We start from the raw sequence: 72,089 nt of genomic DNA on the forward strand, positions 1-72,089 counted from the left end.
TACCAAAAAATCCAATTTTTAAAAAATATATTGTTAACAAGCAAGTCAGTCTCCCTACACGAATGCTGAAAAGAAATATTTGAAAACAAATGCGAAATATTTGTCCTCAAAATAAAACATTAAAAAACGTGTTGTATTTAAAACAAAACAATTATTGAATTTAAATGCAAAAAAAAAAAAAAAAAAAATCAGCTTTCATAATGTTAATCAAAGCGGGATAAAAAAAAAAAAAAAAAAAAAATCGCACGCCGCCCACACTATATATAAACTTTTATGCTTCGTCGGTCTTTCTCAGATTGTAATAAATGTAAAAAAAAAGTCATCTACCTTTAAGGTTAATGAACATTATACTTTAAGAAGGATTTTCTCGATGAGCTTTATTAAATTACTAAAATTATTGTTAATATTGACAAAATCTTGCATATATGTAGGGAAACAATGACAATAAAATTGCAAATGAATAACACCACATATTAATTCATCATAAAATGTCTAAAAGTAGTGATGCATGCAAATAAGGCATACACAGCTGTGTTTCGGTTTTTGTTTTCTACTATATATACAGTAATTCAAACGACTACGTTGTACTATCGATAAATTTAGAGTATGCCGTTTCCATTATTATATAACAATAGAAAGCGGCTTTATATATACAAAAATACTAAGATTTTCTGGCGGGAAGTAACCGCGTCGATACACAAATACTGGAAGGAAGTTAACATTTTTAGAAATCAAAAGAAAAAGGTGCATTCCTTTTAGGAACGTCATACAGTATCAACAAAACCACTTCGCTTCACACGCACAAGTAACTATTTCTACGTAAGTATGATGCTGTTTTTTTTTTTTTTTTTTTTTTCGAAGTTATGTAATAATATCGGCACCGCCAAAACTAGGGGGGGGGGCAGGTAAGTACTTTTTGACGGACCGTCTTTTTAAAAATCTACCAAAAACCAGGTAATTATCCAATCAATACGAAATTTTCAGCGATTATTAAGAGAAGAATGAACTTTATAACAGTGTACTTATTTTTCATAAACGATATATATATATATATATATTTTCTTTTTGCTTACACCCCCCCTTGTTTTGAGGGGGTTCCAAATATGATTAAAATAATCATCTGAAACTGAACAAAACATATTGTGTTGTTGTAAGGGACAGGATTATAGATTTAAAAAAAAAAATTGTTTGCATACCTTATTTTGCCGTCTGAATATCAGAACTTCGATTGTGTTTAATTATCCCCCTTTTGAGTTTTGAAGTGTGAAATTCGGTGAATATGTTAAGCAAAATAATTAATTTAAGTTAAGCAAAACAAAAAAAATTTTTTTTTAATATTTATACGAAAAAAGCCATTTTAAAATCTTTGATAAATAAATTAACAATTTTTTTTTTAGCGAGCCGAATAATGCATGACCATTATTAAACAGAGCATGCTTTGAAGAATCGATACAAAAAAAAAAAATCGATAAATATTGTGCCTTTTGTGTTAAAAATAGCATCATTTTTTCGATCCCGTTTGAAAACGTTTGCCGCCTTTCGACTACGGTGGACCAAACGTGCTGAAATAATTTTTTTTATTCTGCTTTAAATTGCCCCCCCCCCATTTTGGGGAGCCTGGCCTCCACACACACACACACACATTAAAAACCAAACTCATACAAATGGACACCCATCTGGTACTGGCCAGCCTCAGCGTTAATACATTGAAATTTTCGTCACTGAAAAATAAGTTTTTTTTGGCCTGTTTGGTCTTCCATAGTTTGCTTTTTATCAAGTGCAAACGTAGACATTGTCTAGATCGACGCGAAGTAACTGGTTGCATATATTAATAAGTGGAATTATTTGAAATCCAGGTACTTATATTATAATATTTTTGCATATTCTCATAGAAAATCACCATAAATCTTAGTTAGACAACAAATAAATAAATTAATTATTTCAAAAACCTTTTTTTTTTTTTTTTTTTTAAATATTTATGTACGTTTTTTGTGCAAGACAAAAAATGTCAATTAACTTTTTGGGAAAATTTAACATTTAAAATTTAATCAAAAATAGTAGAAAAAGTTTTACATTATTCTGTTTTCTATATGATAAAATTCAGGGTTTTATCTTTCTGGGGGAAAAAAAGTTACTCAGAAATAATGGATTTTAATAAATGTAATTTCGTTTTAAAAAGCAACAACTTGATTTTTCGGCCATTTTTGGCGGTGTCTATAATAATACAAACGTTTAAACGTCAATTGTTATTTATAAATTTGATATTACAGAACACTACGATTGGTCTTTATAATTAAGTAAGACAAAATAAACTTGGCAGGGGCAGATAACTTAAAATAGAAAATCATGACTTTAAAACATAAATTGAAATTAAAACATAATTAGAGTGCAAATAATGTATTGGAAGTTATTTTATAACAATTATGCAGCTGTGGAGATCGACTTTTTCACAAAATGTTTTTGTCAAGTTTTTAGTACATATTTATCAGATTCGATAGTCTAGTTACATTAGCAACTGTATTTTGGTTTTAATGATTAGTTCGTATTATATCATAAGTTCGATAGACCATCAGCAAACAAAATGCCAGCCATGTCGAAGTCAGCATTAAATGGTGTTAGGTTCCTGTTATTAAATACTATTTGTTTTGGCTAAAAATAAGTAATCGAATACATTTTAATGTAAATCAGGAAAAAATGCCGTATAAAATAATTTCTTTAACAAAATAAATATGCATACTAAATTAGTCCCTGTATAACCATCCTTGCAGCAGTCCCGGTTAAACGCACTTAAATTGCTACGCTGTTAGAAATTATTTAGCCTGGAAATCGGTGATCCTTTACTTATAGTTTGCTTTGGCTAAAAATAAGTAATCGAATACATTTTAATGTAACTGTAAATGCCTTATAATTTTTTATTTTACATAATTCCTTTAACAAAATAAATATGTAAATTAGTCAGCGTACAACAATCTTATAAGCATTTTAGAGATTTTGATTAAATTGACCATGTTTCAACATTTCTATTTTTTTTTTTTTAGATGGTGATTTCATTGAACTAGGATATCTTACTTAGTGTATTTTTAAGCAATACAATTCTATAGGATGTCCAAAAAGTCACTAAAATCACTGGAATTTATATAGATTCTTTATATTTTTGAGGATATCTTTCTGTAATTTTAACACAATCTGACTAAGACATTGGGAAATTTACAAAAAAGCATGCAAAATTTAAGCAATCTTTATAAAAAATATCTTTCCCAAACATTATTCACGACAGATTGCAGAATCTCTGGATTACGATTTAACTCCCTTATTTCGTTCCCGATGTTTTCCTTCAATTCCTGCAGCGTTTAGGGTTTGTTAACATAGACTCTTTCTTTAACTGTGACTTGGCTATTTCTTACATGAAAATGCCGTCGATAAAAATTAGGGGTCAATTCTTTTGACTCCTTTGAGTCAAAAGAATTGACCCCTGATTTTTGGTAAAACAATTTCATAATTTGCGTACGTTGTTCAATACTATACTTATCCAGAATCAAATCTCAAATTATTATCTTTAAAATATCTGAAATTGAGAAAAAAAATAATCATTAATGGTAAAATGACAAAGATTTTCAACCCTTCAGTGACTTTTTGAACACTCTGGATTACCCATTTTTATTCTCACAACAATTAAGTCATTCTGTAATGTTTACATTCACTCGTAACCTCTCTTCCCTTAAAACATTCACGATTTATCTCCCTTAACAAAAATTGTCCCAGTTAAACACACTTAAAATGCTACGCTGTTAGAAACCATTAGCCTGAAAATCGGTGATTATTTACTTGTAGTTTTATGCGAAACTGATGTCATACCTTTAATTCTAATTAATGTAGATTTCACAGGCCAGCTTTTTAGAATGTTTACATATAAAAATTGTATATACATGTAAGAATCTATTCTTTTTATTAAATTGTTTTTGGAAACTTATTAAGTAATATTTTAATAGTTAATTTGAATTATACCGTCCAATTAGTAAATTATTACTCGGTTAAAGTTATGAAATGAAAAAAAATATATATATTAAGAACAGGATTTTACAATGTTTTTTAAATGTATCTTTTGGTTGTTTTTGTAAATTCGTATTAAAAACATGTACAGTATTATCAAAATGCTAAGCAATTTTTGATCATATTATCAAGCTAAGGCGAATATTAAAATTAGTCTGTTTTTAAATTGCATTTTTCACCTCTTCGGAGGTGTGCAGAAATTGCGGTTGGCACCTATGAGGTGCCATCGCGGGGTAGTGGGAATAGTTTTCAACTAGCAATAACCACGCCCCGGCAATCGTTGGCTATGGTACCACTACTGCACAAGCATAAAATTACAAGCGCCGACGTAAGTACACATACTTGCAATCATTCATTCATATGTCGTTGACGTTTTTTAGTTTTTGCGTATTAAATATTTGTATTATAAAATCTCATTTTAAACTGATACCATAAAACTTTGAGTATTATAAAATATCTTTCAACATATTCAGTTATTTTGCGCTATAATCATTTACTTTAGTTTATTTAGTAAAAATAATGATTCTTCGTCAAGTTATCTACCCTTCTAACCTTTCTCTTGTATAATGTATTGTTTCTTTATTTGGATCAGACGACGGAATGAAAAGTTAGACACACTTGGTTTTGAATGTGTGAAAAATTAAATTCTTCGCTATGCAACTCTTGTTTGAGAGTAAAAATAAATTCGGTCATAATTCAAAAGGGGGTTTCGCCTTTGATCATTACCATAACAGATTTAATCTTTGCATTTCAGTTTTTATTTCGTTAAGGAAGCGAATGTACTTTTTATCTTTATTCCTAATAAATATTAACTTCTTTCCAATGTTTGTGTATCGACAAAACTACCTCGCTCCACACGCAAAAATGATTATTCCTACCCCAGTATGCTGCTGTTCTTTCGAAGTTATGCAATGATACAAACGTTTAAACGTCATTTGTTATTTATAAATTTGATAATTGCATAACACTACTAAGTAAAACAAAATATTATTAAAAGTATTTATTTGGACTCTGGAAATGCATTAGCTTCTCTGATACTTATACACTTCTGGGTAACATCCGAGAACGGGTTTTGCTAGTCTATATTATAAATGCAAAAGTATTTTATCATTTATCATAACTATATAACCATTAAAAAATACTTACTATTTTGTAAATCAATAATACACTAGTTTTTTAAATGCTGTATACATAGTAGAAAACGAAGCCTAATCTGTACCTTATTAGCACCACTAGTTTTAAACAATTTAGAATTTTTTAGAAGGAAATCATCACTTATCAAGGTCTGAAGGCCTCTAAAGGATAATGGTTAATGAGTGTATGGTGGTCACCGTGGCAAGTGTCGTTTTTGTTAGTAGCAGAAATTTTGTAAAACTTTATTATTTAAGGGGACGTCTCAACAAGAACTTATTTACATTGGATTTGCAAACGACCGTGTTGTAGTTAGCAAGAAAGCAGGCTAACGAAACTGTTAAAGAAATCAAGCTTTTTTTATGGAATTTGTGTTTAAATTTAGGCACAGATAATGAATTAATTTGCACTGTTATTGTTTCCTTATATATATGTGTGTGTATGAAAAGTAATTTTATTTATATTAACTGTACTTAACAGAATTTAATAAAAAGTGTTAATTACTCACAACTATTTCTTGAAATACTATGTTCATTAAATTTCCAGACAGATAATTTGAATGAAAACTAATACATCTTAACTAGCCAAAAAGAGGAAATTAAGAAGTTGTTGTTTTTTTTTTTGTTGATAGATTGGAAAATTAAGCGATAATTAAATAAATATCGATTGATGACTGTTATTGAAGGACGTATTGTTTTAAGAAAGTCCCCACAATATTTTTTTAAAATGTCTTTTAATGTCCATAGTTTGAATTGAGCTGCCCTCCCATCATTTATAAACAATTAGTCATGTGGATGTGAAATTTTAGTAAAAAAAAATAAACTAATTTACGTTATTTTTTTTAATAGAACATTTTCGTTTCGTTGAGTGTTACGTCATAACAAGAAAAATCTGACATGAGTTGCATCTTGGGAGTTCCGATAATCGCTCAAAAATAGAAGAATTAAACAATGTTGAGAAATATAGTTTTAAAAGGAGGCCTTTTTTTTTTTAACTATATCGCCCTTAAAAACAACAAATGAAATTTAAAAAACTCTTGAACAACGAGATTTTTCTGTAAAATTGATAAATACATTTCTACATCGATTACCTTTTAATGATTTAACAATTTTTGAATAAAAATATAAAAATTAAAATGACCCTACGAGAGATTTTCAACAAACACCCTCTCTCCCACGAAAAAAAAAGCGTTTGGCTTTTTATTTATAGTTATTTATTTATATTTATAATGTTTAGAAATTATTTTCTGATTCATAACGATAGATTTTGGAATATTTAAAAACATAATTATAAAAAGTATTCATCAATTTTATTGAAAACTCTATTGCCGCTACTCAAGAGTCTTTTTAATTTAAGTTTTTTTTTTTTTTTTTTAGTGAGATATAGTTTCTCATAAAGGCTTCGGTGCACCTTAGATAAGTAGGTCCTGCAGACTAGCCTCGTTCTGACATTCGGAAAATTTGGGTTAACAACCGGTGAAGCTAAAAAGTAACCCTTTTGAATGAAGATGGATATAAACAATATTTTAAAAATAATTTCTTAATTTTACTTAAAAACAAAATATAAACATATATAAACAAAATATTTTAGAAAATAATTTATTAATTTTAAATAAAAATTGATTGTACAAAAACATTTTTGTAAATAATTATTGAAAAATATTGCAAAGCGTTTACATAGCTAGTTCTTTGGGATCATAGGGGCGCCTCAAACCCCCTTCCAAAAAAAAAAAGACAAACGAAAAAAAGGTTTAGTGTTTTTACTATTTTACAGCGCTTTTTTCTTTTTTTAAAGTTTAAAACACAAGTAGTAGCTCGTTATTAACTTGGAACAACAAGGGCGCGTGGCGGAATTTACTTACTTCCCCACGAGGGCAGAGTTAGACACAAATGCTTTCTCAATTATTAAATCATTTCTCTCTGATAGGCTCATAAGAGTAGTGGTTGATGGGCAGAAATCAGAGGCCCACAGTATTAATGCTGGAGTCCCTCAGGGGTCCATCCTGCACCCAACTCTCTTCCTGATCTACATCAATGATCTTCCAAAACACATACTTAAATCATTCGTTGACATCTATGCTGATGACACGACCATCTATGGCAACACATCAAAGGCCGTAAATGACAGTTCTCTCTGATTCTCTCTCCTCTGATCTTGAGCACGTGGTACAGTGGGAGAAGAGGTGGCTAGTTACCTTTAAGGCATATAAAACCAAGCTCCTATCTTTACATCATCAACGCTTTGATCCCCATCTGGTATCAATTGAAATGGATGGCTCTCGTCTTGGGGAGGCTCCACGTTTTGACAAGCTTCTGGGATTGACCTTTACTCCTGATCTGAAATGGAACACGTACATCAAGTCTGTTGCCAAGGTCGCTGGAAAAATGGTGTGGTCCTTCTACCGCTCCAGACGATATCTCACTACTGATGTAATTCTCTATCTTTATAAAATCTAAGTACGTCCAAGGATGGAGTACTGTTGCCACATCTGGGCAGGAGCTGCTAAAAACAGCCTATCCTGCCTTGACAGAGTATAAAATAGACTTCGTAGCCTAGTAGGGGGGGATGCCCTTTTCTCTACCCTGCAACGTCTCTCCCACAGAGCAGATGTTGCGAACCTGTCTTTGTTTTATCATTATTTCCATGTCAACTTTTCGTCTAAGCTCCAATCTCTGCCCCCCCCCCCTCGCCAATCTTTCATGAAAAACACCCGTCTAGCTGAAACTACTGTCAGTAATTTTCCTACTCTTTATCTGTGCCTAAATCAAAACGTAGATTCCATGAACAAAGTTTCTTTCTTAGAAGTGCACGCCTGTGGAACTCTCTTCCGTTTGTCTGTTTCCCACCTGACTACAACTTGGATGTGTTCAAGTTCAACATAAACAAATTCCTGATAAACCGCACTCCTAAGTAAGGCACTTTATCAAATCTCGATTACTAACGATTACTACGATATTATCCCATTCATTACTGTACACGCAATAACTCTTATCCCCGGGTGGCTTCTGGGTCTTGATAAGTGGTGTCTACCGTGTAAAAAAAAGTCGGTTTTTAATGTAGAGAAGCATTTATTACTAAAAACGAAAATGGTGAAATGTTAAAAAGTTAAGCTAAAAGTAAAAATTAAAAAAAAAAAAAAAACAATTAAAAGAATTAAAGAAAGGCAAAATTCAAAGAAATTTCGAACATTTATTATAAACATAACGAACAAGTGAAAATAAATAAATAATTGCAACCTAAGGCAAGATAAGTCAACATAAAAAGGGTCAATAATGGTAGAAACACCGGTGTCATATGTCACATGACCTAACTGTTCAGATTTTCCAGAATGAAGCTCGTATGCGGGACCTACTTATCTAAGCTGCACCAAGGTGTCCCGTCTTGAAATTATATTTTAAGAAAATAAAAGTTTATTTTATTGGAGGGGGCTTTTCTAAAAACTATATCTCCTTCAGTATTTGTTTAATTTTCTATTTTTGAGCAATCATCGAGAATCTCCAGATAAGATCCTCTCATGCACATTTTTCTTTTCTCACGTAACACTCGACGAAACAAAAATGTGTTAAAAAAATCACATAAATTAGTTTTTTATTTTACTAAGAAATTTACATTTTGTCACTAAACTAGATGATTTATTCAGTTATGAGTTCTAAATAAGCGGGAGACAGTCCAATTTAAAATATGGAAATAAAAATGCACCTCATAATGGAAACAATTTCCTATCGATATCTCTAAAAACCATTAAAATGTGTGAAACTAAACATATTCATCGAGACTTCCAAGATGTGATTCTCTCGTGGACATTTTCACGTAACCAGACAATACTTGTCTACAATTTCGTAAACGCCTTAAAATAAAGTTAAAAAACTAAAATTATCTAGCCAGGTATCTTATTTTTTTTATTTTTATAAAAAAAATAAACATTCCAGACATTAATTCAAATATACGAAAACATACCTATATATCTTTATTATTATTCTTTGACCGTTTAGAGTAACAATTAATAATTTAAAAGAAATATTCGGTATTTTTGCAGTGACGCACCGTGTTACATTTCATTTAGGATTTCAAAATTAAATTAAATTTATATGGTATCTTCTTTTTTTTTTATCAAATTGTTAGCAGAAAGTGCAGAATAGTAAAAAAAACCTCTATCCTTTTTTTTTTTTTTTTTTTTTTTTTTTTACAGTGATCACCACTTATCAAGGCCCGGAAGCCACTCAGGGATAAGGGTTATTGCAAGTACATTACGTTAGTGTGGAGATTTGATGGAGTGTTTACTTAAGGGGGCGGTTCATTAGGAATTTGTTAACATTAGACTTGAAGACATCCAAGTTGTAGTCCGGAGGGAAGCAGGCAGACGGAACAGAGTTCCACAGGCGTGCAGTTCTAAGAAAGAAGCTTTGTTCATGGAATCCGCGTTTTGATTAAGGCACAGATATAGAGTGGGGGAAATTTTTCACAGTGGATTCAGCTAGACGGTTGTTTTTCGTGAAAGATTGGCGAGGGGGGACCAGGGATTGGAGTTCAGACGAGCACCTGCCATGAAAATAACGATAAAACAAGGATAGGCTCGCAACGTCTCTTCTGTGAGAGAGGGGTTGCAGGGTAGAGAAAAGGGCATCCCCCACTAAGCCACGAAGTCTATTTTGTACTCTGTCAAGGCATGATAGGCTGTTTTGGCAGCTCCTGCCCAGATATGGCAACAGTATTCCATCCTTGGACATACTTGGCTTTTATATAGATAGAGAATTGCATCCGTAGTGAGATATCTTCTGGAGCGGTAGAAGGATCCCACCATCTTTCCAGTGACCTTGGCAACAGACTTGATGTACGTGTTCCATTTCAGATCAGGAGTAAAGGTCAAACCCAGAAGCTTGTCAAAACACGGGGCCTCACCCAGACGAGAGCCATCCATCACAATTGATGCCAGCTGGGGATCAGAGCGTTGATGATGTAAGGATACGAGTTTGGTTTTGGATGCATTAAAGGTAACTAGCCACATCTTCCCCCACTGAACCACACGCTCGAGATCAGAGGAGAGAGAATCAGAGAGAGCTTTGTCATTTACAGCCTTTGATGTGTTGCTGTAGATGGTCGTGTCATCAGCATAGATGTCAACGAATGATTTAAGTATGTGTTTAGGGAGGTCATTGATGTAGATCAGGAAGAGAGTTGGGCCCAGGATTGACCCCTGAGGGACCCCAGCATTTATATTGCAGGCCTCCGATTTTTGTCCATCTACCACTACTCTTATAACCCTATCGGAGAGAAATGATTTAATAATTGAGAAAACATTTCCAGTTATACCGTAGCTGGAAATCTTGTGAAGTAGACCCTTATGCCATACCTTGTCAAAGGCCTTTGATATGTCAAGAGCAATTGCCCTAGAAAGGAAGCCTTTGTCAAGAGATTCACTAATCCTGTGGGATATAACCGTCAGCACATCTGCGGTAGATCTTGCAGAGCGGAAACCATATTGTGTGTCACTAAGAAGGTTATTCCTGCTGAGGTGGTTGACTATTTCTCTATTTAATATTGATTCAAGCAACTTACTCATAACACAGAGGAGACTTATTGGTCTGTACTGAGAGGGAGATGACTTATCACCTGAATTCTTAAATACAGGGCAAACTGATGAGGTCTTCCAGGGGGTCGGAAAGCACTTCTCCTTAAGGCAGCGCTTAAATAGTTTCGTTAGTATGGGAGCAAGTTCTGGTTGAAGCTTTTTTAACACTATAATTGGGATGCCATCAGGGCCAGTTGCTTTACTGGAATCTAGGTTTTTTATTAGCTTGGCGACCTCATGCACGGATATTTGTATGTTACCTAGCTTGGTCTGTGTTATAGGAGGAAATATGGGGAGTTGATGGCCTTCGTCGCATAGGGTAGAATTAGCTGCAAAGTTCTTTGCAAATAGTTTGGCCTTGTCTGACGCTGACGAGATGACCTCTGGTCCATTGATAATGGTTGGGATAGAACGCACACTTCTGTTCAAGATCCTGTTTGTTATTTGCCAAAACTGGTGAGAACCAAGCCGCTGATCAGCTACCTTGGATTTAACAGACTGGGCATATAGCTCTCTTGCATTTTTTATTACTCTTTTACAGTGGTTGCTGGCAGTCCTGAAAGCAGCTTTAGTCTCAGTGCATCTATTACGTTGGTAGCTATGGAAAAAGTGATTTCTGTGCGCGATAGCAGCAGCACATTCTGGGGAGAACCATGGCTGGCTTTATGTTAAGAATGGCTGTCTAAATAATATTCTTTCAGCGTGGTTTGTACACTGCACAAATGCTAAAAATTCTTACGTTTTCGAATGCGTTTTTTTTTCAGACTTTACATTTACGAAAACATACATCTCTATCTCTCTCTCTCGATATATATATATATATATATATATATATATATATTTAGCCAGTAGAGTTTAGTTTCCTAGAAGTACATCCAATGAAACAACATGTGTCTACAAAAGAGTTCTCAATGAGTGAACAGAGCAGGTGTATGAAATTTATTTATACAAACATTGATGGCTACATATGTGCATACATGTTTCTGTAATCATCCGCGTTGGGGGATTACGTCTTCAGGTCAAGAATTATCGTCGAGTTCTCAACGATAATTTTTGGCCTGAAGACGTAATCCCCCAACGCGGGTGATTACAGAAACATGTATGCACATATGTAGCCATCAATGTTTGCATGTATATATAAGTGTCTGTGTACATTTTCCTACGCAATAACTCTGTCAATTTTCAGTCTACAGACTCGAAATTTGATATACAGAGAACTAAGAGTTGGAAAAATCATTGTAATCCGTCTTCAGCCAGAAATTTGGCTGTTAAGGGGTCAAAGTTCAACAATTTGACCTTTGAGAACTCTACCAAACTCCTCCAACAATTTTGGGTCTAAACACTTGAAATTTTAGATATAGGTTCCTTGGACATGGATCTAACTTTACTTGATTTGAGCCCAAAAACAAATGTTAAGGGGTCAAAGTTTTAAAAAATGACCTCTGCGGTATCTACCAAATTACTCAGACAATTTCTGGTCTAAACATTTGAAATTTTACATAAAGGGTATTCAGAGTTACGGTAAGCTTTTTAATCGGTTTGGGTCGAACATTTTTAGTTACCAATATATAAATGTATGCATGTATGTTTGCATGTCTGCCTAAAACTTTCGACAGAGACGACGGATTTTTACAAGATCAGTATCGTTTTGAAGTTCGACCTTTTAGACGACAAATATCGTAAAATTGGCTAAAAACATTAATTTCTTCACCCTAAACTGGGCACTTTTCTACGGGGGGGGGGTCGTTTTTTCGCCGATATTTTTAAAAATCATTCTCTCCTTTCGATTGTATAGCCTTAATTTAAACATAAGTATCTTCTGGTTTGGCGGTGGTCGTAACAGTAAAGACGTCAGGTTTTTCCCCGTTCTTTTCATCCTTCACTGCACGGGTTCGAGCTTGCCTTCCTACTTCTATTTTATTTAATATTATTATTTTTTTTTGCTCAACAGACACATCCAAACACCCGGGCAACGCTGAGCTGAAATGCTTATATATATATATATATATATATATATATATCTCGATTACATAAACAAATATTAATAACAAACAAAAGTGCCGAATTTTTTTCCGAATTCGAGCGTTTTTATTACTTTTTAATTTTTCTAATAGATCTTTCTTATACAGGAGATGATGACAATACAGATTACAGGTTTATTTCTAAAAAAAATTATGATTAATCAGATAAAATGTCTCATGTACATATTTTACATCTATGATAACAATACATGGACTTGGTTATCTTCGACACCTTTTTTTTTTTTTTTTTGACATTTTCACCCCAAACAGGGCACATTGCCACTTTAGTGTAGGGGGCTACTATCAGGGTCAGCAACTATTAGGGCACTATGTTGGGATTTGGGCAGCAATATGTCGGTTCACGTTACACTTCTGCATGTCAGTACAGTTAGGGAAGCAGGGACCTGGAATGGAATTCCAGAGTCTAGCAGTTCTGGGGAAGAAATTACTGGAGTAGAAAGATCTTTTACATCTAGGGATCTCTACTGTGTGGGGGTGGGATTTAGCTGCCTGTCGGGTTTGTTGAGGGTGTCTACGTCGTGGGGGCACAAGTGTCTGCAGTTCTTCAGAGCATTCACCATTAAAATACTTGTAGAACAGGCAAAGGGATGCAACGTTTCATCGATGGGACAGAGGCTGAAGTTTAGATGCCAGTTCAGGGCCTATCAGATTGGCGACTTTCTTTTGAACCTTGTCTAGGAGCGAGAGACAAGCAGCAGATGCACCAGCCCAAATGTGACAGCAATACTCCATACATGGGCGAATGGTGGCCTTATAGAGGTACAGGATACTTTCAGGTGTCAGTAGTTTTCTAGCACGGTAGAGAGAGCCTACCTTTTTCGCAGCAGCCCTGGCAATGTTTTCAATATAATTGTTCCAACTCATGTTTCCTGTGAATGTTAGGCCAAGCAGTTTGAAAGATGTACTCTCAAACAGGGAGTCACTGGCCATTGCTATTGGTGGCAGAGAAGGTTTCTTGTAATTATTGAAGGAAACCAGTTTAGTCTTGGCAGCATTGAATGTGACCATCCATTTATGTCTCCATTCCACTACGGATTGGAGGTCATCCTCTAGTGTTTTTGTCATTTCTTTAGTTATGTGTTCATTTGTTTTCCTGTCATGCCTGTTATAGAGCGTGGTGTCATCAGCATATATGCCCATCTCAGAGGCAGTTTTGTCGGGGAGGTCATTAATAAATATTAGGAACAATAGAGGTCCAAGGATAGACCCCTGAGGCACTCCCACATTTATATCACACTGTTTAGATGTACGACCGTCGAGGACAACCTGGATTTTTCTCTTATCTAAGAAGGATTTGATTATGTTAAGTATTCTACCAGTGATACCGTATGATCTGATTTTACTGAGGAGACCCTCATGTCATACCCTGTCAAAAGCCTTAGATATATCTAGAGCTACCGCTCTGCCCTCTCCCGCTTTGTCCAGTGAATGGTATATACGTTCAGAGATTACAGTGAGGATGTCAGCTGTGGAACGGGCTTGTCTAAATCCATATTGTTTGTCAGTCAGAAGTTTAGCATCTGTAAGGTGCCGGACTAGAGCATGGTTAATTATGGTCTCAAATATTTTGGAAAAAAAGTGGGAGGAGGCTAATGGGGCGATAATTTAATGGGTCAGTTCTTTCGTCAGAATTCTTGAATACTGGTACCACAGAAGCAGTTTTCCAACAGCCCGGAAAGCATGATTCATTAAGGCATTTGTTGTAGAGTTTGGAGAGAACTAGAGCTACTTCGGCTGAGCACCTTTTTAATAGCACAGCTGGGATGAGATCAGGTCCACATGCTTTTGAAGTGTCAAGGTTTTTTATGATAGCGTGTACCTGAGCAGGGGTGATTTTTAGATAGTCTAGCGTGGCGTCTGTCCGCAAAGGAAAGTCAGGTAGGGGGTGGTTGGAAGGGTCCAGTGTGGAGTTCGAGGCAAACCGGCTGGCAAGCAACCTCGTGATTGTTGGTTAGTGGGGGAATTGTTGATTGCCCATTATTTACTACACTGTTGTAGATTTTCCAGAAGTCACGATTTCCCAATTTTTGTGCTTCGATGCGTTTTTTAGTGGTTTTAGTAAATTCTCTCTTCGCTGTCGCTATTTCTTTCTTAACGTTACTTCTAGCTTCTATATACTTCTGTTTGTTTGAACTGGACTTATGTCTGTTAAATCTGCGGTATGCATGCTGCCTTTGAGCAATGGCAGTTGTGCAAGTCGAAGTAAACCATTGGAGAGAGTGAGGCTTGCTATAGAATTTCCGCATGGGAACATGTGCTTCTATTGCTGTTTTGAACCATTCAGTGGTCTCATTTGCGCACTGTTCAGCAGGAAGAGAAAAAATATTTCCCCATGGGGCATCTCTGATAAGATCTCTAATGACTTTCCAGTCAGCCTTTTTATAATATCTCGTTGTTTTGAGCACTGGCTCTTCAGTTTTAGGTCTAGAATTTAGGGCGATTTCTACCATTATCACTACATGGTCAGCGTTCCCAAGTGGGTTGTCAGCATTTGTTATACAATCCTCGGGAACTGTAGTCAGAAACAGATCTAGAAGTGATGCGTGTTGTTCTTCCTGGTCAGGGAAACGGGTTGGAAACGTAACAATTTGTGATAAGGAGTGAGATATAGCGAAACTGTGTTGAGCTGCCCGCTGCCTCTGTGTAAGTAGAGAATCCAAGCCAGTTTTTGTGGTGAACATTAAAGTCAATAAATACATGTACTTGTGCGCTAGTGTTGAGGGAGAGTGCTGTGTCTATGCTGTCAGAGACTTTGTTTATTATGGTGCAGTCCTGGGTCGAGGGAGAGCGGTAGAGAAAATAAAAGTAGCTAATGTTATGTTGGATGTTTAGTCTAAAGCACATAAAGGCTTGATCGTCCGTTTCTAGGTTTGTTTCTCTAGTCAGGGGGAGGGTGTTACGAATGTAAACTCCAAGTCCGTGCATATGTCTGTCAGAGTCCTTACAGCAGAGTGGGGGATAGCCAGGCATGTTAAAGTAATTAGAGGAGATGGAGGAGTGTAGGTTAGTCTCGCTTATTGCTAAGATATCCGGGGTATTTGTTAGGAGAAATGCTTCAACATCAGCTAAATTAGTTTTTCGCTTATAGTAGAATAATTAGTTCCCGTGAATATGATTTTCATAACAACAAAAGCAAACAAGAAGCATGTATTCACGTTGTAATCCTCGACTGAGGAAAATCCGCCAAAATAGTCGGATTGTCGTCTGCCATTTATTACAATCAAAGCACCGTTATGAGACTATTTCCCCACATGAAAGTCTGACACGAAAACAACCATTCAAACATGAACAGAGGTTATCTTGCTCATTATTTTTAAAACGGAATCAAATAAAATTTGATTTTGCTCAAAAATCAAATAAACTTTATAAAGTTTACGTTCATCCACCCCGCATCGATACAAGTGCCAATCGACATTATAATATTGTAAGCATATTCAAATTCCTTTTACTTTTTATTTAAATTAATACACCTGTTTCCTTGGAATAAGTTTCTTTTCTCCAAATAACTTCCTTATTGACATAGCTTCTCCCCTTTTCTTGAAATAATTTATCCTTTCCTTAAGAATTTTAGACGTTAAATTTAATATACGATGCCATACCTATACATCTTTTTTTATTATTCTTTCACGGATTAGATAAACAAATATGAATTTCAAAGAAAAATTCGGTATGCTTGCAGTGTACGCACCGTGTTACATTTCAGATAGGATTTCAAAGTTAAATTACAATTTTATGGTGTTGTTTTTTATCATTAAATTGTTATGTAAAAGTGAAGAATAGTTAAAAAGTTCCCCTCCGATGTTAAGAATGGCTTTCTAAATAATAAAGTTATTACTTCAGCATAGTTCGTACACTGCACAAGTACCAAACATTCTTAACTTTCCGAATGCATGCGTTTTCATTTTTTTATACGTTGTTTTCCCTTTATTTATAACGACATAAGAATTAGATATACATCTTTATTTTTAAATAATATTATACAAAAATTCTAACGTTTCCGAATGCGTGCTTGTTTTTTTTTTTTTTTTTTTTTTTTTCAGCTATAAGAATTTCATATATAAACATGCCTATATACACAGGCGGCAAAAAGAAAGTCTGCACTCGTAATTTTTTCAAAAACTGCAAATTTAAGCTAAATTTAATGTAAATGTTTAAAAAAAACTATACCTCATTTGATTGGACTTTTATTCATTTATAATTTTACCTGTTCATATTTGACTTTTAATTGAAATATTCTGGTGTTCACGTCAATTTTTAAAAAATTGAGGAGACAAAAAGAAAGATCACACAATGGAAAATTGTTATTTAAATGTAACCTTAGGACATTAATGCAACACAAATACAACAGGAACACAAACTAGTTAATATTTAGTAGCATAGCCCTTCTGCAATTTGACAGCCTGCAATCTTTTGGGAATTCCTTGAATTAGACTGCAGCAATACTCCGGGGAAAGGGCATCCCAATTTTCTTTAATTTGTGTCCAAAGTTCTTCCAAATTTGAAATTTTATCATTGCGTAGCTGTTGCTTGATATAATGCCACACGTTTTCGATAGGATTGAGGTCTGGAGATTGTGCAGGCTAATCCAAACACGGAATATCATGCTCTTCCAGGAACCTCTTGATATTGCCAGCTGTGTTAATGGGAGCATTATCCTGCATGAAGATGGGATTATCATCCAAATTCCGACCAAAGTAGGGTAGAAAATACTCAGTCAATTAATTCGACCTTGCAAGCGAACTATAGACCCTGAACCATTGGTACTAATAATACCCCACACCAAAACTGAACGTCCACCACCTTGCAGCGTTGAAACTGAGCACCTAGGATTAAATTCTTCGTCTTTCCTCCGACACACGTACTGCCTACCATCACTGCCTAGCCTATTGAACTTGCTTTTGACTAGTATGAAGAGTCATGATCTTCATTGTATCTGACGAAGTCCAGACGGTGCTTTCTGTTCTTTACAGAAATCATTTGCTTGGGTCTTGCAACATATTCTCGCAAATTAAATGCTTTTAATCTGTTTTTGATAGTAGAAAGAGAGCAGTTTTTAACAAGATTCCACTATTATTGGGTTTGGGGAGCCGTTTCAAATCTGTTTCTTAGGCTGTGGATCTTGATAGCATTGCCTTCTCTGTTCGAAGTAACTCTAGATTGACCAGATTTAGGGTCATCACGAACACTGCCGGTGTTGTAGTGCTTTTGCACAGTATTTCGTACCGTTTTCTCATCACATTTCAATCTGCGGCCGATTTCTCCATTGGATAAACCAGAAAGGTGGATATTAATGAGCTCCTGACGAACACTAAGAGAAAGTCGTGACATATGGACTAAATGTTACATTGTATAACTTGGAACAACAACAATTACGATTAGAGATGCTTTGTTGCTTGTTGGTGGATATTTTAAACTAATTTAGTGGCGATAATTTAAGCTTTTTTTAAGCGAATTTGTTGCTGCGGACTTTCTTTTTGCCTCCTCAATTTGAAGTCACTTTTTAGATTCACGTGAACACTAGAATATTTCAATTAAAAGTCATATCTGAACAGGTAAAATTATAGAGGAATGAAAGGCGAATCAAATGAGGTTGTTTAAGCAGTAACATTAAATAATCAATTTTTGAAAAAATTACAAGTGCGGACTTTCTTTTTGCCGGCACTGTATATGTTATTCATTTATCGATTACATAAACAAATATTAATTTCAAACAAAAAATGTAAATTTTCCGAATGCTTCCGTTTTTATTTCTTATAAAAATTTCCGTCTGTTTTGTTGTTTTTTTTTAAAACATTTTTCGGAACAGTCACTGCATTCAAATAATATTAAGACAAATATAACACAAATTAGCCTTTATTTTTATACAAAATAGAATTATTCGTAGCTAAAAAATTATAAATAATCGTTAAATTTTTAATAAAGTTCCTTTCTTCACATTTTGCAGTTTTCGTAACGAAGTTCAAAATTCTAATTGAATAAATGAAATCCATCACGACCGAAGATGAACACAGTTCATACTTTTAAGGAAATCTTGAACGACAGAAGTCAAATTCTCAGTTCTGATACCAATTATTGTTAAAACAACACTTCGCTTAAAAAAACCCCCAAAATATGTAATCATCCTTATGAATTTATATATTTTTTTCCTGGCAAGTCGTCAGCAATATAATTATTCTGTTTTTAGATTATATTTTTCACCTCCGCAGAGGTGTGCAGAAATTGCGGTTGGCACACAGTAGGTGCCATCGCGGGGTATTGGGAATAGTTTTCAACTAGCAATAACCACGCCTCGGGAAATCCTCATTGGCTATGGTACCGCCACTGCGCAAGCATAAAAATCGCGAGCGCCTACGTCATTATACATACTTACAACCATTCATTCATGTGTCGGTCCTGTACTTCGGATTTTTCGTATTAATTAATTATTTTTATGATAAAACTTTATTTTAAGTCGATACTTCCAGCTGCATAAGTATTATAAAATATCTCTCAACATATTCTATTTCTTTTTTGCGCTGTAAGTATTTTTTTATTTTAATTTATTTAGTAAAATACCGACATTTGATGCTAAGTTATTTGCCCTTGGCAACCTTCACCTTGTATAGCTCCATACGTTTCTTAATTATTTGGATCTGTTGAGGGCAAAATTAAACTCGAAGTTCGTTTTTAATGTGCAAAAAATCTAATACTCCAAATGAATCACCTTTTTTTAGACAAAAATAAAATTCGTCAAAATTTACGAGGATTCTTCTCCTTTGACCATTAACATAACAGATTTATTTCAATCATTGGAAATAAATTTCCCGTGTGTTTTACTCCCATGATAAAATGCAAATAACGTAAAATAAAAATAATTCACCTTAATTTTATCATCGTATTAAGTACAAGGGTTGATGATCCGATATGAAAATTGTTTAAGATTTGAATTTGCTTATTTTCCCCTTTTGATCGAAAACTTATATAACTCCAATGATGGCAAAATTTGAATGTCAAATATTCTTTGCATATTTTTAATAAAAATGTTGTTTTTTTTTTTTTTTTTTTACAAATAGTTATAACTTTTCCTATAATACAATTTCATGTTGTTTCATTTTTTGTTGTTTGTTTGTTTATGAGGGAGATATAGGGCCTCATAAAGGCTTCCCCTTTTCAAATTATATTTTAAGAGAATAAAAATTTATTTTTTTGAAAACTATATCTCCCTCAGTATTTGTTTAATTTTCTATTTTTGAGAGATCATCGAAACTCCCAAGATAAGATCCTCTCTTGTGTATATTTCTTTTCTCACGTTACACTCGACGAAACAAAAACGTGTTATTAAAAAAATCACATAAATTAACATTTTAAAAAAAATTTAGTAAGAAATTTACATTTTGTTATTAAACGAGATATAATGATTTATTCAGTTATGATTTAAAAATATTTGGTGTTGTTTTCACGTAACACGACAATACTGTTCTTGTAACGCTTTAAAATAAAGTAAAAAAAAAAACTAAAAACTTATTTAGCTAGGTAGAAACCGAACAGTTAGAAAAATCGATTTCCTCTGTTTTAAAACGACAGTAAATATGTAGAAATGTTTTAAAAATGATGGAAGATGAACTCCAAACTTAATCTTAGAAGGTTTGATAATTTAATATGGCAACGAAACTATGTTGAATTATACTAATTTCATTTTCATTATGTGAAGTAACACAAAAAATATTAGTTATAAATATGCCATGAACCTGTTATGTTAAAGGATGGGAAATCATTCAAAATTATGAAGTTTGTCTTCATCTCCAAAATTTGTAGAGTTTTATAGTTATAAACATCAATTTTTCTGTTTTGTAAGTATAAAATTTATAAATAATTGTCGTTTATATGTTTGCATTATTAAATAATTATGAAATAGCTTTATTATATTTAAATAGAAACACGGATTTTGTGGCGGAACGTATTTGTTTCGATGCACAAACACTGGAAGGAAGTTAATATCTTTTAGAAATAAGAGAAAACCATGCATCCCTTTCATCAACGAAACAAATACGGAAATAGTAGGCATAAAAATCAATTTATAGCAAAAAAGACCGTTAAAAGTCCACTTCACCCTAAAAGTATCTTGATGGATTCTGTATGCAGAATTTATAATAGATAAAATCCCTCAGTAAAGAGAATAAACATATCCCCCACCGAAATGACAGAGTAATGCTTGGGAAGATAGTCCAGTTACCTTACCAGCGACGATAATAGGATTTAAAAGATAATTTCAACGATATCCTCCAGTCATTAAATTATTAATCGAACAAAATTACTAAAAACTGAAAAAAAATTTAAATAAGAATGGGAATTGTCAATTTAAAAAAATTGTATTTGCTTTTTTATTGCATTTTTCTTTTGTAAATTTCTATTTTAGTCTTTTTTTTTTTTTTTTTTTTTTTTAAGAAAATCAAAGAATTTCAACAGCAAAAGAAGTTCGTGTGGAACCCAAGTTCCAAGTTTTTGTGTGAATCTCGGTCGAAGGTAGCATGAAATCGTCGCAAAATCACACTTCAGATTTTCACCCAATTCTCTACATTTCTGATGGCCATCTTTCTTCGAAAGAACCTGGACGAGTTGGCCTTCGTTTATCTTGATTGGTCTTCCGGGACGAGGAGCGTTTGAATCTGGTAAGCCAATCTCAAACAGTTCTCTTAACTATAGCGTTTTCTCCATATACGGCACAAATATCCTTGGTCACTTCACTCACTTTTTGACTTTGATTAAAGGCGAAGAGAAGGTGTCGAAAATGTAATTTTTTTTTATCTACTTGACAATCCATTTGACGGTTCTGAAAAACGAGAAAAATATGATAAAAAACGATGGCCATTATCTTGCAGAATAGGATAATGCTTTCTAATGATATATAACACTTTGCCAAATATCAAAACGTTTTTGAACAATTGTCTTTTATGAAACGGCGGAACATATGCAACAACCTGATATTTTTCACCTCCTCAGAGGTGTGCAGAAATTGTGGTTGGCACCCAGCAGGTGTTATCATGGTGTATTGGATATAGTTTTCAACTAGCAAAGACTACGCCTCAGTAAATCCTCATAAGTAGAAAAAGCAAGCGCCGACGTGAATACACATGCTTACATCAGTTCATTCAGGTGTCGCTGCCATCCTTATGCTTTTACGTATTAAATGTTTTTATCATAAAACCTTACTTTAAACTGATACTCGCAACTGCAGGAGTATGATAAAATATCTTGCAAAATGTTCTATTTTTTTCTGCTATGATTTTTTATATTTATTTTGTAAAATAATGATTTTTGTGTTATCTGTCCTTAGTGACCTTCACCTTGTATGGTTGATTGTTTCTTAGTTCATTTGCCATACATGACTTTTTAGACTTTTTAGCCATTCATTTCAGTCTTTACTTTGTTAAGGAAGAGGGTGTACTTTTTTATCTTTTTTTTTTATACATATTTACTTCCTTCCAGTCTTTGTGTATCGACACAATTACTTTTTCAAACGTGCAAGTTGTTTTTACAAAAGTATTATGCTGTTCTTTCGGAGGTTTGCAATGAACTATATGTAATAAACAATACTACCTCAAGCCAGGATCGAAACCCGATCGCCCAAACGACAGTCGGAGCTTCTAACCGTATGAACAATCAAAATATATATATACACACACGGCATAATCACGTTGACACACCGGTACTGGTCATATTACCAAAGCAGCGTTGAGCTGGGCTAGTACCAGATGGGTGACCATTCGGGAATTCTAGGCGATGTATGTACTCTCCTCTTATCTCGGCATTGTTTCCAGTCGTCCTGAACCTCCACTTGCACTGGTATCTAAGAACGTCGACTCAGGAGAGATGTGGCTGGAGAAAGCACAACTCTTGCCACAAAAATTCCATGCGCAGGCACCCTTACAGTGGTTATCCATAGTCTGTCAAGACTGAAGATAGCTACTATATATATATATATATATATATATATATATATATATATATATATACCAAGTTATAGATGTTCAAGAATAATAACTCATGAGTTAAACGAGGTTATTAACGGTGCTCAATAAAAGAATAGCAAGATATATTTTATTGAGATAGACAAATTTATAATAATTAAAATATATATGAGCAATAATTTTGTTGACCTCACTGTTCTGAAAGTAATTTGATAAAAAGCGCAAATTTCTCAAAGCTTTTCTCAAAATACCATGTTTATTAATGTTCAAGACATAATTTAAATGAAACTGACATATCTAAACCAGCTAGAACGACAGATATACGGATGTAAAAGCATAAATTATATCGCCCTTAAAAGCAAGCAAACAATAGCAAAAAAAATGAAAAAAGACTTTCTAACAACGGGAGTTTTCAATATAATTAATAAATTTCTACACTGATTATTTTTTAAAAATTATTTAACAATTTTGAAATAAAAAATAAAAATAACCATAGAAGAAATTTTCATTATACATCCTCTTTCACCAAAAGTGTTTGACTTTTTATTTATAGTCATTTATATTTCTAGTGCATAGAAATTACATTTTCTAATTCGTAACGAAATATTTTGGAGTATTTAAAAACATAATCATAAAAATATTTATCAGTTTTATTGAAAACTTATTGTTGTTGTTCAAGAGTCTTTAATTCCATTTTTTGTCATCGTTTTTTTAAGCTTTTGATAAGGCCCACCCTCTCTAAATTATATTTTAAGAAAATAAAAATTGTTTACTTCTACTTGCGAAGCTGCCATTGCTCAGAGGCAACATGCATGCTGCATATTTAACTCCAAGTATATAGAAGCTAGAAGTAATTGTAAGAAAGTAGCGACAGCTAAGAGAGAATATACCGAAACCACCAGGAAACGCATTGCAGAAATTAGAAACTTGTGATTTCTAGAATATCTACAACAGTGTAGTAAACAATGGGCAATCAACAATTATCTCACTGTCCAACAATCATGAGGTCGTTTTTACGGCAACCGAAAAAGCTAACATGCTTGACCGTCAGTTTTCCCCAAACTCTACGTTGGACCCAGCAAACCACTCCCTCCCTGATTTTTCTTTGCGGACCAAAACCACACTAGATGATCTGAAAATCACCCCTTCTCAAGGAAATGATATCATAAAAAAATACTAGACACCTAAAAAGCATGTGGACCTCCTCTCATCTTAGCTGTACTATTTAAAAAAAAATGGCTCACTAAGGTTGCCCCAGTTCTCTCCAAACTCTTTAACGAATGCCTTAAAGAATCTTGCCTTCCTGATTGCTGAAAAACTGCTTCTGTTGTTCCAGTTTACAAGAAATCTGACTAAAGAACTGACCCATTAAATTATCGCCCCATTAGTCTCCTCCCTCTTCTCACCAAAATATTTGAGTCCATAATTAATCAAGCTATAATCTTACAGTTGCTAAGTTTCTGCCCGACCATCAATATGGATTCAGGCAAGCCTGTTCTATTGTAGGTATTCTAACTGTAATCTCTGAACGCATATACCATGCACTGGATAAGGCAGGGGAGGGAAGTAGCCCTACATATATCTAAAGCTTTTGACAGGGTATGACACGATGTTTTTCTCATGAAAATCAGATCCTATGGTTTTACTGGACGAATATTTTACACAAATTTTTCTTAAATAAGAGAAGAATCCATGTTGCCCTCGGTGATGGTACTTCAAAACAATATGAAATAAATGCGGGTGTACCTCAAGAGTCGATCCTTGGACCATTATTATTCCTGATATTCATAAATGATAAAATAGTCTCTGAGATGGGGTTATTTGCTTATGGCATTACGCTCTATAACAAGCACGAGGAGTAAATGAATAAACACATATCGAAGGCAATGCCAGAAACCTTAAATGAACTCAAATCTGTAATGAAATGGGATAAAAAATGGATGGTAACATTCAACGCTACAAAGACTAAGCTCGTTTCCTTTAATAATTACAAGAAACCTTCTCAACCACCAATAGCTATGGCTTAAGATACATTACCTGAAAGTACTTTATTCAAACTCCTTAGTTTATCGTTCACAAGGAACATGTGTTAGAACAAATACATCAAAAGCATAGCCAAGCCTGCTGTGAAGAAGGTGAGCTCTCTCTGCCGTGCTAGAAAGTTACTTACACCTGAAAATATCGTGTATCTCTACAAGGCCACCATACGCCCATGTATGGAGTACTGTTGTCAAATTTGGGCTAGTGCATCTGCTATTAGTCTTTCACTCTTTGACAGGGTTCAAAAGAGTCGCCAACCTGATAGGTCCCGAACTGTCATCTAAGCTTCAACTTCTGTCTCATCGACGAAATGTGGCATCCCTCTGCCTGTTCTACAAGTATTTAAATGGTGGATGCTCCGGCGAACTACAAGCATTTGTACCCTCTCGACATAAATACCCCCACAAACTAGACAAGCGGCAAAATCCCACCTCTACACAGAGATCCCTAGGTGTAAGAAAGCCTCTACTGTAATAGCTTCTTACCAGAACTGCTAGACTTTGGAAGTCCCTTCCGGGTTTCTGCTTCTCCAACTGTACTGACATGCAAAAGTTCAAGTGTAATGTGAACAGACATCTTGCTGCTCAACTCCCTACATAGTATCCCTGCAACTTATGTCCCTGATAGTAGCTCCCTACATCAAAGTGGCAATGTGCCTTGTTTGGGGTGAAAATATAAAGCATAATAAAAACATTATTGAAGGGAGTTTTTGTTTAAAACTATATCCCCCTCAGTATTTGTTTAATTTTCTATTTTTGAGCGACTATCGAAACTCCCAAAATCCTCTCATGTACATTTTTCTTTTCTCACGTTACACTCGACGAAACAAAAATGTGTTATTAAAAATTACATAAATTGAAAAGTTTTTATTTTACTAATTTACATTTTATGACTAAGCGAGACATAATGATTTATTCAGCCATTATTTATAAAGAGGAGAGACAACTCAATTCAAACTGTGAAAACCAAAATGCACCTTATAATGTATACAATTTCCCATTAATATCTCTGAAAACCATTAAAAAACTATTAAACTAAATATCTATCGCACTTTTAAGATGTGATCCCTACATGTCGGACATTTTGTCTTATCACGTAACACTCGACACCGTTTGTTTTGTAAGTCAATAAACGTTTCAAAATAAATTAAAACATTAAAAAATTATCTAACTAGGTAGAAAACGAGCACTCAGAAAAATCGATTTTAACTGTTTTAAAACAATAGTAAATAAGTAAAAGATATATTTAAAATATATTATAGGGGGTGTAGTCTCTTTTGAAAACAATATCTTCAAGAACGGTCATAAAATGTGTTTTCAATCGCCATTTATTCAATAATGGACCACTTTTCCTACCTAGTAAAAGCAGACGAATTTTATGTGAACCAGAAAGACAGGTATACAAATATATATGCATAAAACTTCATAGAAAGAGAGGAGGCGTGTGATTTCTTTTCTTCTTCTTTGTTTGACATTACGAACGTTAAATTTTCTTTATTTAGATTCAATGATTGCTTTATTCAAATATAACGCACATATTTTGCAATATTGCTTTATTTCATGGATAAATATTTCGCATTTATTTTCAAATGTTGTCTTCCGGCCTTTTTGTAGGGGGGGGGGTATTTTTAACAAGTTACCATCTATTTCTAGCAAATTGATTTCTTTTTGTTTCTTTGCGGTTTTATTTGAGAGAAATACTGTTATTAAAATTATCTAAATATTTAGTCCGTTTCCATGAATAAATACGAAAGTTTTTTTTCCCTCGTGTTTACAGAAAAACGTATGAAATTTTTATTAAGCATTTCTGTTTATGATATTTCGAGTAAAGGACCTTTCGAAGCGATAGTATCGGAAGTTTCTTTATCTAGATACAAAAAACAACAAAACTAATAACCCTCATGAAACAGAATAATAAAAAGAGTGAAAAAGGAAACTATAATTACAATACTTTTATTTTAAAGTAGAAAAGGGGGGTTTATTTGCATAAAATTCCCCCACGTATAGCTTTAGGTTTCAATTTAGGCTTATTAGGATTTTTTTTTTTTTGAAAAGTTTGACTTCAAATATTTATTATAAACATGCTATGAATGTAACCATTTTAATTCACTATTTTAACATTAGGATTCATAAAAAGCAAAATTACTAATGACAATCTAGCCTTGAAGTGAAACTGGAATAGGGCCGACCAATTCCCTAGATGAGTTCATAATTAACGGATACTCTAACTTAACAGCTAAATCTGACCCCCAAGATCGCCATGGGCATGGAATATGTGCCTACATTAAGGATGGCTTCCCGTGTGGCAGGGATATCTCTAGAGAAGATCCTAATTTACCCTATATGTGCTTCAGGGTTGCACTAGCTAACACCACTGCATTTATATTTGCTCTCTATCGCCCCCACAACAGTGGAGTTGCTCTCTTTAAGAGCATATCTGAGAAAATTGACCACATCCTGTCTGCTCATCTTTCGGCTAAGATTCACATTTGTGGTAACTTCAATGTCCACAATGTGGAATGGCTGACCCACTTGAACAAGACAGATGATGAGGAGAGGTTCTGTTATGATTTCGCCATTGCCTATGACCTCACCCAGATTGTTCATGAAACAACCCATATGCCCGATACTTCCGGTTAGTATGCTAGCCTTCTAGACATTTTCTCACCACTTCCCCTGAGCTATGTTCATGTTCCGTTCTGTCTCCTCTGGAATCTTCTGACCACTCGGTTATATCAGTTAAGATAAAAACGAAATGCAATAAGTCTTCAGGCATACCTCTCCACCATACTGTATATCGATACTCTATGGCTGACTGGGATAGCTTCCCTACATTTATATCTGATGTACCCCTGCATTTCATGTTTAAAAAGGATGTGTCCTCCATAGTATCAGACCTGACTGAATGGTTAATTGTAGACATAGACCGATTCATTCCATCCAAAAGATTCCAACAGAAACCTAACAACCAGCCATAGTTCTCCCCAGAATGTGCTGCTGCCATCGCGCCCAGAAATCACTTTTTCCATAGCTACCAACGTAATAGATGTACTGTTACTAAAGCAGCTTACAGGATTGCTAACAACCACTGTAAAAGAGTAATAAAAAATGCAAGAGAGCAATATGCTCAGTCCGTTAAATCCAAGGTAGCTGAGCAGCAGCTTGGTTCTCACCAGTTCTGGCAAATAGCAAACAGGATCCTGAATAGAAGCATGTATTCTATCCCAACCATCATCAATGAACCTGAGGTTATCTCGCAGCATCAGACAAGGCCAAACTATTTGCCAAGAACTTTGCAGCTAATTCTACCCTATGCGACGGAGGCCATCAACTCCCCGTATTTCCTCCTATAACAGGCAACACGCTATGCAACATACAAATATCTGTGCGTGAGGTCGCCAAGCTAATCAAGAACCTTGATTCCAGTAAAGCAACTGGCTCTGACGGCATTCCAATTATAGTGCTGAAAAGCTTCAACCAGAACTTGCCCCCATACTTAGAAAACTATTTAAGCATTGCCTTAAGAAGTGCTTCCCAACACCCTGGAAAACCTCATCAGTATGCCCTGTATTTAAGAATTTAGGTGATAAGTCATCTCTCTCTCTCTCAGTACAGACCAATAAGTCTCCTGTGTGTCATGAGTAAGTTACTGGAATCCATATTAAATAGAGAAGTAGTCCACCACCTCAGTAGAAATAACCTTCTTAGTGACACGCAATATGGTTTCCGTTCTGCCAGATATACAGCAGATGTGCTAACGGTTATATCTCATAGGATTAGTGAATCTCTTGACAAAGGCTTCTTCTCTAGAGCAATTGCTCTTGACATATCAAAAGCCTTCGATAAGGTATGGCATAAGTGCTTATTTCACAAGATTTCCAGCTACGGTATAACTGGAAATGTTTTCTCAATCATTAAATCATTTCTCTCTGATAGGCTTATAAGAGTAGTGGTTGTTGGGCAGAAATCAGAGGTCCACAGTATTAATGCTGGAGTCCATCATCCTGGGCCCAACTCTCTTCCTGATCTACATCAATGATCTCCCAAAACACATACTTAAATCATTCATTGACATCTATGCTGATGACGCTACCATCTATGGCAACACATCAAAGGCTGTAAAGTTCTCTCAGATTCTCTCTCCTCTGATCTTGAGCACGAAGTACAATGGGGAAAGAGGTGGCTGGTTACTTTTAATGGATCTAAAACCAAGCTTCTATCTTTGCATCATCAACTCTCTGATCCCCATCTGGCATCAATTCAAGTGAAGGGCTTTCATTGTAGGGAGACTTCTGGGCTTGACTTTTACTCATGATCTGAAATGGAACACATACATCAAGTCTGTTGCAAGGTCGCTGGAAAAATGGTTGTATCCTTCTACCGCTCCAGTAGATATCTCACTGCTAATGCAATTCTCTATTTATATAAAAGCCAAGTACGTCCAAGGATGGAGTACTGCTGCCACATCTGGGCAGGAGCTGCTAAAATAGCCTATCCTGCCTTGACAGAGTACAAAATAGGCTTTGTGGCTTAGTGGGGGATGCCTTTTTCTCTTCCCGGCAACCTCTCTCCCACAGGAGAGACGTTGTGAGCCTGTCTTTGTTTTATCGTTACTTCCATGGCAAGTGTTCGTCTGAGCTCCAATCCCTGGTCCCCCCTTGCCACCCTTTCATGAAAAATAACCGTCTAGCTGAAACTACTGTTAAAAATTTTCCCCACTCTTTATCTGTACCAAAACCAAAACATAGATTCCATGAACAAAGCTTCTTTCTTAGAAGTGCACGCCTGTAGAACTCTGTTTCCGTTGCCTCTTTCCCACCTGACTATAACTTGGATGTCTTCAAGTCCAACATAAACAAATTTCTGATAAACCGCCCCCTTAAGTAAGACACTTTACCAAATCTCAACACTAATGTACTGTACACGCAATAACCCTTATCCCCGAGTGGTTCCGGACCTTGATAAGTGGTGACCACCTTGAAAAAAAAACAAAAAAGAAAAACATTTTGATTAAATAAACAGATAAATATTCTTCTGTTGGTCAAAAACACAAACTACAAAATAAATATTTCATGTTAAACAAGTAAATAATGTAACAAATACTATTCCTGAATTTTCATAAATTGAAAACATTAATGATCTTGAAAGCAAAACCGGACAAAACAATGGATTATATTTAAAGTCTGAACATGAAAAATATTTTTTAAGATTATAAACTTGGAAAATAACATGACATGTTGTCATAGGACACGTTATAAGTGTTTGTAACAAAATAAGATCATTAAATATAAATTAGCTTAAAAAGACGGATTATATTAAAATTGCAAAAAATAAGGAATAGCATTTATTAGATTATAAACTGGTGACCCCTCTTTCCTAAAAAACATTCACGATTTATCTCCCTTAACAAAAATTTTCTCGGTTAAACAATAATAATGTAAATCAGGAAAAGTGTTGTATAAATAATATATATAATCCATTTTACAAAATAAATATGTATATTAAATTAATCTTGCACACACATATAAAAATCCTATCAGCATTTTAGAGCTTTTGATCAAATTACATAGGTTTCAACATATCTATTAATCTTTTTTTATATAGATGTTGATTTCATTGAACTGAGATATCTTGCCAAGTGTTCTCTCAAGCAATACAATTCTATTATCCATTGTTTTACGGCAACGAGGCCATTCTGTAATTTTTCCATTCCCTGGTGATCCCTCTTCCCTAGAAACATTCACAATTTATCTCCCTTAACAAAAATTGTCTCTGTTAAACACACTTAAAATGCTACCCTGTTAGAAACCATGACTTATAATCACTTATAAACTTAGAAACCATGACTTATAATCACTTATAAACTTATAAACACTTATAATCAGTGATCATTTACTACTAGTTTTATGCGAAATTAACATCATTACTGAAATTCTAAAATAATGTAGAATTTACAGGCCAGCCTTTCAGGATGTTTACAGTTGAAAACGTAAAATCTCATTTATCGGAATAAATTAGCATACGATATATATTTAACAATTTATCCGTTTTTATCAAATTATTTCTCATAGAATAATTATTAAATAAAACTTTTAAAGTAAATTTATGATCATACCTCCCAGTCAGTAAATTATTAATCAGATAAAGGTGTTATACAATTGACAAAAAAAAACGTTTCAGAGAAGAAATTTTCAAAATTTTTAATTGTTTTTTTATTTACGTTGTTGTGTTTTGTAAATTTCTGTGTTAGTGATATACATTATTATCAAAATAATTTTTTATTTTATCAAGTTCAGATGGATATTATATTTAGTCTGTTTTTAGATTGTATTTTTCACCTCCTCAGAGGTGTGCATAAATTGCGGTTGGCACTCAGCAGGTGCCATCGCAGGTATTGGGAAAATCACGTCTCGATAAATCCTCAACGGCTATGGTACCGCCACTGCGCAAGCATAAGATATTTAGCCTTTCGTCCCCGGCCTTGGCATTATCTACTGCCAAGGCCTCATTTGGGGTACGAAAAAGCTTAGGCACTAAGGCCAGTAAGGGGGAGTGGGGAAAAAAGGGGTCTTTTCTAGTCCTTAGCTAGACTTGCGTAAGATAGCAAGTACTTTATTATAAAACCTACACTAGAGTTTCTATCACGCACTGTTTCGCCTAACATTCTTACCAAGACCTACTAAAAATAACAGCTCCCCAGCTTACGGGATGGCAGGCGGCATTCACACTGTGAAGAACAAAGCATAAAAAACATATAACAATATTTACAAGTAACTAAAAAGAAAAATATATTTACAAACTAAAGGGTATATTTTTTTTTTTTTTTTTTTTTTGTAATGGGGGGTGAGATGATGGGGAGGGGGCAAACTAGAATACACCCAAAAAGAAAGAAAAAGAAAACAAATTAACAAAATGCCTATGGGGGCGGGTTAGTAAGGGGACCCTCCCTACCTAACGGCTGGTCTGTCATATGAAACGCCCACTGACTTCCGGTCCTCTTCCCCCGGGGTGAAAGGGTGAAAGCAAGCAGGTCGTTCCCTAAAGGGGAGTGGAGGAACTAGGGAAATGTATGGAAAATAAATTAGGGTCGGGGATAATAGGGATGGATGGCGTCTTCCAAGATAAAGTACGTAATGGGCGAAATAGGCCTGGGACAAAATAAAACAAGTGGACTTTTGGGCATCTTTGGAAGCTCTCCTAGTGCCAATCTATCAAAAAATAAAAAGCTATGGGAACAGGATCCACACGCATACTACCCTAATCTAGGCCCTTAAGAAAGCACAAGCTATCCACTTTTGGTGGTTACTACCTATCTAGCGTTAAAACTACCCAATATTATAAGGTGAACCTTATATTACTTGTCTTGATGGGGCTGGGTTCCGAGAAAAAAGAAACCTCAGCACCCCAGGACCAATACCACTAGGGTGGAAACACGAACTTAAATCTAGCGCCTCGTCGGATGCACAAACTAGTGTTGTGCACCCATCTCCTATCAAAGTCGATGTGTGGCAATCTTTTCCAATCACATCTGATTTTCGTTTTAAGTTGATGCTTAAAACGAACAACCAGATCGTGATCAGAAACAGATTGCTCCCTATAGACAATGTCCAGACGTGAAACCCACGTCACTAACCTAGCCACCGCTAGGATCGCTAGAAACACCACCCGTTTCTCCCTGTCAAACGGCGGATCCACATTATCGACTACGTACGCTTAATCCAGTGGCACCGACCGCTCGGGGTCGATGCGAGCCGTTACCCCTTCGACATATTCCCAGAGGCTCCACACCCCGCTGCAAAGAAAGAACGCGTGTTCTCTCATCTCCTCCTCTTCTTCATCATTACAGCGTGGGCATGGGGGATAGTAATAATCCCTATCCTGATCATCCCTGGCTAGTTTGCCAAAGAGTGGCAACGCGTCTTGGACTAGCCTCCACGTGAGTGAAAATTCTGCGTTGTTAATATAGCTACTGGCAGGCGCACAACTCCACAGCAAGAGAACTTCCCCCCTCGACAGATGTAGCCGCTCCATCAGCGGGTCTTTCGCAGTCCCCTCCATTACATCCCTATATAGCAACCACCTAGGCCGTGCAAGGTCACTGGACCCCGGCAATGCCCTAAGGGCGGCTCGGCATTCGGTCAGGAAACACCTTTCCCCCGCCGGTCTTCTGCGACCTTCAGCAACAGGGTTGGATATGAGACGTGGGAAAGCTTGCTCCACGACTGGTACCCAGGGCGTTTCCTCCATCAGTGTCCGACTCAGGAATGCCAATCTTTCTACGTGCTTGTGACTTTGCAGATCAGGCATCCCCAAGCCTCCCTCGCTAAGCTTCTGTGTACAGACCTGTCTACGGACATACAGCTTCCCTCCTACCCAAAGAAGTTTGAATAGGAGTTGTCTAAAGCCTTACAGTGGTCCGCAGGCAAGGGAAGAACAGATAAACGGTAAAGGATCAGCAAAAACACGTACGTAGCACATGCCTCCGCGCGACCCTTCAAGGACAATTTCCTCCGAATTCAAGTCCCTACTGACGACTCGACCTTAGTCTGTACTTCCGACCAATTCTTGTCCAGCTGGAGGTCCGGCCCGAACCACACACCGAGGATCTTTACTGGGCCATCTGTCCAGCCGAACGCACCTGGAAGCGAGTTTACCCCGGTCCAGGTGCCCAACCGCAGGCCAACGGACTTGCTGCAATTGATCACGGCCCCTGTGACAACTTCATACTCAGCGATCGCCTCTATCACCGCTTTAATGTCGGTTCGTCGTGCGACGAACACGGTGACGTCATCGGCGTACGCGGACACCCTGGCAACTTTGCCACCAGGCAGAGCTATGCCGCGTAGGACTGGTCTCGCCGCCTCGTCCCTTAATTTGCAAAGGAAGGGCTCCAACGCCAGGACATAAAGCAGAGGCGACAGCGGACAACCCTACCGCACCGACAACCTACCATTTACTTGCACCACCACCGCTGGATCACGATACAGAGCGGAGATCCACTTGCGGAAGTCCGGACCAAAGCCGGCGGTTTCCACAACAGTCCTCAAGAACCCATGGTCCACCCTGTCGAACGCCTTGGACTGATCTAAATTGATCAGCGCGGCTTCTGTGTCGTCTTCTACCCCCTCTAAGATCGTGCGAATCAAGTGCAGATTGTTTTGAATCGATCGACCCTTCACAGCATAGTTCTGATCCGGTTCGACCAAGTCGCCGATAACAACCTGCAGTCGATTTGCACGAACGTGGGACAAAATCTTGAAATCTGCGTTAAGCAGAGTGATGGGCCTATAGTCATCTAGATTCCCCCCTCCATGTTGGTTCCCCTTCTTTGGAAGCATGACCACTCCTTTGGTTACCTGCCTTGGGATCGAGTCCTGGGCAAACCAGTGGTTAAACACGCCCGTAAGAAGGGGCACAAACATGGGCGATAGCCTCAAGAACAGTTCGTAAGGTAAACCATCGAGCCCCGGAGATTTGTTGCGGCCAACCTGCTTCAACGCAGTAATGACCTCACGTTCCGTAACCATCCCCTCGCAGCTAGCCGCTCGGGCCGCAGTAAGGCGGGGCGAGCCAGCTAAATAGCTGCCAAACTCCTGGCCGCAGAGTCTGGGTAGTTTGGTGAAGCGCTCCTTCAAATGTTGCCGAAACCCATTGCAGATCTCCCGTGTCGACACGAGAGGACGCCCTCCCAGGTTATTCACCTCCCGAATGTACCCGTCCGAGCCACGTCTTAGGGCAGCCTTACGCTCAACAGCGTCACCGTTCACGGCTTCGTTGGAGACTCTTTCTAACCTAGCCCTAATTACCTGACCTTCATATCGCTCGCTAGCCAAGCGATTGAGGTCCCCCTTAACTAGAGCTAATTCTAGGGAATCCCCCCCCTGCCACTGCCCGGGTCAATCTATCCTCTAAGTGCCTTTTGGTCAGAGCCCTAGTTAACGCGAGGCGTTGTCTGTATTGGACACAAAAGCGCCTAATGGTAGCCTTAAGATTAACCCACCATCTACTCCCGGTAACCGCCCCCACTAACTCCCTCTGAATTAGTAATGTCAGCTGCTCCCGGAAGTCGACCAACTCCAATAAGAAGGTGTTCATCTTCCAGTAGCCAGCTAACCTAGGCCTATTACCTAACTTCAAACGGGCCAACAGAAGATTGTGGTCCGAATGACCTAACCAGTGGAACGTTGGACAAGATAGGAAATCTACAGCGCCCCTTCTAATTAACATCCTGTCCAAGTATGTACTTTTACAGGCGGCCGAGCTAGATTGCCACGTCCACATCTCCCTCCTGGGGTGATCCAGACGGAACCTGTCGACCAGATTGCACGAGGCCATCAGGTCAGACAGGCTGCTTTACACACTCCCGACCCTCTAACCCCCCCGACCTTTTCTATGCTGGGGTCCAGGATGGCATTCCAGTCCCCCATTAGAACTACCCGCTCTGGACCCGAAGAGAGAAACACCTCCACCCGCCGAAAAAAGGAAACCCTCTCGCTGGGGATGTTTGGCGCATAAACTGCCACGATCCGAAACGCGCCGCTTTTAACGGCAACATCGACCACGACCAGCCTCCCATGAGCGTCCGCGTGGACAAGCGTAACCGTCGCAGACAGAGTGCGACTCACTAGTACAGAAACCCCCCGGCTATAGAGACTGCCATATACTGAGTAAACATCAAAATCGTTCACCAGCACATCGCAGTCCCCGGCCCCAACAAAGTGGGTCTCTTGTAAGGTGGCTACATCTACTTCAAGGGCCACGAGATCCCTCAGCACGCGAACAGCCTTGCTTCGGTATCTCATGCCCCTCGCATTTAAACTAGCTAAATTTAAGCTCGTTTCCATGTTTCCACTACCTAGTAGTATTCGTCTACTAGGTGTCTAAAGTCCTCGGGAGAGAGGACATCGAAGGTCTGGCCCAGACTGCCCTTGAGCAGGTCGGGCGTAAGCCGCCCGTTCCTTGCCAGACCCCCCACGTCCAAGGGGAACGTCAATTTAATTGGCCTATAGAAGGAGGGGTGAACGTAAATGGGGACCCGACCTTCGCATTGCTTTGCAATTTTTGTCAATGATGGGTGCTCCTTGTCCATGAGCCTGAAGCCCGGGAAAGTTGTTTTTCCTGCCTCCAGCATCCTCCATAGTGCCTTTGATCTTCCTCCCCTATTTGGCCGCACGAAGGTGATGAGATTCAGGGCGTCGGCGAAATTTTGAGGGTCCGTTACCTCCTTTTTGTTCACAGTTGTTTACTTTTCTTGCTGCCAGAGATTCTTTTTCTGTATACCGTTTAGGTCCCCGACAGCTAGTTCTGCGTCGCAAAGGCGCTCCCCAGGCCAAAAAGGATATTTCCTTGTTTTTTCCGTCCTGGAGGGCGCCTTTTCTTCCACTGATTTCTGCGCCGACGCCGCTTGCTGGTCTTCCGGAGCTGTTCTCTCCGGCTCCGGAGTGTTGAATAGGGGAGGGGTAGGCTGAGCTTCTTGGGTGAGATATACTGGAGGCTCAGCTGGTGCGTCTTCAATAGACTCAGGGGGAGTCTCATTGGTATCTTCTTCTAGAGGAAGCTCCTGTTCTGTGTCTTTCGGCGGCTCCTTCCTCTCTCTCTTCTCCTTGTTTTTAAGTTTCGGAGCATGTTCTTCCTCCTCCGACTCCGAGGAGGGTACCGGGAGCTTCCTCTTAGTAGTCGCCGCAACTGCCCTCGGTGTTGTGGGGGTCACCTCCGTCTTCTTACCTTTTGCGGCGACTTTGCTCCATTCGTTCTCCCCCTTTATCTTCGCCGGCTTCTGTCCTTCCTTAGGTTGGTCTGATTTTGGACTTGTTGCTGCTTCCTTTGTTTTAGGAGCGTCCTTTCTTGTAGGACAGAAGCGGGCCATGTTTCCGGGCTTCAAGAAAAGCCAGCACAGCGGTCTTCTCCCCTCTACGATTACTGCCATGTTCCAGCCCTCACATGTCAGCTGGGCAGGGATCTGGTGGAAATTTTTGCGGTCTATCCGGATGTAGATCTTGTAGGTCACCGTGATGATGTTCCGGGGACCTTTGACTGGATGCACGGCTTCGACCTGCCCAAACTGCGACAATGTTGAGCCCAGCAGATCTTCCCCGATAAAACACGGGACTCCCAGCACGGTGATTGTTACTTGTCTCCTCGATAGATATTCCGGTCTCAGGCGTATATCTTTTCACGTGAGGTCTCCTTTTGCCCAACTAATGGCCACCTCCTTTGATGGCAAAAGGACATCCCACGTGGAACGGAGTCTCTTCACCAAATACTGAGCCGGAATTTTGAGCTGGCTGATACTCTCAAGCATTTTCTCCAGGGAAACCCCGGTTAGCCCCTTTCCACCTGCGTCAAAAGTTTTAAAGGACAGTGTTCTTTCCTTTATGTCGTCCAAAGTACCGGGCAGGGTCTTGATGGTATTTCCCTCGATGAGTTCCCGGTACTTGGTCTCTAACAGGTCCTTGTAGAATTCAGGATTTTTTTTGTTCCCGCTGTCCTTTTTGGCCCAGGCTCCCGACGTCTGGGGTTCCCCTGGCGTGCTGGTCCTGGCTGTCTGGTCTTTTGGTCTTTGGGCTGGCGTTATCGGGGAGTCGTCGCTTGTGAGGGCTGGCCACTCCGTCATGCTAGCTGGTGTCATTGGTGTTGTCTTGATTGAGGAGCACCCATCTAGCACGATAACCTCGAGGGATTTGGTTTTCCTTAAATCTCCGGTGTCGGCCTTCTGGGGGCTGCTTGCTTCAGATTGGGTTTGTCTCTGGTCGTCTGGGACCCACCATTTTTTAACAGGCTTCCTATCCTTGTGGGCAAGCCTTCCGCAAGGTGCGCCCTGGACGACATTCTTCCAGGAGTCGAGTTGCTCCATGGAACTCTCCCTGCTGGAACTGGGGGTAGCGACCCCCCGAAATCAACACCGGAGAGTCAGTGGGCATAGCATTCCCCCTCGTTAACGGTACAAGGATCTCCCCGAAGGTGATATCCCCGAATTTTTGCACTGGGGTGTCACCGGGTGTGACATCCCCCCTTCTCGGCACTGGGGTGTCACCGGGTGTGACACCCCCCTTCTCGGCACTGGGGTGTCACCGGATGTGACACCCCCCTTCTCGTCACTGGAGTGCCACCGGATGTGGGGTCCCCCTTCGCGTCACAACACCAGGGGCGTCCCCCATGGTGTTAGAAGGCAGAGGCCTGCCTCCTGTTAAAGATGGCCCAGTGCCCTTCTCCGACCCGCCGATTCGGAGCTAGAGGGCCTTCATTAATGGCACGTCGGTTACCGCTAGTCCTGCCGGCTGCTTAAGTCGGATCCGGACACTGGACGGACCTGAAAAAGAAAGAAAGCAAAAAGGACAGTTAGTTTGCCGAAAGGACCACTCTCCCAAAGAAAGGGGTCGGTCCTTTTAGGCTGGACAAGAAAAAGCCCTTGAGTGGCCAAAAAAGCTGGCCAAGTGGGCACCTGCTTTAGAGAACTTCGTCTGGTCTTAGTGAGTGTCTTGAGAACAGATACAACACTTGGATCATGACTTCGTAACCCGGGGGCAGGAAAGTATGATATTTAGCCCCTCGTCCCTGGCCTTGGCATTATCTACTGCCAAGGCCTCATTTGGGGTACGAGGAAGCTTAAGCACTAAGGCCAGTAAGGGGGAGTGGGGAAAAATGGGTCTTTTCTAGTCCTTGGCTAGATTTGTGTAAGATAGCAAGTACTTTATTATAAAACCTACACTAGAGTTTCTATCACGCACTGTTTCGCCTAACATTCTTACCCAGACCTACTTAAAATAACAGGTCCCCAGCTTACGGGATGGCAGGCGACATTCACGCTGTGATAAAAAGAAGAAAAAACATATAACATTATATACAAAAAACTAAAAGGGAAAAATATATACAAACTAAAGAGTTTCAAATTTATTTTTTTTTTTTTTGTAATGGGGGTGAGATGATGGGGAGGGGGGGCAAGCTAGAAAACACCCAAAAAGAAAGAAAAAGAAAACAAATTAACAAAATGCCTATGGGGGCGGGTTAGTAAGGGGACCCTCCCTACCTAATGGCTGGTCTGTCACATGAAACGCCCACTGTCTTCCAGTCCTCTTCCCCCGGGGGGAAAGGGTGAAAGCAAGCAGGTCGTTCCCTAAAGGGTAGTGGAGGAACTAGGGACATGTATGAAAAAAAAAATTAGGGTCGGGGATAATAGGGATGGATGGCGTCTTCCAAGATAAAGTACGTAATGGGCGAAATAGGCCTGGGACAAAATAAAACAAGTGGACTTTTGGGCATCTTTGGAAGCTCTCCTAGTGCCAATCTATCAAAAAATAAAAAGCTATGGGAACAGGATCCACACGCATACTACCCTAATCTAGGCCCGTAAGAAAGCACAAGCTATCCACTTTTGGTGGTTACTACCTATCTAGCCTTAAAACTACCCAATATTATAAGGTGAACCTTATATTACTTGTCTTGATGGGGCTGGGTTCCGAGAAAAAAGAAACCTCAGCACCCCAGGACCAATACCACTAGGGTGGAAACACGAACTTAAATCTAGCGCCTCGTCGGATGAACAAACTAGTGTTGTGCACCCATCTCCTATCAAAGTCGATGTGTGGCAATCTTTTCCAATCACATCTGATTTTCGTTTTAAGTTGATGCTTAAAACGAACAACCAGATCGTGATCAGAAACAGATTGCTCCCTATAGACAATGTCCAGACGTGAAACCCACGTCACTAACCTAGCCACCGCTAGGATCGCTAGAAACACCACCCGTTTCTCCCTGTCAAACGGCATATCCACATTATCGACTACGTACGCTAAATCAAGTGGCACCGACCGCTCGGGGTCGATGCGAGCCGTTACCCCTTGGACATACTCCCAGAGACTCCGCACCCCGCTGCAAAGAAAGAACGCGTGTTCTCTCATCTCCTCCTCTTCTTCATCATTACAGCGTGGGCACGGGGGATAGTAATAATCCCTATCCCGATCATCCCTGGCTAGTTTGCCAAAGAGTGGCAGCGCGTCTCGGACTAGCCTCCACGTGAGTGAAAATTCTGCGTTGTTAATATAGCTACTGGCAGGCGCCCAACTCCACAGCGAGAGAACTTCCCCCCTCGACAGATGTACCCGCTCCACCAGCGGGTCTTTCGCAGTCCCCTCCACTACATCCCTATATAGCAACCACCTAGGCCATGCAAGGTCACTGGACCCCGGCAATGCCCTAAGGGCGGCTCGGCATTCGGTCAGGAAACACCTTTCCCCCGCCGGTCTTCTGCGACCTTCAGCAACAGGGTTGGATATGAGACGTGGGAAAGCTTGCTCCACGACTGGTACCCAGGGCGTTTCCTCCATCAGTGTCCGACTCAGGAATGCCAATCTTTCTACGTGCTTGTGACTTTGCAGATCAGGCATCCCCAAGCCTCCCTCGCTAAGCTTCTGTGTACAGACCTGTCTACGGACATACAGCTTCCCTCCTACCCAAAGAAGTTTGAATAGGAGTTGTCTAAAGCCTTACAGTGGTCCGCAGGCAAGGGAAGAACAGATAAACGGTAAAGGATCAGCAAAAACACGTACGTAGCACATGCCTCCGCGCGACCCTTCAAGGACAATTTCCTCCGAATCCAAGTCCCTACTGACGACTCGACCTTAGTCTGTACTTCCGACCAATTCTTGTCCAGCTGGAGGTCCGGCTCGAACCACACACCGAGGATCTTTACTGGGCCATCTGTCCAGCCGAACGCACCTGGAAGCGAGTTTACCCCGGTCCAGGTGCCCAACCGCAGGCCAACGGACTTGCTGCGATTGATCACGGCCCCTGTGACAACTTCATACTCAGCGATCGCCTCTATCACCGCTTTAATGTCGGTTCGTCGTATGACGACCACGGTGACATCATCGGCGTAAGCGGACACCCTGGCAACTTTGCCGCCAGGCAGAGCTATGCTGCGTAGGACTGGTCTTGTCACCTCGTCCCTTGATTTGCGAAGGAAGGGCTCCAACGCCAGGACATAAAGCAGAGGCGACAGCGGACAACCCTGCCGCACCGACCGGGAGACCCCAAAGGACTCCGACAACCTACCATTAACTTGCACCACCACCGCGGGATCACGATACAGGGCGGAGATCCACTTGCGGAAGTCCGGACCAAAGCTGGCGGTTTCCACAACAGTCCTCAGGAACCCATGGTACACCCTGTTGAACGCCTTGGACTGATCTAAATTGATCAGCGCGGCTTCTGTGTCGTCTTCTACCCCCTCTAAGATCGTGCGAATCAAGTGCAGATTGTTTTGAATCGATCGACCCTTCACAGCGTAGTTCTGATCCGGTTCGACCAAGTCGCCGATAACAACCTGCAGTCGAATCGCAAGAACGTGGGACAAAATCTTGAAATCTGCGTTAAGCAGAGTGATGGGCCTATAGTCATCTAGATTCCCCCCTCCATGTTGGTTCCCCTTCTTCAGAAGCGTGACCACTCCTTTGGTTACCTGCCTCGGGATCGAGTCCTGGGCAAACCAGTAGTTAAACACGCCCGTCAGAAGGGGCACAAACATGGGCGAGAGCCTCAAGAACAGTTCGTAAGGTAAACCATCGAGCCCCGGAGATTTGTTGCGGCCAACCTGCTTCAACGCAGTAATGATCTCACGCTCCGTAACCATCCCCTCACAGCTAGCCGCTCGGGCCGCAGTAAGGCGGGGCGAGCCAGCTAAATAGCTGCCAAACTCCTGGCCGCGGAGTCTGGGTAGTTTGGTGAAGCGCTCCTCCAAATGTTGCCGAAACCCATTGCAGATCTCCCGTATCGACACGAGAGGACGCCCTCCCAGGTTATTCACCTCCCGAATGTACCCGTCCGAGCCACGTCTTAGGGCAGCCTTACGCTCAACAGCGTCACCGTTCACGGCTTCGTTGGAAACTCTTTCTAACCTAGCCCTAATTACTTGACCTTCATATCGCTCGCTAGCCAAGCGATTGAGGTCCCCCTTAACTAGAGCTAATTCTAGGGAATCCCCCCCCCTGCCACCGCCCGGGTCAATCTATCCTCTAAGTGCCTTTTTGTCCGAGCCCTAGTAAACGCGAGGCGTTGGCTGTATTGGACACAAAAGCGCCTAATGGTAGCCTTAAGATTAACCCACCATCTACTCCCGGTAACCGCCCCCACTAACTCCCTCTGAATTAGTAATGTCAGCTGCTCCCAGAAGTCGACCGACTCCAATAAGGAGGCATTCATCTTCCAGTAGCCTGCCAACCTTGGCCTATTACCTAATTTCAAACGGGCCAACACATGTTTGTGGTCCGAATGACCTAACCAGTGGAACGTGGGACAAGATAGGAAATCTATATCGCCCCTTCTAATTAACATCCTGTCCAAGTATGTACTTGTACAGGCGGCTGAGCTAGATTGCCACGTCCACATCTCCCTTCCGGGGTGATCCAAACGGAACCTGTCGACCAGATCGCACGAGGCCATCAGGTCAGACAGGCTGCTTTCACACCCTCCCGACCCTCTAACCCCCCGACCTTATCTATGCTGGGGTCCAGGATGGCATTCCAGTCCCCCATTAAAATTACCCGCTCTGGACCCGAAGAGAGAAACACCTCCACCCGCTGAAAAAAGGAAACCCTCTCGCTGGGGATGTTAGGTGCATAAACTGCCACGATCCAAAACGCGCTGCTCTTAACGGCAACATCGACCACGACCAGCCTCCCATGAGCGTCCGCATGGAAAAGCGTAACCGTCGCAGACAGAGTGCGACTCACTAGTACAGAAACCCCCCGGCTATAGAGACTGCCATATGCTGAGTAAACATCAAAATCGTTCACCAGCACATCGCAGTCCCCGGCCCCAACTAAGTGGGTCTCTTGTAAGGTGGCTACATCTACCTCAAGGGCCACGAGATCCCTCAGCACGCGAACAGCCTTGCTTCGGGATCTCATGCCCCTTGCATTTAAACTAGCTAAATTTAAGCTCGTTTCCATATTTCCACTACCTAGTAGTATTCGTCTACTAGGGGTCTAAAGTCCTCGGGAGAGAGGACGTCTAAGGTCTTGCCCAGACTGCCCTTGAGCAGGTCGGGCGTAAGCCGCCCGTTCCTGGTCAGACCCCCCACGTCCAAGGGGAACGTCAATTTAATTGGCCTATAGAAGGAGGGGTGAACGTTAATAGGGACCCGACCTTCTTATTGCTTTGCAATTTTTGTCAATGATGGGTGCTCCTCGTCCATGAGCCTGAAGCCCGGGAAAGTTGTTTTCCTGCCTCCAGCATCCTCCATAGAGCCTTTGATCTTCCTCCCCTATTTGGCCGCACGAAGGTGATGAGATTCGGGGCGTCGGCGAAATTTCGAGGGTCTGTTACCTCCTTTTTGTCCACGGTTGTTAACTTTTCTAGCTGCCGGAGATTCTTTTTCTGTGTACCGTTTAGGTCCCCGACAGCTAGTTCTGCGTCGCAAAGGCGCTCCCCAGGCCAAAAAGGATATTTCCTTGTTTTTTCCGTCCTGGAGGGCGCCTTTTCTTCCACTGATTTCTGCGCCGACGCCGCTTGCTGGTCTTCCGGAGCTGTTCTCTCCGGCTCCGGAGTGTTGAATAGGGGAGGGGTAGGCTGAGCTTCTTGGGTGAGAGATACTGGAGGCTCAGCTGGTGCGTCTTCAATAGACTCAGGGTGAGTCTCATTGGTATCTTCTTCTAGAGGAAGCTCCTGTTCTGTGTCTTTTGGCAGCTCCTTCCTCTCTCTCTTCTCCTTGTTTTTAAGTTTCGGAGCATGTTCTTCCTCCTCCGACTCCGTGGAGCTTACCGGGAGCTTCCTCTTAGTAGTCGCCGCAACTGCCCTCGGTGTTGTGGGGGCCACCTCCATCTTCTTTCCTTTTGCTGCGACTTTGCTCAATTCGTTCTCCCCCTTTGTCTTCGCCGGCTTCTGTCCTTCCTTAGGTTGGTCTGATTTTGGACTTGTTGCTGCTTCCGTTGTTGTAGGAGCGTCCTTTCTTGTAGGACAGAAGCGGGCCATGTGTCCGGGCTTCAAGAAAAGCCAGCACAGCGGTCTTCTCCCCTCTACGATTACTGCCATGTTCCAGCCCTCACATGTCAGCTGGGCAGGGATCTGGTGGAAATTTTTCCGGTCTACCCGGATGTAGATCTTGTAGGTCCCCGTGATGATGTTCCGGGGACCTTTGACTGGATGTACGCCTTCGACCTGCCAAAACTGCGACAATGTTGCGCTCAGCAGGTCCTCCCCGATAAAACACGGGACTCCCAGCACGGTGACTGTTGTTCGTCTCCTGGACAGGTATTCCGGTCTGAGGCGTATGTCTTTCCACGTGAGGTCTCCTTTTGCCCAACTAATCGCTACCTCCTTTGATGGCAAAAGGACATCCCACATGGAATGGGGTCTCGTCACCAAATATTGAGCCGGAATCTTGAGTTGGTTGATGGTCTCTAGCCTTTTTTCCAGGGAAACCCCGGTTAGCCCCTTTCCACCTGCATCGAAAGTTATAAAGGACAGCGTTCTTTCCTTTATGTCGTCCAAAGTACCGGGCAGGGTCTTGATGGTATTTCCCTTGATGAGTTCCCGGTACTTGGTCTCTAAAAGGTCTTTGTAGAATTCTGGGTTTTTTGTATTCCCGCTGTCCTTTTTGGCCCAGGCTCCCGACGTCTGGGGTTCCCCTGGCATGCTGGTCCCGGCTGTCTGGTCTTTTGGTCTTTGGGCTGGCGTTATCGGGGAGTCGTCGCTTGTGAGGGCTGGCCACTCCGCCGTGCTGGCTGGTGTCATTGGTGTTGACTTGATTGAGGAGCACCCATCAACCATGATAACCTCGAGGGATTTGGTTTTCCTTAAATCTCCGGTGTCGGCCTTCTGGGGGCTGCTTGCTTCCGATTGGGTTTGTCCAGGGGGAACGTCATCTTTAGTGCCCTATAAAAGGAAGGGTGAACATAAAGTGGGACCCTCCCTTCGCATTGATTGGCTTTCTTGCCGAGTGATGGGTGCTCCCCGTCTACGATTTTGAATTCTGTGAAGGCTGTCTAACCCTCCTCGATCATCCTCCAGAGGGCTTTAGCTCTACCTCCCCTGTTCACCCGGACAAAGGTAATGAGAGATGGAGCGTTGCTGAAATTCTTCGGGTCAGTGACCTCCTTTCCGTCGACCACCTTGAGGGCTTCCAGTTCTTTCATATGTTTTTTCTGTTGGACGTTGAGGTCACTGACCGGATGGCTTAGGTCGGCGGTGCATATTTTTTCCCCAGGCCAGAAAGGGAGTTTCCTGGTCCTTTCTTCCCTAGGGGCCGCCGACTTTATCGGTTCTTGTTTTTCGACTTCTTGTGCCTCTTTGGTGTTATTTTCTGGAGCTCCTTGTTGCTCTATCTCTGAATCCTGGGTAGTGAACAGGGGAGGGGTAAGCTGAACTTCATCTTGGGGGGTGGTTTTTTCTGGAAGCTCAGGGTGCTGGTCTTTTTGTTCTTCCTTTCTCTCTCTCTTCTCTTGGTGTTTGTCATCCTCGCTCTCAGAGCCCGAGGAGCTGCCCCTGAGCTTCCTTTTTGCAGTAGTTGCCGTAGGTCTTGATACGGTTTGTGGAGCCGGCTCTGCTTTCTTCGCTTTCCTGGCTGTTACCGTGCTCCACTTACTGGTCCCAGCTTCGTCCTCTTTCTTCGCCTCCTCCTTTGATTTTCTTCCTACTTCCTCCTCGGTTTTCTTGGTCGCCACTGTTGTTGACTTCTTTTGAGGGCAGAATCTGGCAACGTGACCAGTTTTCTGGCAATGCCAGCATTGTGGTCTTCTGCCCTCAACTATGACGATCATCGACCAGCCCTCGCAGGTAAATTGGGTGGGGATCCCAAGGAATTCCTTGCGGGTTAGCCGCATCTGGAGCCGGTAGTCCCCGGTGTAGATATTTCTTGGTCCTTTTATGGCCTCAATTCCTTCCACATCGCCATATTGGGGCAGGATGGCCCCCAGCTGCTGATGCATGATGTTGAGTTCGCCCAGCAGCTCCATCATTGTATCCTTCGGCACTCCTTTGAGCCCTTTCCCTTTCACGTCCAAGGTCAACAGGGATACCGATCTTTCCCGTATTTTTTCGAGGGTTTCCGGGACGACTCTGATCTTGTTCCCCTCGACGTAACTACTATATTTCTCCTCGAAGAGCTGCTTGTAGTACTGGGGACGTCTGGTTTCCTTGGGTTGGGGACCCCAGCTCCGTTGTTCCGCTGCGACTTTTCCGTCCCACACTGCCGCCACAGGGGCTGATGGTGGTGTTTTTTGCTCCTCTGGGATTGGTGAGTCTGTTCCTGTGAGAGCTGGCCACTCCTCCTTCATTGCCGGCTCCACGCTTTTTGGTTTCCACCCCCCCGGGGAGCACCCATCCACAACAATGACCTCTGCTGATTTAGTCCTTCTACGGGTCTCTGTGGCCGACTTTTGGGGGCTGCTCCTTGCCGACTGTGTTTGGTCCAGCACTGTTGGTGTCTCGTTGTCGAGCACCCACCAACGTTTTACAGGCCTCCTTTTCTTTTTCTAAGCCGCCGCTGCCTTGGATATATCCTCCTCCTCTCCGCCTGGAGTCTGCTTGATGAAGTCACTCCAGACCTTGACGACTTCCTCGCGGCTCCTTGTTGACCCGGTTGTAGGCAGCATCCATGGCCTGTTAATGTCGACCACAGAGACCCGTTCGCTCGTCCCGGGGGCGCCTTCCTGGGTGGCGATCCCCTCATCCGCAACACTGCCCGCAACACTACCGAACGCTTGCGACCCTTCCGTACTGGGGGTGACGACCCCCGGGACCTTCCACTGCACTGGAGCACAACTGGGTGTGGTGCCCCCCGTCATCATCGCTGGGATATCACCAAAGGTGATGTCCCCAGGTATCGGCACTGGGGTGTCACCGGGTGTGACACCCCCCCTTCTCGGCACTGGGGTGTCACCGGATGTGACACCCCCCTTCTCGTCACTGGAGTGCCACCGGATGTGGCACTCCCCCTTCGCGTCACAACACCAGGGGCGTCCCCCATGGTGTTAGAAGGCAGAGGCCTGCCTCCTGGTAAAGTTGGCCAGTGCCCTTCACCGACCCGCCGATTCGGATCTAGAGGGCCTTCGCCTAATGGCACGTCGGTTACCTCTAGTCCTGCCGGCTGCTTAAGTCGGATCCGGACACTGGACGGACCTGAAAAAGAAAGAAAGCAAAAAGGACAGTTAGTTTGCCGAAAGGACCACTCTCCCAAAGAAAGGGGTCGGTCCTTTTAGGCTTGACAAGAAAAAGCCCTTAAGTGGCCAAAAAAGCTGGCCAAGTGGGCACCTGCTTTGGAGAACTTCGTCTGGTCTTAGTGAGTGTCTTGGAACAGATACTACACTTGGATCATGACTCCGTAACCCTGGGGCAGGGAAGTATGATATTTAGCCCTTCGTCCCCGGCCTTGGCATTATCTACTGCCAAGGCCTCATTTGGGGTACGAGGAAGCTTAGGCACAAAGGCCAGTAAGGGGGAGGGGGGAAAAAGGGGGTCTTTTCTAGTCCTTAGCTAGACTTGCGTAAGATAGCAAGTACTTTATTATAAAACCTACACTAGAGTTTCTATCATGCACTGTTTCGCCTAACATTCTTACCCGGACCTACTTAAAATAACAGCTCCCCAGCTTACGGGATGGCAGGCGACATTCACGCTGTGATAAGAAGAAAAGCATATAACATTATATACAAAAAACTAAAAGGGAAAAAATATATACAAACTAAAAAGTTTTAATTTTTTTTTTTTTTTTTTTTTTTTTTTGTAATGGGGGTGAGATGATGGGGAGGGGGACGAACTAGAATACACCCAAAAAGAAAGAAAAAGAAAACAAATTAACAAAATGCCTATGGGGGCGGGTTAGTAAGGGGACCCTCCCTACCTAACGGCTGGTCTGTCATATGAAACGCCCACTGTCTTCCGGTCCTCTTCCCCCGGGGGGAAAGGGTGAAAGCAAGCAGGTCGTTCCCTAAAGGGGAGTGGAGGAACTAGGGACATGTATGGAAAATAAATTAGGGTCGGGGATAATAGGGATGGATGGCGTCTTCCCAGATAATGTACGTAATGGGCGAAATAGGCCTGGGACAAAATAAAACAAGTGGACTTTTGGGCATCTTTGGAAGCTCTCCTAGTGCCAATCTATCAAAAAATAAAAAGCTATGGGAACAGGATCCACACGCATACTACCCTAACCTAGGCCCTATAAAAAGCACAAGCTATCCACTTTTGGTGGTTACTACCTATCTAGCCTTAAACCTACCCAATATTATAAGGTGAACCTTATATTACTTGTCTTGATGGGGCTGGGTTCCGAGAAAAAAGAAACCTCAGCACCCCAGGACCAATACCACTAGGGTGGAAACACGAACTTAAATCTAGCGCCTCGTCGGATGAACAAATTAGTGTTGTGCACCCATCTCCTATCAAAGTCGATGTGGGGCAATCTTTTCCAATCACATCTGATTTTCGTTTTAAGTTGATGCTTAAAACGAACAACCAGATCGTGATCAGAAACAGATTGCCCCCTATAGACAATGTCCAGACGTGAAACCCACGTCACTAACCTAGCCACCGCTAGGATCGCTAGAAATACCACCCGTTTCTCCCTGTCAAACGGCGGATCCACATTATCGACTACGTACGCCAAATCAAATGGCACCGACCGCTCGGGGTCGATGCGAGCCGTTACTCCTTCGACATACTCCCAGAGACTCCGCACCCCGCTGCAAAGAAAGAACGCGTGTTCTCTCGTCTCCTCCTCTTCTTCATCATTGCAGCGTGGGCACATGGGATAGTAATAATCCCTATCCTGATCATCCCTGGCTAGTTTGCCAAAGAGTGGCAGCGCGTCTCGGACTAGCCTCCACGTGAGTGAAAATTCTGCGTTGTTAATATAGCTACTGGCAGGCGCCCAACTCCACAGCGAGAGAACTTCCCCCCTCGACAGATGTAGCCGCTCCACCAGTGGGTCTTTCGCAGTCCCCTCCACTACATCCCTATATAGCAACCACCTAGGCCGTGCAAGGTCACTGGACCCCGGCAATGCCCTAAGGGCGGCTCGGCATTTGGTCAGGAAACACCTTTCCCCCGCCGGTCTTCTGCGACCTTCAGCGGTAGGGTTGGATATGAGCAGTGGGAAAGCTTGCTCCACGACTGGTACCCAGGGCGTTTCCTCCATCAGTGTCTGACTCAGGAATGTCAATCTTTCTGCGTGCTTGTGACTTTGCAGATCAGGCATCCCCAAGCCTCCCTCGTTAAGCTTCTGTGTACAGACCTGTCTACGGACATACGGCTTTCCTCCTACCCAAAGAAGTTTGAAATGGAGTTGCTCTAAAGCCTTATAGCGGTCCGCAGGTAGGGGAAGAACAGATAAATGGTAAAGGATCAGCGGAAACACGTATGTAGCAAATGCCTCCGCGCGACCCTTCAAGGACAATTTCCACCGAATCCAAGTTCCTACTGACGACTTGACCTTAGTCTGTACTTCCGACCAATTCTTGTCCAGCTGGAGGTCCGGCCCGAACCACACACCGAGGATCTTTACTGTCCAGCCGAACGCACCTTGAAGCGAGTTTACCCCGGTCCAGGCGCCCAACCGCAGGCCAACGGACTTGCTGCGATTGATCACGGCCCCTGTGACAACTTCATACTCAGCGATCGCCTCTATCACCGCTTTAATGTCGGTTCATCGTGCGACGAACACGGTGACGTCATCGGCGTATGTGGACACCCTGGCAACTTTGCCGCCAGGCAGAGCTATGCCGCGTAGGACTGGTCTCGCCGCCTCGTCCCTTAATTTGCGAAGGAAGGGCTCCAACGCCAGGACATTAAGCAGAGGCGACAGCGGACAACCCTGCCGCACCGACCGGGAGACCCCAAAGGACTCCGACAACCTACCATTAACTTGCACCACCACCGCGGGATCACGATACAGGGCGGAGATCCACTTGCGGAAGTCCGGACCAAAACCGGCGGTTTCCACAACAGCCCTCAAGAACCCATGGTCCACCCTGTCGAACGCCTTGGACTGATCTAAATTGATCAGCGCGGCTTCTGTGTCGTCTTCTACCCCCTCTAAGATCGTGCGAATCAAGTGCAGATTGTTTTGAATCGATCGACCCTTCACAGCGTAGTTCTGATCCGGTTCGACCAAGTCGCCGATAACAACCTGCAGTCGAATCGCAAGAACGCGGGACAAAATCTTGAAATCTGCGTTAAGCAGAGTGATGGGCCTATAGTCATCTAGATTCCCCCCTCCATGTAGGTTCCCCTTCTTCAGAAGCGTGACCACTCCTTTGGTTACCTGCCTCGGGATCGAGTCCTGGGCAAACCAGTGGTTAAACACGCCCGTCAGAAGGGGCACAAACATGGGCGACAGCCTCAAGAACAGTTCGTAAGGTATACCATCGAGCCCCGGAGATTTGTTGCGGCCAACCTGCTTCAACGCAGTAATGACCTCCAGCTCCGTAACCATCCCCTCGCAGCTAGCCGCTCGGGCCGCAGTAAGGCGGGGCGAGCCAGCTAAATAGCTGCCAAACTCCTGGCCGCGGAGTCTGGGTAGTTTGGTGAAGCGCTCCTCCAAATGCTGCCGAAACCCATTTCTGATCTCCCGTGTCGACACGAGAGGACGCCCTCCCAGGTTATTCACCTCCCGAATGTACCCGTCCGAGCCACGTCTTAGGGCAGCCTTACGCTCAACAGCGTCACCGTTCACGGCTTCGTTGGAAACTCTTTCTAACCTAGCCCTAATTACTTGACCTTCATATCGCTCGCTAGCCAAGCGATTGAGGTCCCCCTTAACTAGAGCTAGTTCTAGGGAATCCCCCCCCTGCCACTGCCCGGGTCAATCTATCCTCTAAGTGCCTTTTGGTCAGAGCCCTAGTTAACGCGAGGCGTTGTCTGTATTGGACACAAAAGCGCCTAATGGTAGCCTTAAGATTAACCCACCATCTACTCCCGGTAACCACCCCCACTAACTAGAGTTTTCCTCTCTATTTTCCTCAGGAGCTTCCACTTGCTCCATCGTGGAAATCGGAGTGGTGAATAGGGGAGGGGTAGGCTGAACTTCCTCTTGGGGGGGGTTTAGATTCTGGGAGTTCAGGGTCCTTTTCTTTCTCTTTCTTGTCGCGTTTTCCTTTTTGGCCCTCGTCACCTCCGTCGCTCTCCGAGCCAGATCCGCTAACCCTGGCTTTTCTTTTTACGGCTGTTGGCATACGTCTAATTGCAGCTTGTGGAGCCGGCTCAGGCTTCTTGCCTTTTTTCCCTGCAACCGTACTCCATTTAGTGGAATCTTGGTCTTCCTGTTTCTTTTCCGCCTTCTTGGATCCAACTTCTGTTTCTGGCTTTTTTCCTGCTTCTGCCGCTTCCGTGTTCGTCTTCTTCTGAGGGCAGAATCGTGCCACGTGGCCTGTCTTTTGGCACTGCCAGCATTGTGGCCTTCTGCCCTCAACAATTACGATCATGGACCAGCCCTCACAGGTCAGCTGAGCGGGGATTTCGTGGAACTGCTTTCGGTTGAGATGCATTTGCAGTTTATACTCCCCGGTCATTATATTTTGGGGTCCCCTTACTCCCTCGATTCCTTCCACTTCTCCAAATTGGGACATTATTGCCCCCAGTTGTTCCTCAATTAGGAAGCAGGGGACCCCAGAAATGGTTACTTTTGTTCTCCTTTTGGAGAGGTACTCGGGCCTGATCTTTAAGTCTCTCCACGTGAGGTCTCCTCTTGCCAGCTTTTCCGTGTCTTCCTTCGTTGGCGAGAGGACCTCCCACATAGCATTAAATCTCCTGACCGCATACTGGGATGGAATTTGGAGCTCTCCCAGCAGCTCCATCATGCGGTCCTTAGGGACGCCTTTTAATCCTTTTGCTTTTGCGTCAAGCGTGAGGAGAGAGACTCTCCTTTATCGTTTCTAGGGTTTCTGGGACAGCTTTGATGTTGTTGCCATCTATCGATCCCTTGTATTTTGTCTCTAACAATTCCTTGTAATATTCGGGGGATTTTCTTTGTCTTTGATTTGGTCCCCAGCTCAGCTGTTCTTTTGCTGTCTCTCCTGTAGGTGTTGCTGCTGCTATCTCCGCTGCCGATCTTGTTGGCGGCGTCCTTTGTGCTTCCGGGATCAGGGAGTCGGACACTGCAAGGGCTGGCCATTCCTCCTTTCTTGCCGGCTCCACATGTTTAGTTCCCACCACCCCCGGGGAGCACCCATCAACTACTATAATATCGACTGATTTTGATCTTCGTAGCCCCTCGGCTGCAGCTTCTGGGGGCTGCTCGTGACAGATTGGGATTTTTGCAGTGTCTGGGCTGACGTACCGGCATCGTCGCGTATCCACCAACGCTTCACCGGCCGCCTCTTCTTCTTCTTGTTGCCTCGTACATCCTCTTCGCTTGGAGCTTGCTGCACGATTCTGCTCCATGCGTTTACCACCTCTTCTCTTGTTGAGGCTCTTGTAGGCTTCGTGGTATCCACAACGGTGATGCCGGTGAAGCCAGGTGGGCCAGGTTCTGCTTGGCTGGGATTGTCTATTAGGGTGGCAACACCCCCGACGCCAGACACTGGAATGCCACGAGGTGTGGCATCCGCCACCAGAGGTAGAGGGATATCTCCAAAAGAGATAACCCCAGGTAACGGCACTGGAGCGTCACTGAACGTGGCACTCCCCCTCGAATACGGTGCTGGGACCCCACCGGGTGTGGTGTCCTCCCTCGACGGCACTGGAGTGCCACCGGATGTGGCACTCCCTCTACACGGCACTGGGGTGTCACCGGATGTGACACCCCCCCTTCTCGTCACTGGAGTGCCACCGGATGTGGCACTCCTCCTTCGCGTCACAACACCAGGGGCGTCCCCCATGGTGTTAGAAGGCAGAGGCCTGCCTCCTGTTAAAGATGGCCCAGTGCCCTTCTCCGACCCGCCGATTCGGAGCTAGAGGGCCTTCGCCTAATGGCACGTCGGTTACCTCTAGTCCTGCCGGCTGCTTAAGTCGGATCTGGACACTGGACGGACCTGAAAAAGAAAGAAAGCAAAAAAAGGCAGTTAGTTAGCCGAAAGGACCACTCTCCCAAAGAAAGGGGTCGGTCCTTTTAGGCTGGACAAGAAAAAGCCCTTAAGTGGCCAAAAAAGCTGGCCAAGTGGGCACCTGCTTTGGAGAACTTCGTCTGGTCTTAGTGAGTGTTTTGGAACAGATACTACACTTGGATGGTATTTATTTGCTCCCCCACCGAGCAAATTAGGCACAAGGCCGATTTTTAATGTGAGGAGTGAAGGGAGGGGGAAGGGGAAAAGGGGACCAGCTCCCGAGAGGTGGGAAATGGGAGCTGGTTAACGGTCAGACATGTGGGGTTGCCCCCACATCTGGTCTTTGCTAGTCATAGTTAGTCATAGCTTGCAGTATCTGCCGGAACAGATGGTATTTATTTGCTCCCCCACTGAGCAAATTAGGCACAAGGCCGTTTTTAATGTGAGGTAAAAACCAGCTCCCCTAAAAGTAGGCAAAAAGGGGGCACTCTGGTTACCAAAAATAATAATTGTCCCAGTATAGAGGGTTTCCCCTCCATTGACTGGTACAAATCATCCTAAGTGCAGTATCTGCCGGAACAGATGGTATTTATTTGCTCCCCCACTGAGCAAATTAGGCACAAGGCCGTTTTTAATGTGAGGTAAAAACCAGCTCCCCTAAAAGTAGGCAAAAAGGGGGCACTCTGGTTACCAAAAATAATAATTGTCCCAGTATAGAGGGTTTCCCCTCCATTGACTGGTACAAATCATCCTAAGTGCAGCATCTGCCGGAACAGATGGTATTTATTTGCTCCCCCACTGAGCAAATTAGGCACAAGGCCGTTTTTAATGTGAGGTAAAAACCAGCTCCCCTAAAAGTTTCCCCTCCATTGACTGGTACAAATTATCTTAAGTGCAGCATCTGCCGGAACAGATGGTATTTATTTGCTCCCCCACTGAGCAAATTAGGCACAAGGCCGTTTTTAATGTGAGGTAAAAACCAGCTCCCCTAAAAGGGGTCACTCTGGTTACCAAAAATAATAATTGTCCCAGTATAGAGGGTTTCCCCTCCATTGACTGGTACAAATTATCTTAAGTGCAGTATCTGCCGGAACAGATGGTATTTATTTGCTCCCCCACTGAGCAAATTAGGCACAAGGCCGTTTTTAATGTGAGGTAAAAACCAGCTCCCCTAAAAGGGGTCACTCTGGTTACCAAAAATAATAATTGTCCCAGTATAGAGGGTTTCCCCTCCATTGACTGGTACAAATTATCTTAAGTGCAGTATCTGCCGGAACAGATGGTATTTATTTGCTCCCCCACTGAGCAAATTAGGCACAAGGCCGTTTTTAATGTGAGGTAAAAACCAGCTCCCCTAAAAGTAGGCAAAAAGGGGGCACTCTGGTTACCAAAAATAATAATTGTCCCAGTATAGAGGGTTTCCCCTCCATTGACTGGTACAAATTATCTTAAGTGCAGCATCTGCCGGAACAGATACTACACTTTGATCATGACTCCGTAACCCGGGGGCAGGGAATTATGACCGCCACTGCGCAAGCATAAAAATCACGAGTGCCGACGTCAATATACATACTTACAACCATTCATTCATGTGTCGGTCCCGTCTTTTTGTTTTGCGTATTAATTAAATATTGTTATTAGAAAACCTCATCTTTAACTAATATACACAATTGCATAAGTATTATAAAATATCTCTTAACATATTAAATTTATTATTTGCGCTATTACTATTTATTTTAGTTCATTTAGTAAAAATAATGATCTTTTATATTAAGTTATCTGCCCTTGACGATCTTCACCTTGGATAGTTTTTTTTTTCTTATTTTTTTGGATCTGACAAAGGCAACGTTAGATACAAAGTCCGTTTTGAATGTGCGAAAAATTCAATTCGTCTATATGCCACTCTTGTTTTAGACCATATATACAATTAAGCGACTGAATTATAAAATCTAATCTTGCGATTTTTAGTCATTCTCGGTACCTTCTACCACATATACGGGCGGTGAGGGCGAATACTCAAAGCATGGCGCTGGGGCACCCCCAGGGATAATACTCTCCCTCTCGTACATGTCTACTGTAGGTGAAACTGGAGTACCACCGGGTGTGGTGCCCCTCAACAACGGCACTGGAGTGCCACCGCATGTGGTACTCCCTTTCAATGGCACTGGAGCAGCACCGGGTGTGGTGCCCTCCCCCCTTTAACGGCACTGGAGGACCACCGGGTGTGGTGCCCCCCGACAACGGCACTGGAACACCACCGGGTTTGGTGCCCCCCGACAACGGCACTGGAGTGCCACCGGATGTGGCACTCCCCCTTCTCGACACTGGAGTGCCAACGGATATGGCACTCCCCCTTCTAGGCACGGTCCCTACACCAGGGGCGTCCCCCATGGTGGCACAGGCAGAGGTCTGCCTCCTCTAGTTGTTGGCCCAGTGCCCTTCTCCGACCCGCCGATTTGGAAACTAGGGGGACCTTCGCTTAGTGCTGAGAACAGATACTACCTCTCCTCGCGCCACTGCGCAAGCATGAAAATCACAAGCGCTGATGTGAATATATATCGTACACCCATTCATACATGTGTCGCTGGCATCTTTATGTTTTTGTATATTAAATGTTTTGATAATAAAACCTTATTTTAAACTGACATCCACACTTGCATGAGTATTATAAATTATCTTTTAACATATTCAATTTATAATTTGCGTTATTACTACGTATTTTAGTTCATTTAGTAAAAATAATGATTTTTATGTTATCTGCCCTTGGCGACCTTCACCTTGTATAGTTTTTTTATTTTTTTTATTTGGATCTGACAAAGGCAACGTTGGATACAAAGTCCGTTTTGAATATGCGAAAAATTCAATTCGTCTATATGCCACTCTTGTTGTAGACCATATATACAATTAAGTGACTGAATTATAAAATCCAATCTTGCGATTCTTAGTCATTCTCGGAAACTGCATGCGGATTTTTATATTCCTTTAAGCTACATTGAATTTCTATTCCAATCGGATTGTATTTTACTTTACAATTACTATTCCAAGCTCTATTCCCTATTGGTTTTGTATTGAGTTTTTTTTTGTTTTTTTTTTTAATTGCGATTACTATATTAATATTAATATTTATATTAGTTTTAAGTTTACATTTGCTTTTATAGGATAAAACACAAATTCGATGAACAAAGCTTAACCAACCAAAAAGGCGAATTTAGAAAGATTGGTCACTGGAAGATTCGTCCGTTTTTGATAGGAAAATTGGGACATGATATATTTTATTTTAAGTTTAATTTCCATGTCCATAGTTTGAATTGACTTGTCTACCCTCTCATTTATAACCGATTAGTCATGTGAAAGTGAATTTATTAGTAAAAAAACTCATTCACGTAATTCTCTATAATAGAACGAACATTTACACGAAAACAAGAAAAAATGTCCGATATTAGAATCACATCGTGGGAGTTTTGATAATCGCTCAAAAATAGAAAATGAAACAAAATGTTGAGGGAGATATAATTTTTTAAACAGACTCTTTTAAAAACTATCTCGCCCTTAAAAACAAATAATAACACAAAAAAAAGAATGCAGAGTAGACGTTTCAACGGTCTTTTTAATTTTACATTTTTGTTGTTGTTTTTGAGTTTTTATATATATAGTTTTTATGAAAGGCTCCTCCTCCCTGAATTATGTTTTAAGAATATAAAAATTTATATTTTGGATGGAGGATTTTAAAACTATATCTCCCTTTATATTAGTTTAATTTTCTATTTTTAAGTGATTATCGAGTCTCCAAACAAAGTCCCCGAGCACACACGTAACGATGAAAAAAACAAACAAACCAGTAATTAAGTAAAAATATTTTTATAAATATCATGAGGCTATAGTTCGTTATAAAAACAACATCTCTTTCAAGAACGGTCAAAAATGTGTTTTAAATCGATATTAATTTAATGGGTCACTTTTGCTACTCAACAGAAATAAACGAAATTATTAATCATGAAAAATTAAAATCCAAATACCCAGCTAGCCTATCAAACGACGAATCTGGCGGCAGTCCCCTCCCATCTTTTAAATTCATCTTTGTGAATTTCTGTCCCGAAGAAAAATCTCTTTGCGTTATGATTTTAGTTTTCAGTTCCAAACCATGCTACAACTACCAAAATTTACATAAAATTCACTATAAGGCGCCACAATAAATGTGGCCAAAAGAATAAGGAATTATTTTCCAAAACAGCCTTTTCTAAATCACACAGCGCCAGATTCAACGGTTCAAATCTTAATGTTAAAAAGAAGTAACGTAAAAATATAAGTTATAAATCTGGCATGAACCTTGTGTTAAAGGAGGGAAAATCATTCTAAATTATTGCATGACCATATAAGATAAAGTTCGCAAAGGGCAGATAACTTAACCAAGAAAAATACAGAAATTTTAATAAATAACTTGTTCACAATCAACCTCCTACACAAATGCTGGAAAGGGACATTTAAAAACAAATGCGAAATATTTGTCTTCGAAATAAAATGATATTAAAGAAAACGTGTTATAATTTAAATACAATAAAGAAAATTTAGCATTCGTAATGCCAACCAAAGAAAGGAATGAAAGAAAGCAATCACCTGGCCCCTTTCCCACTATAAACATTATACTTCCTCGGTATTTCTTTTTCTACCTAGTAATAGGTTTCGTTTAAATTATCTACTTTGAAAATAAATGAATTTTATATTTTAAGAAAAGTTTTCTCAATTTATGAGCTTTATTAAATTACTTTAATTACTGTGAATATTCACAAAATATTGCCTATTTTTTAACGAAACAACGACAATTAAATAAAAAAAATGAATAACACCACATATTAATTCATCATAAAATGTCTAGAATAGTGATGCAAATAAGACACACACATAGGTGATGTTGAGTCTTTGTTTTTTACTATATATATATATATATATATACAGTAATTCAAGCGACTATATTGCGTTATCGATTTTTTTTTTAATGGAAATCGCCTGAAACTAGGCATGAAGCCACTTGATATAACAAGTACGAAAGCTGATTATTGTAAAGACAGGAGATGCCTATTGACCTTAGTCTTGAAAACATCAAGGTTGTAAGTAGAAGGAAAGTGATCAGGAAGAAAGATCCACAACCTTGCAGTTTTTGGGAAGAAACTACTGGAATAGGAAGCTGTATTGCAATAAGGTATTAAAACATCAGATTGATGGAGACCTTTAGAATACCAAGTCAAACGAGCTGGCCCAAAGGAAGCAAGGAAGAGATAAGACAATTCTGAGGAACACATGCTATTAGAAAAAACTGAGACTAACAACATCACGTTTGAGAGAGAGGTTGCAGTGAAGAAGAGAGTGTGGGACCAATCAAATTATCGATATGTTTCTGCAATTTATCAAGGACCTTCAAATAGAACACAAATTCACCAGCATAAAAATGACAACAGTATTTTATACATGGTTTGATAGTAGATTTGTAGAGATAGAAAATAACCCCGGGTGTGAAAAAGTTTTTACATCAATAGAGAGAACCGGTTTTACGAGAAGTAGAAAGAGCAATGGAGATAATATATTTATTCTAAGAAAGATTTGATGAGACAGAAAGACCAAGAAATTTTAGAGTCGATTTCCCATCGAGAGCAAAGTCATTCATAAGAATCTCATGAAGAAAAGGGACGAGCCTGTGATTAAAAGAAAATTGTGGAGTCTTAACAGGATTAAACAAAACAAGCCCTTTCTGACCCCCAATCCATAATAGAAGCCAAATCAACTTTTAAATCAATTGCATATTTCAACTGATCCTAGAAATATGGGCGAGAAGCAATACCAGAATAGAGGGTCATCAGCATAAATGTTAACTTTCTTAATAATAATCTCTGAAAGATCATTTATATAGAGAAGAAACAGTGTTGAACCTTGAATAGAGTGCTTAGGCACCTCACGATTGATATGAAAAGAAAATGAAGATACTCCATCAAGAGTTACTCGCAAAATTCGACCAGAAAGTAAAGACCTAATAATGTTAAGAACTTTACCACTAATCACTTTGAAGTTTATGCTGAAGACCGCAATACCACATTTTGTTGAACGTCTTTAAAATATCAAGCTCAAAAACCCTACCCTCACCTGAATTATCCATAAACCAACAGATTCGTTTAGTTAATAGATCAGCTATTGAACAAGAACTACGAAAGCCATACTGAACATCACTAAGAGAATCACACTTTCTTGAAAGTGAATGAGCCTGCTGTTGACCAAGAATGTTGCTAATAACAGAGGACTAATAGGACGATATTTAGTTGGATCAGCTCGATCACTAGCATTTTTAAATATAGGGACAACAGAGCATTCCTACTAACAAGGGAAACAAGACCAAGACAAACAGAGATTGTATAATTTCGAGAGGATAGAAAGTTCAGGTGCACAACTTTTGAGAACAACAGGAATCAAATCAAGACCAACAAGTGTTTTAGCAACCATCTTTAGAGTGATAATTACAGAATCAAGAGTCTGATCAGTTTTCAAAGGAAAATCCGGAAGAACAGCACCAGAATCACCAATAAAAGGCGAGCATAAACATCAGCCTAATCCTTAGAAGATGAAGAATAGCAGACTTGCCACTATTAATAAAATTATTATAGATTCTCTAAAAATCACGGAGCTGACCTTTTTAGATGAGATAGTTACAAATCCTTTGAAAGTACTAAGACTTAACCTCAAAAATTACACTTTCGCAACAATTACTAACTTTTTTGTAAGATTGTTTAGAGGCCTCAGAACCATCTCGACCATACTGATTGAAGTAATGATTACAAGGGGCAATAGCAGAAGTATTGCTTTAGCCTTTTCTAGTCTCACACAAAAACCCGCGTTCACATCTCAAGTCATATTTCTTGTCATATACATATGCGCACACAAACATATGCGTGCACGTACACACATGTAGATATATTCACGTTCACGTACATACACCCACATTCACGTGCATACACACACACGTTAACGTACACACATGTAGGCACACATATGCACACACATAGGGCAACGTCACTTCTCCTTTTAAAGAAAATCCACACATGCACAAAAGACCACCGGAAACAACTATAAAAGCAAGAGACAAGCTGTTTCCTGCCCTTTTCCAACTCGCCTTCCGAGCCGAGTGGTCGGCGGACAAGCCGCCTCCCTTGCGGCGCCCGCACGCCTCACGCCACCTGCTACTATGTGGAGCAAAAGCTAACAGACAGCACGTACACTTTATACGCTTTCTCTCTCCATGAACTGGATTGACTTTCTCACTCTTTTTTCCCCTTTTGTTTTGGTCCATCAACCAGACAACTCGCGTCTACAACTCGTGCCTGAGAACACCTCTGCGTAGCTGACTGCTAACATGGCGCGCAGCTTAACTGATGTCAACCCTCTCTCTCTTTCTACATGCCGGACTGCCATTTCTCGTTTCTCTGCTCCATTTCCTTTTCTTGGTGACCCGAACGTGAAATGAACATGCATTTCCTTTTCTTTCTATACCACCAGTCCTGCAACAAACGATGGTGACACCCACGCGGACATGAACACGTGTTACATCTAAAACATTCATTTTTCAACAGAAAATTAGACATGTTTATTTTATCTAGCAATTGAGTTTTTGTTTTCTTCTTTCCATTCGTTTCATTTTCTTTTGTAGCGAGTTAGGATATTTATATCCTGGCCCGCAACAGTATAAACAGATGAAAACCATGCAGGAGAATGAGGTTTGGTTTGAAAATGATAATAAGGAATCAAGTTGTTAATTCCAACAAGAAGCCAATTAGTAACCTCCTTAGTAGCATTCGGAGACATATAAAAAAAGTACCCTACGGCACATCACATACGAAAAGACGATTAATTAAAGATTTGACAGAAAAATCATTCTCAAGCATCACCAACAGAACCCAATCGATGAAGTTGTAATGTATCATCAATACTGTCAGATATAGCATCAACAACAGAGCAGTCACTGTCATAAGAGGAACGGTATAAAAAGAACAAATAGGAAATGAAATGCAGCAAAAACAACTTCAAACAGATAAAAAGACATTCATGAGATTCAAGACTGGGGACATGTACAATCGTAAGATCCTTGCGAAGAAGCATAGCAAGACCATACAAATACGAAATGGAAGAGTCTAAATGGAAAAGGGGCGAATAACCATCCACATGTATCAATAGAAGAATTTAAATTTGTCACACAAAGAGCAAGAATGTGAGGGTATTTGTGTAAAAGAAAGGATTGAACATCAGGAAAGTTTGACCCGAGACTTCTGATATTATAAGAAATAGTAAGGGGCTTGTTGTATGGAACTGTAAAAAACATGGTAAAATAAATAAAAAGGAGATAAATGTAGACTCACTTCAAGACAAAAGAAAAGCCTGAAAGAAACACCATTATCAGCATTCAATTCCCTGGATTCCAAACAGGCTAACTAAAAATCTCTGAACGTATATACCATGCATTGGATAAAGTAGGGGAGGCTAGGGCAGTAGCCCTAGATATATGTAAGGCCTGTGAACGTGTATGGCACGATGGCCTTCTCATAAAAATCAGATTCTATGGTATTACTGGACGAGTACTTAACATAATAAAATCCTTCTTAAATAAGAGAAGAATCCAGGTTGTCCTCAATGGTCATTCATGCGGGTATACCTTAGGGGTCGATCCTTGGACTTTTATCATTCCTGATATTCATAAATGACCTCCCTGATAAAATAGTCTCTGAGATGGGTATATTTGCTGATGATACGATGCTCTATAACAAATATGAGGGGAAAACAAATGATCATTTATCTAAGACAATGGCAGAAACCCTAGAGGAAGACCTCCAGTTTTTAGTAGAATGGGGACAAAAATAGATGGTTACATTCAATGCTACCAAGACTTGGTTTCTATTCTTTAATAATTACAAGAAACCTGCTCAACCACTAATAGCCATGGCTAATGATACATTACCTGAAAGTACTTCGTTTAAAATCCTCGTTTACAAGGAACATGAGTTGGGACAGATATATTGAGACTGCTGCAAAGAAGGTGAGCTGTTTCTACCATGCTAGAAAGTTACTTATGCCTGAGAGTATCCTGTACCTCTACAAGGCCACTATTCGCCCATGTATGGAGTATTGTTGCCACATTTGGGCTGGTGCATCTGCTACTACCTCTCCCTCTAGCAGTTTCTTCCATTGAACTGATAAACTTTAGAATTCCCTTCTGGGTCCCTGCTTCCTGGATAGTACTGACATGCAGAAGTTCGAATGTAATGTAAATACATCTTACTGCTCAACTCCACAAATAGTATCCCTGAAAATTATGTCCCAGATAGTAGCCCCCTACATCAAATGACATTTTTTGAGTTGAAAATGCAATATGTATATAGAATAAATGACAAAAAGTTATATTCCAAATTCATGATGTTGACAATCTTATAATTTATTCCTTTAATTCAGTTGGTCAGATGGTCAACATCATGAACTTTGGGATATAACTTTTTGTCATTTATTCTCTATATTGCTCTGTAATTACATTGAGCTTCTTATATAAGGATTGATATATAATAAGAAAATATATTTCTACAGAAATATATTTATATATAAGCCCTTAAATAGACTAATAGAAAAAAGGAGTTCCTAGGCTATCTGACAAAAAGTCTACTCCTAAACCAGTTATGTGGCTCACCAAAAAGCGATAATTTTATCATGACACTATCACTCTCCAACAAAGACTAAAGATGGCATTGTCCTCAGCAGACAAAAAAAAAACAAAAAAACAGTGGCATTTCAAGAAAGAGGGCCATAGAAAAAAAAAGTGAGAAAGACTTGGTGTCAAGAACGAACAGGAACAACATAATACGTTTGAGGAGGGTAAGAGAAAATAATAAACATTAATCAAAATCACTAGGAGAGCTAGTCATTTCAACTGAAGCAAAGTGGGTGAAAAGATGTTTTGTTTTGGATGCATTAAAGCTCATTAGCAATATTTACCGCATTGTATTACATGTTCCAGGTCGAAGGAAAGAGTCAGAAAGATCCTGATTTTTGTTGGCCTTTGAAATGTTGCATTAAATAATAGTATCACTTACATAGATGTTGATGAATAAACAATTGGATTTGGAAAGTCGTTTATGAAAATTAGAACGTTGGATCCAGGATGAATCCATTAAGCACGCCAACGTGAGTTTCGGATTACCGCCCAACGACAACTGCTCTGATAGACCTTTCAGATATTTCTAGCTATTTCATAGCTTAAAATCTGATGAAGTAGACCTTTGTGTCAGACCCTATCAAATGCCTTAGATATGTGAAGAGCTGTTGTTCACAATTTATACTAACATGCTGGACCAGGTTTACCAAATCTCTTTGACTAAAATATTTAATAATAAAATTCCAAGTAATGTAATCTTCCAACAAGACAATGCCCCATGTTATACATCAAAAGTTTCAATGGGTTGGTTGAGAAAAACGGGATTACAGTGATAAAGTAGCCCCTTCAATCCCCACACCTAAATCTCATTGAAACCGTGTGGTCCCATTTAGGGAATAGAGTGAGAATGCACAAATGTTCATCAAAAAAAGAATTAGAGGCCAAACTTGATGAAGAGTGGCAGAAAATAGACCATACCATCTGCAACAATTTGGTCAATAATAAATGTTTTGAATTTTTCACACAAAAAAATCCCGATTGAAACTTGGAGCCATACATGGAGAATTTTATATAAATAAATTCCAGTTTTCTACTTCGAAACAAAAGAATTTTAATTATAATTCCTATTTTCTTGTTATTCTATTTGATGAAGGTTATTGTTTAGGTTATTGTTTTTATCTAGACGAAGAATCTTCAAAAGGTTCTTTACTTGAGATATAAACAAAGATGTAAATTAAGTAAAATTGCATACATAAGTTTTTCTAAGGATGTGCCCTTAACCTTCCAGCATCATAGGCGTGCTGCATTATTTCATGCAGCGTGTCATGGGTAAGAATAGACTGCCGGCGCCCATCCTTCTCCATAGAACACTTGGCATTACCAAATGGTCACCTAATTTATCATTGGCCAGCTAACAAGAACTGGTGTGTCAATGTGATTATGTTGCATATTAGGTTTTCTGTAAACACGATAAAAATTTAGAAAGAGACGGTAATTGTTAAAAATAAAATCGGTCCTCCTACACAAAGCTCGGAAAGGAACATTTGAAAACAAACATGAAATTTTTTTTTCTCAAAAGAATATTCTAGAAAATATGCATTATATTTAAATAAAAACCATCATTGAATTTAAATAAAGAAAATTTAGCATCCGTAATGTGAACCACAAAAGGAGAATATAAGAAAGCAACCACACGCTGCTTCTTCCTCTATGAAGTTTTATGCTTATATCTGTATATCTAGCTCGTTAAGATGTATTAGTTTTTACTTAAATTATATATCTTAAAAATTAATTAACATAGTATTTTAAGAAAGAGCTGTGGATAACTTACACCTTTTATCAAATTATTTTCAATACAGTTAATATCAACAAAATTATTGCTCATATATATAACAAAACAATAGCAATACATATTAATTCATGCACAGAAACCAAAACGGCAGAACTGTTTGCTCGATAATTTGCCTTCAACTCCACCCTAGAGCCAACAAACAACTTCCTCCAAAATTTTCCGATGCGGACGGAAGCCACAATTGAGGATCTGTAAATCACCCCTTCTCATGTTCACAATATCATAAAAAACTTGGACACCTCCAAGGCATGTGGGCCTGATTTCACCCCTGCTATACTAATTAAGAAATGCTCAGCCCACGAACTTTCCAAACTCTACAACAAATGCCTTACTGAATCCTGTTTCCCTAATAGTCAGAAAATGGCCTCTGTAGTATCAGTGTACAAGTATTTTGGTGAAAGGAAAGACCCTCTCAATTATCACCCTATCAGTCTCCTCCTCCTCTTTGGTAAAATCTTTGAAATACTAATCAATCAAGCACTAGTCTACCACCTTGAAAAAGCTAATGTTCTTTCTGACAACAGTACGGATTTAGGAAATGTAGTTCTGCTGCAGATATTTTAACGGTCATCTCTGAACGCATATACCATGCACTGGATAAGGCGAGCAAAGCCAAGGCTCTAGCCCTTAATATAACCAAGGCCTTTGAAAAAATCTGGCATGAAGGACTGCTCATGAAAATCAAATCATATGGTATAACTGGATGAATACAATTAGATCCTTCTTAGACAATTGGACCATCCAGGTTGTCATTGATGGACGTTTATCCAAGCAGCATAACATTAATGTGGGAGTGCTTCTGGGGTCGATTCTTGGACCATTATTATTCATCAATGAGCTCCCCGATAATATTCAGTTCAAGATTGGTATATTTACTGATTATACAATACTCTATAACATGCATGAAGGAAGAATGGATGTACACAAATCCTTAGACGTAGTGGAATGGGGATGCAAATAAATGGTAACATTTAATGCTAGTAAAATTAAGCTTCTCTCCTTTAAAAATTACAAAAAGCTTCTCCAACCACCGGTATTCATGACAAGTAACACCCTATCTGAGAATTCTTCCTTCAAACTCCTCGGCTTAACATTCACAGGAAATATGAACTGGAATAAATATATTTAGGACATTGCAAAGATTGCTGCAAGGAAGGTGAGTTCCCTCTATCGTGCTAGAAAACTGCTCACACCTGAGAGTATTTTGTACTTCCGCAAGGCTACCATTTGTCTATGCATAGAGTATTGGTGCCACATCTGTGCTAGTCTCCCCCCCTTGGATGGGGTCCAAAAAAGGGTCTCCACTCTAATAGGTCCCACTGTGTCAACTAGGCTCCAACTCCTGTCCCATCGCCACAATGTTGTATCCCTGTGCATGTTTTACAAGTATTTTAATGGAATGTGCTCTGATGAACTCATTGTACTTGTACCCCCTCGATGTACATATCCCTGACATTCCGCTTAGCAACAAAATCACACCCCTTCACTGAAGTCACTAAGTGTCAGAAGGTTTTCTACTCTAATAGCTTCTTTCCTCAAATGGCTAGAATTTGGAATTCCTTTCATGCTATCTGATTCACAAACTGTAAAGAAATGATATTCTATTTTTAGTTATCTGCCCCTGCAGATTTAATGCAGAAGTTCAAAGGCAACGTAAACCAACATCTTAATCTTTCTTAGGCATGGTGCCAATTAGTAACCCCTTACCTCTAAGTGCCAATTAGTAACCCCTTACGTCTAAGTGGCTATATGCCTTGTTTGGGGGTGAAGGTGAGTAAAAAAAAAAGGTCACATATAGGTGAATTGAATTTTTTGCACATTCAAAACTGACTTTGTGTCTAACTTTTCCCTCGAAAAATCAAAAAAAAGAAAAAAGAAACTATACAAGATGAAGGTCGCCAAGGGCAGATAACTGTACATGAAAAATCATTATTTTTACTAAATAACTTGAAATAAATAATATATATAGCGCAAAAATTATATAAAATATGTGGAGGGATATTCTATAATAATCATGCAGGTGTGGGTATTAGATCCAAATGAAGTTTTATAATAAAAATATTTAATCAATACGTAAAAGCAGAAAGATGGATGCCACATATGAATGAATGGATGTAAGTATGCGTATTCACGTCGGCACTTAAGTTGTGCTTGCACAGTGGTGATACCATAGCCATTCAAGATTTACCGGCGCATGGTTATTGCTAGTTGTAACCTATTCCTAATATCTCACGATTACGCCTGCTGGATGCCAACCGCAATTCCTGCACACCTCTGAAGAGGTGAAAAATACAATCTAAAAGCAGACTAAATATAATATACAACTGAACTTGATAAAATGAAAAAGTATTTTGATAATAATGTACATGACTAACATAGGAATTTACAAAACACAACGGTGCGTTTAATCGGGACAGTTTTTGTTAAGATACATAAATTGTGAATGTTTTTAGGGAAGAGAATCACCAGTGAATGGAAAAATTACAGAATGACCTTGGTGTCATAATGACATGTGACGAAATGTAGACTTGGGGAGATTCTAGGCAGTTGTTAGCTGGACATCAGGGAAAATGGACGACTCAAAAAAGGGTCTCTCCATGGCGTAGGGGGTGGCGTCATTTCAGGCAGCCAAGATGTAAGAACGTGTAATCTCTGAAAATGCCAGACAGATCATGAAAATACATGTTCGTAAATAATTCAGGTATGTGTTGTGTTATTTACATCTGTTAAAAAGAACTGTTTGTCTACAACTGTTTCGATATGTCCACGTCAATCGTTTCCTGTTAAAAATGTTGCATAAATGTTAAAAAAAGGGTCAAAATTAAAAAGAATTGACCTTTGCGCTCTCTAGCAAACTACTTAGTCAATTTTTGGTCTAAACATTTGAAATTTTACATAACGGGTATTCAGACATAGGGCAAGCTTTTTAATCGGTTTTTGGCCGAAAATGTGGCTGCCAAGGGGTCAAAATACAAAAGATTAGACCTTTGCGGTGACTAGCAAGCTATTCAGCCACTTTTGGGTCTAAGCATTTGAAATTTTACATAAAGGGTATTTAAACATGCAACAAGCTTTTTAATAAGTTTTTAGGCGAAAATTTAGCAGCCAAGAGGTCAAAGTTTGAAGAGTTGACCTTTGCAGACTCTACCAAACTTCTCTGCCAAGTTTGGATCTAAACACTTAAAATTTTGATGTAGGTTACCTGGACATGAGTCAAACTTTTTAATACATATCCACAAAGTTATGAACCATACATAGGGCCCGAACACAGCTGAGTTGAACTGCTAGTTAATAAAATAATACAGCTGCTAAATTAACATGACTATCGAATTTAAGAAAATATTTGAATCTAAGAAAATATATATTTGCTGTACACCTCCGAAGAGATGAAAAATACTACCTAAAAACAGACCAATTTTAATATACATATAAGCTTGATAGTATGATAAAAAATTGTCTAGCATTTTGATAATAATGTACATGACTTAAATAGGAATTTGCAAAAACAACAAAGACTATAAAATTAAAAAACATTGAAAATGCATGGTCTTAATTGTTTATTTCATTTCTTTTTTCAGTTCATAGCAACTTTATCTGATTAATAATTTACGGACTGGACGGTATGATTTTAAATTAACTATTAAAATATTACTTAATTGGTGCACAAAAATAATTTGATAAAAAGAGGAAATTCTTACCTGCATAAAATTTTCATATGTAAACATCTAAAAACGCTAGCCTGTAAAAATCTATATTATTTAGAATTAAAGTAATGACATCAATTTTGCGTAAAACTATGAGTAAATGATCATCGATTGCCATGCTGATAGTTTCTAACAGTGCAGCAATTTCAGTGTGTTTAACCGGGACTATTTTTGTTAAGGGAGATAAATTTTGTATGTTTTTAGGGAAGAGGGGTCACCAGTTGAGAATAAAAATAGATAATAGAATTGTATTGCTTAAAAGTACACTAGCTAAGATATCCTAGTTCAATGAAAAAAACTGAAGAGAAATGTTGAAACGTGAGCAATTTAATCAAAATCTCTAAAATGCTGGTAGAATTGTTATACGCTGACTAATTTCATATACATGTTTATTTTGTTAAAGAAATTATTTAAAATAAAAAATTATACGGGATTTTTCCTGATTTACATTAAAATGTATTCCATTACTTATTTTTAGCCAAAGCAAATAACATTTAATATCAGGAACCTATCACCATTTACTGCTGACTTCGGCTGGCCTTTTGTTTGCTGATGATGTATTGAAGTTATGATATAATACGAACTATTCATTAAAACCAAAATACAGTTGCTAAAGTAACTAGACTGTCGAATCTAATAAAATATGTGCTAAAAACTTGACAAAAACATTTGTGAAAAATTGGATTCCCACAACTGCATAATTATTATAAAATAACTTTTTTTTTCTTTTTTTTTTACATAGGCATCACCACATTATCAAGGCCAAGAGGCCACTCAAGGATAAGGGTTAAAGAGTGTACAGTAGAAATTGGACAATATAGTAATCATTAGTAATGAAAATTTGGTAAATTTGATAACTTATATGGAACGGCTCATCAAGAACTTATTTACGTTAGACTTGAACACAACCATATTGTAGTCAGCCGGAAAGCAGGAAAACGGAAGAACACATTTCTATTTAAAGTTATGTGCCCCTGCCAAATTTATTTTGTTTTACTTAATTATAAACATCAATCGTAGTGTTCTGTAATATCAAATTTATAAATAACAATTGATGTTTAAACATTTGTAATTATTACATCACTCAACCGTTTGCATTGTTACATAACTTCGAAAAAACAGCATCATACTTATGTAGAAATATTGATTTGTACGTGTGGAGCGAGGTAGATTTGTTGATACTGTATGACGTTCCTGAAAGGAATGCACCTTTTTCTTTTGATTTCTAAAAATGTTAACTTCCTTCCAGTATTTGTGTATCGACGCGGTTACTTCCCGCCAGAAAATCTTAGTATTTTTGTATATATAAAGCCGCTTTCTATTGTTATATAATAATACATCTACCGTGCTAGAAAATTACTTATCCCTGAAAGTATCCTGTACCTCTATAAGGCCACCATTCGCTCATGTATGGAGTATTGCTGTCACATTTGGGCTGGTGCATCTGTTGCTTGTCTCTCACTCCTGGACAGGGTTCAAAAGAGAGTCACCAACCTGATAGGTCCTGAACTGTTATCTAAGCTTCAGCCTCCGTCCCATCGATGAAATGTTGCATCCCTCTGCCTGTTCTACAAATACTGTAATGGTGGTTGCTCTGACGAACTGCAAGCACTTGTACCTCCTCGACGTGACTACCCCCGACAAACCCGACAAGCAACCAAGTCCCACCCCTTTACAGTAGAGATCCCTAGGTGTAAGAAAGACTTTTACTCCAATAGTTTCTTCCCCAGAACTGCAGGTCTTTGGAACTCCCTTCCGGAATACTGCTTTCCCAACTGTACTGATATGCAGAAGTTCAAGTGTAATGTGAACAAACATCTTTCTATTCATCTCCCTTCATAACGCCCCCGCTAATTGTCCCTGATAGTAGCCCCCTACTTCAAAGTGGCACTTGCCTTGTTTGGGTTGAAGATTGAATTAAAAAAAAAAGTACAGTTAATATCAACAAAATTAGTGCCCATATATATATATATATATATATAGAGAGAGAGAGAGAGAGAGAGAATAAGAGATGTAAGGCAGGATAGAAGGATGCAGCGTATTAATTCAGTATATGTGCTTAAATCTAAATGCAGGCAAACATGGACGTCTTCAAGTCCAATGTAAATAAGTTCTTCTTGAACCGTCGCCTTAAATAATGAAATTATACACAATTTCCACCAATGTTATAGAATGGATCAAGGGAGAGAGGGGGAGAAGTGTGAGTTATAGTGTAGACACGTTGACCGGAAGTCAAGATCAGCTGATCGGATTGTGTGTGAGTCATGTGATCAGGTTAGCTGAATCGGGGAGATTTGGTTGAGACCTGGAAGAGAGCGGATGGCTTCGCCATTGTCTCCTCCTCTTCGCTGGGGGGGGGGGAACGCTGACGTGGTAGAAATAAGACCTAGAAGAAGAAACCACACAGGCGAAAGTCACTTTCCATTCTTTTGCGATCGATCTGGAAGGTGAATAAAAACTATAGAACCAATTTCTTGTCTTGGAGTGAAATGAAATGAATCTTCGTCCCCAAAAACAGGCACCAGTCTCCCTCCCAGACGAGATGTTCCAGATGGACCAACAAGACGCAGAAGGTATGTTGAAAATGCATGTCACACACACAACGACATTAACTCTGATAAGACGAACAACAACAACAATACAGAGTATACGTCATCATAATACCACCCAGTATATAACATATATACAATTTAGCGTACGTGAACCAGGGCACTCATACAAGAGTGTGAAAAAAAAATCGATCCTGTAGGTTACCATAAAAAATATCATGCAGACACAACGAAAAGAAAAAAATATATTGTACACTAGACATAAAAGTTGAAAAGATAAAGAAAATTAAAAAAAAAAACTTAGCGTCCATTTAAACAAAAAAAACACGATGAAAATAGACAAAATATAGACACAACGAAAAAAAAGAAAAGAAAATGGACACATTAAAATTATGTATAGATAGAGTATATGCTAAATTAAGAATAAAAGAAAAAAACAGATAGCTCGATCGACATACAGATAACGAATTGTTGGTGTTGAATATGAAAAATGAAAACACAGAAAGAAAAAAAAGTTAAGTTACGGTGTAGAAAAACAAACAGAAGAGATTGAAAAAAAAAAGACATATCAATCGACATACTGATAATAAATTGGTGATTTTGAATATACAGCCAACATATAAAACAGAAAGAAAAAGAAAAAAGAAGAAAAAAAGAAGAAATATAAACTTTAGTTACACAGTGTGGGTGAAATGTGAAATGTTACCAAAGAAACACGTCAATCATAAATATTTGTTATGCGTTAGAAGACACAAATACTGTTAAAATGTTGCAATTTTTAAATTGTAAACGCTTCGCGTGCTTTTAGGAAAAACAATGTGTACTTTATTTTTTTGAAGAAACAAGGAACAGTTTCTGCTAAGGTGAATTTTTTTTTGTACGGTTTTTTTCTTAGGGATATTTTTTCTGGTGTGGACATTGGATGTAAATCGATGTAAACTGTTTTATGAAATGTTAAAATGTATGTTTATTTTAGGAAATGGCAGAAGAGGCCATAATAATAATCACTCGGATAAGTAAAATGTGATTTTTTTTCTTTTGTTTTTCTTAAAAAAACAACCTAGTGTTGGATGACGTGGACAATTTTAGTTTCCATCGAGTTGAACTTTTGCTTTGTGAAGGATTGTCTGGAAGTTTATGAAGGATTGTCTGGAAGTTTATAAGTGAGTCGTCGTTTTTTTGTTTGTTTTTTTTTACCCACTATATATTTTAATTGTAAATGTCTACGGATTTTTTGTAAACGACTGTGATTTTTTTTTAAATATTTTTTTTTACTTTTGATATTCTGTGACGTGGTAAAGGTGATGTGGACAAAATTGGGTTTCCACGAAACTGTGTTTTGTTATTTGGAGTTTTATTATTGGTGAGATGAGACTTTGTGAATGTTTATAAGAATTTTTTTATTTTTTATTTTTTTCTCGAATCGGTATTGTGCGGGATTTTCTTGTTCTTGGCATGTATTTTTTTTTTTCACAGAATGGGGGAGGAGTGGATCTTTTCTTTGTGGGGTTTATTGAAATAATGAAAAAATTTTACTAAGAACATGTTGTTAATTAAGT

The 72,089-nt window shown here is 40.1% G+C and overlaps 4 non-coding genes and 1 pseudogene across 4 annotated transcripts; 1 reads left to right on the forward strand and 4 right to left on the reverse strand.

Annotated features, from left to right (window-relative positions):
• Positions 1–4,228: 4,228 nt before the first annotated feature.
• LOC145284339 (U4 spliceosomal RNA) lies at positions 4,229–4,360 on the reverse strand. Its single transcript, XR_013868811.1, has one exon. It is a non-coding gene; the product is annotated as a U4 spliceosomal RNA (small nuclear RNA).
• A 14,629-nt stretch (positions 4,361–18,989) lies between these two features.
• LOC145284335 (U4 spliceosomal RNA) lies at positions 18,990–19,125 on the reverse strand. Its single transcript, XR_013868808.1, has one exon. It is a non-coding gene; the product is annotated as a U4 spliceosomal RNA (small nuclear RNA).
• Positions 19,126–21,762: 2,637 nt separating this feature from the next.
• Positions 21,763–21,900, reverse strand: LOC145284344 (U4 spliceosomal RNA). Its single transcript, XR_013868814.1, has one exon. It is a non-coding gene; the product is annotated as a U4 spliceosomal RNA (small nuclear RNA).
• Positions 21,901–31,115: 9,215 nt separating this feature from the next.
• On the reverse strand, positions 31,116–31,232 carry LOC145284345 (U4 spliceosomal RNA; annotated as a pseudogene).
• A 35,192-nt stretch (positions 31,233–66,424) lies between these two features.
• LOC145284343 (U4 spliceosomal RNA) lies at positions 66,425–66,560 on the forward strand. The gene has a single exon (XR_013868813.1). It is a non-coding gene; the product is annotated as a U4 spliceosomal RNA (small nuclear RNA).
• The last annotated feature ends 5,529 nt before the right edge of the window (positions 66,561–72,089 follow it).

The sequence above is a fragment of the Euprymna scolopes genome, chromosome 8 (genome assembly GCF_053919585.1).
Source record: "Euprymna scolopes isolate OS-2025 chromosome 8, ASM5391958v1, whole genome shotgun sequence".
Lineage (NCBI taxonomy): Eukaryota > Metazoa > Mollusca > Cephalopoda > Sepiida > Sepiolidae > Euprymna > Euprymna scolopes.